This window comes from Pimephales promelas, chromosome 15, assembly GCF_988280905.1.
Source record: "Pimephales promelas chromosome 15, fPimPro1.hap1.1, whole genome shotgun sequence".
Lineage (NCBI taxonomy): Eukaryota > Metazoa > Chordata > Actinopteri > Cypriniformes > Leuciscidae > Pimephales > Pimephales promelas.
Genome location: NC_142783.1, coordinates 17,578,979 through 17,637,500, shown reverse-complemented (window position 1 = coordinate 17,637,500; position 58,522 = coordinate 17,578,979). Strand labels below are relative to the sequence as shown.

The 58,522-nt window shown below is 39.9% G+C and overlaps 1 protein-coding gene across 2 annotated transcripts; it reads right to left on the bottom strand.

Moving 5' to 3' along the window:
• Window positions 1–5,985: 5,985 nt before the first annotated feature.
• bcl11ba (BCL11 transcription factor B a) lies at window positions 5,986–56,903 on the bottom strand. 2 transcript variants are annotated; one of them, XM_039671050.2, is made up of 4 exons: window positions 55,274–56,903; window positions 43,389–43,772; window positions 10,036–11,895; window positions 5,986–8,047 (listed from the first exon to the last, which is right to left on the bottom strand). In XM_039671050.2, the coding sequence occupies exons 1-4, from the start codon at window positions 55,329–55,331 to the stop codon at window positions 8,025–8,027; spliced, it is 2,325 nt and encodes a 774-aa protein (XP_039526984.1). In that variant the 5' UTR covers window positions 55,332–56,903; the 3' UTR covers window positions 5,986–8,024. The 2 variants fall into 2 exon arrangements, with proteins under 2 accessions (XP_039526984.1, XP_039526975.1); XM_039671041.2 differs by lacking the exon at window positions 5,986–8,047 and having other exon boundaries at window positions 9,702–11,895.
• Window positions 56,904–58,522: the final 1,619 nt, after the last annotated feature.

Sequence of the window (58,522 nt, the reverse complement as noted above, 5' to 3'; positions counted from 1 at the left end):
AAGATTTATGTAAATCTTCGGGCCCGGCGTTAATGCGAGCCGCAGTGTGAGAAATAGCATCCCTAAATCGCAGTATTGTTGTTGAAAATGACAAGGCAGGCCCATAATCCCACAATGCGATCATCCAAATGTGTCATAATGCTCTGTGTAGGCAGGCAAATCTGAATATCAAAAAGACACCACGCACCTCGCCAGAGCCTTCAGTTCTTTAGAACTGCTTTTTTTTAAAGAACTCACCCTGTTGTCACTTAAGGAAAGGCAAAAAGTATAGAAAAAAAACAGAAATGTGACATTTGAGTGACTGGTTTGGTGTGCTGTTAAAGGAATTTTCTTTGTTTGTCTCAATGTTTCAGTCTCTCAGTTTTTTTTTTTTTGTTTTTTTTTTTTAAGAGTGACCTTCTCAATCCACATCTAGACAGTGTTTTTCTTCATTGACTTTGATTAGAAAAGTTTGACAACTGACAGGATCACTGATATTTATTGAAGTTTGTGTGTCCTGTATGGCGTTATCAGTACAAGATAACTTTGTTTCATTGGATTTTTTATTTAATTATTTAGACAGGTATAAAGTGGAAAGTGTTGGATCAGAATGGCCTGGTTTCACAGACAGGGATTAAGCCAGGATTAGGCCAGTCTATTAGGAAATCTAAGTAGGCCTGCTTTTATAAATGTGCCTTAGCAAACAAACATTACTAATGTGCATCTTGAGACAAAACAATGTCAGTAACAAATTTATAAGAAGTTGCTTTCAGTTACAGCTCAAACATGCATTTTAATTCAGGACTAGGCCTAAACCTTGTCTGTGAAACTGGGGGAATATGTCATAAACTATATAGACTTAAACCCACATGAGCACCACATGTTAGCCTTACTGAAACATATGTGCTAATTGCTACGTCAAAGCTCTGACTATTTCACAGACAAGGCTTAAGATAGTCCCAGACTAAGGCCCCGTCCACACTACTGCGTTTTCGTTTAAAAACGGAGACCTTTTGCTACGTTTGCACCTCCCGGGAAAAAACGAAGACATAAAACGAAGTTTAGAAATGCTGCAGCTCCGTTTTGCGTTTTGAATCTCCAGAGGGCGTTTTAGTGAAGACAGGACAAAACGGAGAACTTTAGAAACGCCGACACAGAGGCTCACGCTCGGCTCTATGATTGGGTGTCATCAGTCATGACGTATCCTTCCCTGATTCGTCAGCCACCGTTTACACCGGCACGCATATGCAGTGTTGGTGAATGGTCATGTGATCCACGTTTTCAGTCGTTTTAATGTGGATGGAGATCAATTCTAATACGCAGATAAAACGCTGGTGTGGATGGAGATCATATTCGTTTTAATTCTCCGTTTTTAAACAAAAACACAGTAGTGTGGACGGGGCCTAAAATGCGTGTTTGAGCTGTTTTAAATGAAAGCAACTTGCAGTGGTAGTTTTTTTTTTTAAAAGGATGTTTACAAAAGCTACTTAAATGTCCAAATTGAAATAAAGCCTAATCCTGGCTTAATCTAAACCCTGTCTGTGAAACCAGGCCTTTGTGTTTTCTCAAGAAGGACTACAGATGGATTTATTGTTTAAATGATAACACGAGTTTTTTATGTTTTACTATTTTCACTATACTATTTCAAATATTTAGTAGGCTATGTCAGTATATTCCTTGATAGTATTGTTTCATTCATCCCTAATCACAATAAAATATTCAAAACTGATTTTCTTTTTACAGTTATCTGTATGCGCTGTTTTCTTGCCAAGTGCCGATGTTTATGCATCTGCTGCAATTCCGAACGACTCTGACTTGAAATGCTACATTTGTTAAGCCTCAAATTGATTTAAACATATTTGATTAGTTTCCTTGTCATTTGTCATGCCGATCTGTCTGTCAGAGCAAGAGAAGAGGAGGAGAGAGTGACTGCTTTTGGAAACAGCCATGAAACAGCCATGCCAATCAATTGGACAAGGACAAGTTGGTTGAATAATAATAGTAATAATTACAACACAAGTCTAGGGAATCCCTGATTTGCCATGACTCCCTCATTGAGCTATCTTCCATAGAGACTCCTTCGTTCCAATAATTAAGAGCACCATTCCTCTTTTCATTTTCTGCAATTCCCCCTGGATCAGGTACAAGTCCAAAAAAAAAAAACGAAGAAGAAAAAAAAAAGAGCAAGAGAGAGAAAAAAGATTCCACACCTCACTCTGAGCTCTATTTAGCAGTTAGGATTTGCCCCCTCCCCATCCGGCAGTCAAATCTCGGGCCGACACTTGAAACCCGGTGGGGGATTTTGTGGGAAAGAATAGCCATGTTGATCTAGAAGTCTTAAGTCTCACCGTACCTGTCAACACTCTGGCTCAGCAGTGAAGACTGTGGCTTAAGTCACTTGAAGTTGCCTTTTAATGAGAGGGGAGGTCTGCGCACGCTGTCAGACTGAGCCGAAATAATTCCATACCTTCTGAATAACCCAAGCGTACCTTTTAATCCTGCTGCTGTTTATGTAATGGAAATAAGCAGGAACAGGTTAATGAGAGGGTGAGCTCTGGCTTGCACACGCGCACACACACACACACACACACACAGAGAGAGAGAGAGAGAGCGCGACTGGATCTGGTATGAAAGTGATATGTGTGTATGACAGATTGCTTCTCTCCCCTTTAACATATTCTAATATTTTGGCATTTCATTCAAATTGATAATGGCATTTCCCTTTCCCCTATAACTCACAGAGGTATGGCTCTTAATTATGTCTAATACAAAAACTTTTGTTTCAAAATTCAAAATACATATTTATTTGATAATATTTAGCAAATGTATAATAGCCTACAGGACTGTGCAAAAGTCTTGGGCAGGTTAGTATTTTCACACACAACACACCAGTTTTTTTAAATACAGTATTTTTCTGTAGTGTGTCAGTAGGAAATATCAGTTTACATTTCCAAATGTTGTATTTGCCACTAATTGTAATAATCCAGTGAGATTTTTATGTACACAAAGAGTCTGACAACAGCAGCATTCTCCACACAGAGATCTGATCTCGGCATCATCGAGTCTGTGTGTGATTACTTGAAGAAACAGACAAACCTGAGACAGACCAAATCCAGAAGAACTGCGGACACGTCTCCAAGACGCTTGAAGAAACCGACCTGCAAATCTACAGTACTGTGAAAAGTCTAAGGCACTTGTGTAAAAAGGCTGTAAAGTTGAGTATGCTTACAAAAATAATGTCATAATTGTATTCATAAATTGACTTCTACTAAATCTAATCAATATTTGGTGTGACCACCCTTTGCGTTTAAAACAGCTTTTGTCCAGGTACACTTGCACAGTTTTTCACAGTTTGTCTCCGTTTTTTTTCTGTTTCTTCATGCAATACAGACTCGATGATGGTGAGATCAGATCATACCGGCTGTTGTCAGTCATCAATATCACTGGATTATTACAATTAATGGCAAAATGAATGTTTGGAAATCTAAACTGATATTTCCTGACACACTACAGAAAAATATATAAATAACTGGCTTAAACTTCCTATTTTTGTGTGTGTACAGTACTAACGTGCCTAGACTTTTGTATAAAAGTATATAATATTTTTATATATAAAGTAGCCTACTGTATATACTGTACACTTTTTGACAGAAATTATGGCTTGGAAAGAATTAAAGGAATAGAAACATTAGATATATATTCATATTTATTAAATAATAATTATTTATTTCATAGGCAATATGCTAGACTCAAACCTTTGATTTTTTGCTAGTCACTGCTACTTTTCAAAGGGTTTTTATCATGTTTGGATATGGATGTATTTTATTTTTTAAACCCTAATCATAATTATTCTGATTTTCCCTAATTTTGGAAATTTACAGGGATATTAAGAGAATTTGATTTCTTCACAGCCTTCCTCACTTCTTCACTTCCATCTCTCATTCCGTCTGTATTTTTTTCTTCTACCCTGCTTTTTCCACCCTCACTCCATCTCTTCTTCTCTTTCAGTGGGAATAATCCCCCCTACAGGAGACTTCAAAGAGCAGGCCAGGCAGGGACAGGCTTAATTACCCGCCTGCCTTAAAACTGATGCCAAATCAAAACTATCTCTGGTCCATCTCTGTCCTGCCTTGACTAACTGTGGCTTTGGATTGGAGATTTTATTTTTTTATTTATTTATTTATTTTAAGAGGAAAAATTCACAATTAAATCAAAACAAGAAATACGTGGCAGCACATCACACATCGTCATGTAGGCTGCTTTATATAGCCTAGTTCTGTAGGCCTTGCCTTATTTATGTGTGTGTGGTTTTTATTTATTTAAATAAAGTTATATCAGGGTATAGGCTAGCCTATAGCCTACTGTTATACTTTTAACGTTAATCAAGTTATACAGTATTCACAGTAAGCTAAATAACTCCTCAGTGGGCTACTAACTCAAAAGGTCTGTGCATATTTCGCGAGTGTTATATTTGGACATGGCCAGTCCAGAAAGTAACGTTAAGTAGCTTAGACTAGACAGGATACTATACTTTTTTCATGTTTTTAATCTTACACAGGAGTATTCCAACCCTCTTTTTAAGCGCGTGAAGTTTAAACCCCATCGGGATGTGCCGGGAGGTTTCGATGGCTGGCCAAGGTAGAGCATTACGTCGGGGTTTTTAACACCGCAGAGAGTTGGATATGAGGGGGCTTAATGATGCCGTAGCAGTCGGGATGAGCGCTAATTCACCGCCCAGGGCCCACGACGAATGGGGCACCTGCAGAGCCAGCCATCAGTCAGCTTACCAACCCCTCGACAGGTCCCGGGAGGGGCTCCGTATCCCTCCGACTCATGGAGCTCTGCCACTCTCCACAAAATGGCCTCATAATGACAGACGAGTGAGTGAGGTAATCTGCATTTTTTGTTGTTGTCAGTCTTACTAAATAGATCTCATTTGAAAATTGTTTTAAACTAAAAACACATAAGAATTTAAAACACAAATATGTTGATGTGATCTAAAGAGTCTTACATTTCTTTAAGAATTCCCACACGAAAAGAACATGCCCGAGAGCCAGTTAAATTGAGATTACAGCTTTATCTGTTTATGGTATTAAAGCAAACAGAAGCTAATGAACCTAAGCTAGCTGAATAATATAATGTAAAACCCCCTACCCACCCCCACTGATGTTAGCATTTCAGGTTCATGTAAAAGGTGTAATATTTTATCTCAGTAACAAATTAACAAAATATTTTAAATCAGCAACAAACATTATGATGAATCGTGAAGTGTGGAAAAAAAATGAATAAACCGCATTAAAAAAATCTTGTTTTTTTTATTCAAGACCTGCATACCAAAGTTGCCTCAGCATCAGCTTCTAATGCTTCGGAAATATGAGAGAGAGAGGGAGACTAAAATATACACAGAAGGGCAGATTTCAAAAAACAACTAGTATAACACAAGTTAACATAGTAATTGTCAGTTTGAGATGAATGTTGCCTACTGTAAATAAGTGGACAGTCAGTCATACAGAGCTCTCTGACCTCCACAAAGTGCCACATCTTTTTAAAGATGTAGAAACCAGAGGTTCATACATCCTGGGAAAGGGTTCGAAAGAATACATGGTGGGTCAGGCTGATTGATTCATGTCTGTATGAGTGTGGTCAGTTTTAGTAGCTCTTAATGACTTTAATTGTAGCCTTTGGTTGGAGGCAAAAAGCTTTGATGTGAATTGTGCCCAATTGGAGAGAAGATTATATACAGCAAGGTTTGGCTTGGCTATCCTGTTACCTATACATTTAAAAAGTCCCCTGTGTCGATTATTTTCGACATATTATGAGCGAGACTGTTTCCTGTATGTGTGTGTGTGTGTGTGTGCAGAGAGAGAGAGAGAGAGAGAGAGAGAGAGAGAGAGAGAGAGAGAGAGAGAGAGAGAGAGAGAGAAAGAGAGAGAGAGACGTTCCAAACTTTCCAGACCCTTTTCTTTACTTCCTAATCAGAAAATGATGACACAATAATGACTTGAATAGGTAAAACATTTTGTATTTGTGCTCTATTCTTCTCATGCTAAAAGAGCCTGAACTTTACAGGCCCCAGAAATCAGGTATTACGCCCCCAAATCAGTGGAAAAAGGGGGCTTTGTTTAAATAGACAGACTACTGCCAGTGCTAGTCAGAACACACAAATTAAAAACAACAAAAAAAAAAAAAAAAAAAAAGGAGGAGGAGGGGGGCAGAAAAGTAAAGTTTGGGCAAGCATATAAAATTATTTACAACCAAGATAAGAGTGAACAAAACATTTACTGTTTTATATAGCTACAGTAAAAGGTCAGACAACCTCTTAAACTCATCTGTACATTTTTTAATTTCAATTTTCACAATTGTATCCTGCCAAATGTGTGTACATATACAGTATATATATATATATATATATATATATATATATATATATATATATATATATACGCACACACAAACACACACACACATAAACACATCATAGTGCCTACACATGTATTTCATTCCAGCCATTAAGAAAATTCATTACTGAAGAAGAAACCAGAAAGGTACACATGACAGGAACCTCAGTATTTTTCCTGTGATCATCTTTCCATAAGTAAAAGTCGCTGGCCCCATTGCAGTTCTCTCTTAAACAATTTAATCTTTATTTTCTTACACCCAAGGCAGAAAAGTTACTAAAACTTAAGACTTTTACAGTTACAGTGACAAAACATTTTAAAGACCCACAATTTAAATTGGACTGTAAAATGAATCTTAAAAAAAAAAAAAAAAAATGAAAAAGACGGAAAGAAATTATAATTGGGGAAAAAATATTTTTTTTCTTTTCTTTTCTTTCCTTTTTTTATTTTTTATTTTTTGTGTAAATTGCCCAGGCATTCTCCAATATTACAAATACTGGTATACTTTTACAGTAAACAAGAGAAATGTCATATATATATATATATATATATATATATATATATATATATATATATATATATATATACTTAAAATCCCATCACCAAAAACCAATATACACACGCCACTATGGCATTCAGAGAAACTTTATAAGCAAACTTGGAAAAAAAAAATAGTTTAAAACACACATACACAGAAATATCATTTTACCCTTGTACTTGTTTCAATACTGTAAACGTATTTTAAGACAGAGTGCACTAAACGTTTTACTTTTTTCTTTTCTTTTCTTTTTTTTTTTAAAAAAAAGTTTCTGTAGTTCCTGATTTTTGTCCAGTCCCTTCTTTGACTATTTGTAGCAAAAGAATCATCCATTATTTTCAAGGGACGCAGTCCTGTCCTGAAGTGAAAAATTTTACATATATATTTATATATTTGCCTATTGTGTGTGTTTTTGTGCAGTTATATGTACATATACATACATATATACACACACAGACACACATTAGTATTGTGCTGGCTACTTCTCATTTTGTCCAACTTCTTTAAATGACCTACGTATCTGTTTTTATCACTATTCTTTTAGAAGCAGATTAAAACCACATGGACTTAATTTTTTCTTTCAATTCTTTGCATCACAAAAGTGTAGCATTTGTCTTAGAAGACAATAAATAGGAAGATCAGTATTCAAGGCACACTCATGTCAAATTGAATGGCAGTACAAAAACTGTCCAAATAAATTAATTTCATTTTTATAGTGCCAGCATTGTGAAAGCCAAGCCTATCAACACTGGCACTTCAATCTCAGATGCTCCCTCTAGCAAGGCCTAATAAATCCGTTTTTTTAACATAATTTCTTGCTCAGAAGCCGTTTTCGCCATTGTTCTCAAATATGTAAATCAAAATAATAAAGTGCGGGTCAACTGCGAAAAGCTGTGTATGTTTACGTTTCTTTCTCTCTCTCTCTTTCATTAGTTTGCTTTGCTCTTTTTAACCACAATATTCCCTCGCTTCAATCGTTTGCGCTGGTTAGGGCATCTTGTCGAAAGAAGGCTGTTTAACTGCCAATAAATCAGTTGGATAGAAGAGAAAAGAAATGGGAAAATTCAGCTGTGCATTCTGTAAGCGTGTTGCTACTTCTGAGAATGCGTTCAACTACACATCACAGGAAGTCCTGAATGAGAGGAAAGAAAGAAAAAAATTGTCTTACTGTTTTAGCACACGCTCAACAGGTCATGACATACACTCTTTACTGTGCAATTGACTAATCTGCATACCTGCTGATGGCTTTGACACACGGGATATGACCAGATTAACCAGATAAGTCAATATCATATGCGTTTTTAACTTTAATCAGATTTACTGTGCAGTATAAATTTGTCTCTCAAAATGATTGATAAATATATATATACACACACACATATATATATATATATGTACAAAAATGCATAGGGCTGTTTCAAGTGATTTAAGAAACATTGTAATAGAATGACAACATTGTGGAACGTATAATTGAATTCATTCTAATCTAATCTGGTTAAAGTGGTGACTCCCTCTAAAACCGAAGCCCCTAATACCCAAAAATGAAACAACAGAACTGAACACAAAATAACAATGTTTAAATTTAAATGTCAGTCAATGGAAACAGAACAGTGATGCTGCCTTGCTTTTGACTAATGTGCTTTTAGGTTTACTAACCCGAATTGGACTGTAAAGACCCTTCTCTCTCTTTCTTTTCCCCTTCCTGCATGTGTGTGTATGTGTGTAAGTCACCCTCCTAGTGTACAAAAACTGCTTCATCCTCTGGCCAAGATGTCTGTCCCTTTAACTTAACAACAATGTAGTATGACAAGCCACTTTTGTGTGAAAGATGGAGTTGATTCATGACATTTAGGGGTGGTCGGCAGTGTAATATGAAGTGTGGAGACGAGACAAGATGAGGGTTGTGAATGAGCTGAACCAGAGGACTGGACTGCTTTATCGGAGAAGACGGCTAAGATCAGATGGCAGACTTGGCAGAAGTAGCTATATGCAGCTCACCCTGAGTTGTTTTAAAGCCGTCTTCCTTCTACCACTATTGTGCTGTTCAGCAAAATTAAACAGGTTTGATTAAGTGCAGTGTCAATGGACAGGGTGCTGGCGATTAAAATTCACTATTGAGACCTATAGCACAATCCATCCTATGACTAGCGTTGTCTGGGTCGGTACTAGGTACCGATAAGCAGCTGCCTTCGCTTTCGTCTGTTTTTATAGTCTCATCTTGATTTCCAGTAGACAGGTTTTCAGCCCCACCTCTTTAGATTTACTGTTAAAACTGATATTCAGTGCTACATTCCCAATTAGATTGACATGCTTATAATCAGTTCGTGCTACAAGGTCTAAGGATTGTTGTCCGCTCATTTAGTATGAATAATATACAAAAAGGAAAACAAAAAGACATAGCTTTCTCAATTCAGCTTTTGAAATTTGAAGATTGAATGCGGCTTCTCTTCAAGAAATTACATGTGTAGCTTAAATAATCTACATTGTAAGCAGTGGCCTATGGATTTCTCAAACGATACTCTGTTTCGCTAAAAACAAACAAACAAAAATCTCAGGATGTTTTTTGGGGTTTAAAAAAACAACAAAATCTCAGCATTTAAAATAAATCATAAGATAATGGAATAAAAAAATATCAACTAAAAATTAACCTGCAGATGCCAAAACATTTTTTTTTAAATCCAATAAATACAGAAATTATTGCACAGTTAAAGGCTCCATTTAAAATATTGTCTAATGTATCCACTTATTAATAAGGCGGTTTATACCGGCTCCAAATTAAATTTCCCTTTTTTTTTTCTTTTTTTTCCTCTTCTTTAATGTCTTTATCATTCTCAGATAGGAGTTTCTTAGGACAAACTAACTCAAACCATTAACTTGAAAACAAACAAAAAAGCAACAAAAAAACTGACAAAAAAAAAAAAACAGAGTATCCAGCTACCCCTTTTATAATCAAGGAATTGTGAGGCAAAATAGGAAATCTGGCTTAGCTTCTCTCTGCTTGTTCAATTTTGACCTCATTTGTCATCAAATGTTCCCCATGCCACTTTTTCATGTGTTTCTCGAGCGTGCTGTAGACGCTGAAGGGCATTTGGCAAATGTCACAGCGGTACACTTCCTTACCGAGCTGGCCGTGTGTCTTCATGTGGCGGGTGAGCTTGCTGCTCTGGGCACAGGCGTAGTTGCAAAGCTCACACTTGTAGGGCCTCTCGCCTGTGTGGCTGCGTCTGTGCACTGTCAGATTGCTACAGTTCTTGAACACCTTCCCACAGTACTCACAGGTGTCACTCCTCCGGCTCTCTTTCGAGCTGGGCCGTCCCGGTCCCGCGCCCCCACCCAAGTGTGGGGTGCTGCCTCCGCTAGCGGTACCACTGCGGCCGGAGAGGCCCCCGTCCAGCAGGTCCCCTGGCGGCGTGGAGAATCGCAAGCTGCCGTTCTCAGAGGAGTGCTCCGAGGAGGTGGCGAATGGAGATTGTCTGGAATCGGTGAAGCCAAGAAAGGGATCTTTGATGAAGTGGTGGGATGCTGCATAGCCCACAAGCCACTGGGAGTAGACGTTTTCAGATGGGATTAGGGGGGCTGGGGGTATGTCCAAATCCTTTTCGATTTTGATCCTCTTGTTAGAGGAGTTGGAAAGGCTAGGACTGGTGATGGGAGTGGGCTTGCGGGGAAACAGGCCTGAGAAAGAGTCGCCCGAGCCACAGTTCCTTCCGTTTACAGTTGCCCGCTCCACTTGGTCTATTTCCCCCACTACTGAATCATCGTCACCCACATCCCTCTGCCCCTCTGAGACCCTTTTGGTGAACGGAAACCTTTTCCGATTGTTGACTATTAAGTTATTGTAATGCTGGATGGAGCTGAGCCCTACGTTTTCCACCATCTTCCCCAAGGAGAGGTTCTTCTCATCCGAAGGTGGCTTTGTGCCATTCTCCCTATTCCGACAGAACTCAGAGTCCATACTGAAGTTTGACTCAGGCCTGCTCTCATTTTCCAACTCCTCCTCTTCTTCCTCTTCCTCCTCCTCTTCGTTGTCAGGGCCCATGCCCTCACCTCTGAAATCACCATCCCTGTTCTTCATATTCTCCCCAGTTACGTCACTAGTGCCTGGCTCGGGTGAGCTGGTGGTGGACAGGCCATCGTCAGAGCGCCCTGTCATGGAGCCAGACTTGTGCATGTGGGTCTTCATGTGGCGTTTCAGTTTGCTAGCCTGAGAACAGGCATGGTCACACAATTGGCACTTGTAGGGTTTCTCGCCCGTGTGGCTTCGCCGATGAACAACCAGATTACTCTGAAACTTGAAGGTCTTGCCGCAGAACTCGCAGGATTTTGACTTTCCCTGTGTTTGTGGTGGGGTGGTGCTGTTCGGGGGCATGGGAGGCAGCGGAGGGGTGCTCAGAAAGGGCGACTTCGGACTCGGCTGGAAGGGGTTGGGATTAAGGAGGCGATGCATAGGGTTAGCACGGCTTGGTGACAGCGGTGGAGTGGAGTTGTTGTTTCCAGCAAGCTCTCTAAGTCGCCGGGAGAAATCCATGGACTGGGACTCCATGGCCATGGGTGTCATGCGCATCACTCTCTCAAAGGCACTGGGATGCTGGGAGATTAAACCCATTTCCTCTGCACTAAGGCGTTCCAGGCGATGGGGATCTAAGTGATGTCGTGGAGGGGGGCTGACAAAGGGAGGCGTATTGGGGAGGCGGTTTTCCACAAATCCTGGTGGGGGCTCTCGGAGTAGTGGCCCAGCCATCCGTAGGAGATGGAAGGGGTTGTTGTCCCCCAAAAAGTTGGTTAATGGGGACTGTGGGATGGATTCAGCACCAATGGGGGGAGGAATAGTGATCCGTGGAGTCAGGGAGGTATTCGAGGAGTTGGTCTCCAAGTAGATGCGGATCCCATGCGTGTTCTGAGCGTGCTGCAGAAGGAACCAGGCGTTGGTAAAGGGCTGTTTGCACGTCGTGCATATGTAACTCGAAGGTTCATCTCTACCTGCAACCAAACAGAAAACAACAAAGATCTTTATTTACGTCTCATTCTAAAAACTCTGCAGGTCTTTTCCACAACACTTGTGCCACAGTGCTAGAAATTTGGTCCTGCTAAAATGAATAACCCCCTAAAACCAGATCTCACTTGATGAAAAATGAGACATAGGGTCAAGAATGATTACATGTTGCAAAGAACAAACTTTGAGGTATCTTACACCTCTCTAAATTTGCCTTGCACTTTGTGCAATAGGCATTGCCGTGTGCCCATCATGCTGTCACATGAACAGGGCAACTCATACTTAACAGAGCTTTGACAAGTGCATTTTCATACTGCTCCACAAAGGACTGGCGCTGTGTGAACAATACATTCCCCATTTCAGCTCGTCTTTAATCTTCGCTTTTACAAATGGCTGACTCATTTTAGAAGCATAATGCAAGGAAAGAACACTAAACTGGGAAACCCTCCAAGCACCAAGACTGTCCAAGGATGCTGGAGTAATATGCCACCAAATTGAAAAACTACAATTTAAACTGTGATTTAGGGGACTCTCATCACTATAAAACAAATAAACTTAAGTTGTCTCCTCAAAGAAACAAAAAAAAAAAATGTTTTGAGAGAGGAGGGTCTGGGTTGGGGGGAAGGGGGAGTGCACATCAAGATAAATGGTTTCAAATAAGGAGTGAAAACACTGCCTGTGATTTAAGCGGCTGTGGGGGAAAAAAGTGCACCGGTGTGAGCGTTAAAGTCTGTGGCATTTAAAACAGCTCAAGGGTATTATTTACTGTTCCATTAAGAATTTTTCAAGATTGTTTTTCTTACTTCCTCTCATGTTTTTATCTTATTCTATAGTTACACTTCCTGGAAAGCCCCCTCCCCCTTAATTACATCATAGTGAATCATTGCTTTTCTGAGAGCAAAAAAAAAAAAAATGTCTCACCAGTGAATTAATTGCACAATTTCTCTGATAACAATTTATTTTTTTTATTCTAGTTTTAATCATATAATTAAATACAAGCAAGTTAATGTGTGAAGTTTGCATACACTCTGGGTTCAGGTAAAGTATGAACACTATCAGTTCTCGGATCAGAGGATGTGTTAAAAAGTGGCTCCTGTGCTTGGTGCGGCTCTAGAGCTTTAACTATACATGACTAATTGATGCTACAACTTCACCGTTACATCGGTTCCACCATGCAAAGGGGACTCATTACCATGGCAGCACAAACAAGCCAAGTGTACTGAGTATACAGTGAAAAAGGATGCTAAACCATCTCTGCTGTACTCCTGGGGCACTGGTGTAAAAAAAAAAAAAAGAAAAAGAGAGAGATCTACAGTTAAAATGGTAATTGTGCTCTAGGAAATGAGTTTCATTTATTTATAAAATGAAAGCTTGCTGTTCTGACCTAATGCAGCAATTTAGGATACGAAGGAAAACATATGCTGCTGTAATTGTTCAGGTTTTTGATTTCTGGCTGTGCTTTGTGTACCTTTATGAGTGTTTTCATGTATATGTATGTGTGCGAGAGTGAGCGGCTGCTGAGAGAACAATGGGGCGGCAGTCACACACAGGGTTCGGAAAAGCTGGGACTAGGAAGCCCTCATGGGTGTCTATTTCAATCATGGCCATTGTGAAGGATCAAAAAGAGCAGAGAGAATAAATGGTTCGAATCTGTTCTAGCATTCCTTTACATGCTGCCGAAAAGCAATGCTAAACATTGGAGTGTGTTTTCATCTGAAAGAAACAGAGACAAGGGATTATATACAGCAATAGCCTGAAGCTTCATCGTATTGGTATAAGGAAATGCAATATTTCATCAAGGAATTTAGTAAGCACACAAAAATGTAAATAAGTAAATTATTATTATTTTTTAAATAGTGCTGTACTCATTAAAAAAACGGCCACATCAACATAAAATAAATTAATTAATTAAAAAAACACCTGTAAATGCTAAACTGTGACGTTTTCTTCTGCAGGTACCATAGTCATCCTTCTGCACTTAGAGAAATAGGTTCAATTTTATTAGTTTAACCTACCTTCATGTTCTGTTTGGGGTCTGAGACTAAAGGGTCTGTGCCATTTAATAATTTAATAAACACATTTAGCATTTAGATATTATTTTGATTCTGCAGGACTTTCCTAACCTAATGAAATCTCATTATAAACCAATATTTTTAACATCTATGAAAAAACTGAAATTCTGTCTCTAATGCTAACATAAGTTTCAGATAGCGTATAGAACAATACAAAACACAATTAAATAAAAAAAAAAAAATGCAAATATAATGTTGGTATTTTTGTATGATAATGTTGGGGCATTATTATGTGGCTGATGTGCATTCATAAGAACATCTGTTTACCTCTACCCTTGTCCTGTAAAGCCTTTGACTTAATTACAGTGGACAGAGCGTAAGCACCAGCACAATGGCCATCTTCCCCCAGCCTCTCAAGACCTACATATATGCATACACACATAAAACACACACACACACACACACACACCGACCTCCAACCTCCTCTTGTTGTTTTATGGCAGATGCATTCAAAGACTAATGCTCCATGTAAAGAAAGCCTAGAAAACAAGTAACGTCTGTGTTTACCAGGCACTGTTCTTTTCCTCTGTGAGTTTGTGTGTGTGTGTGTGTGTGTGTGAGGGAGAGAGAGAGAGAGAGAGAGAGAGAGAGAGAGAGAGAGAGAGAGAGAGAGAGAGAGAGAGAGAGAGAGAGAGAGAGAGAGAGAGAGAGAGAGAGAGAGAGAGAGAGAGCATTTCTCTATGCTAACAACCGGGGCGTAAAACATAGGCTACTGTACTAGCTGATCCTTTTGCAGACAAACAGAAGTCATCAGGGGGCCGAATGTTCATTTCTGCCCCACAATTAAGACGAATCAATGGCCGCTGCCTGGAATGGTATTTGTGGTCGTGCTGAAGAGACTCGGGCGTGAGTTTATTGAGAAGTGTTCAGCGCCTGCACTCCCGAGGGGATTGGAGTCCGACGCAGATGGCAAATAAAGTATGCAGCCCGAGGCGAGAGCACATTATGCTAATTCTAATGTCAGCTGTACTTTAATATACAGCTCTATTTAATCACCCTATTATTTCACATTTCCATATGAAAAAAAGGAAGAGAGGGGGAGAGAGAGGGAGAGAAAACCTGCAGTACTTCTCTTGCTACCAACACTGAGTGTGATCAGGTTTAGGTGGATGTATCCCCGGATTTTGTGTCGGCATGGGGCGCTGTAGCTGTTCGCTATCGGATCTTGGATCACCACACGTTTGCAGACATTTATACCTAACATAAACCATAATGAATCATATACACTTAATGATCACAAAACACACATTTATACAGGTAATATTTTCCAAAATGATGATACATAAATAATAAATGTATCTAATACTAGCTAATGCAATAATTAATAGTTGCAAGCGTTATCTTTATACATATACATGCACAAAAATAATGTAATATAAAATACATAATGTGCTTGAAAATTATGTGATTTGATTCTAAGTAAGGATTTGTCTAGAATTTTATTAATTGAATTTTGTAAATATTAATATGTTTATATCAGCTGAAAAAGTGTCACAGAAGTGTTAAAAAATATAAAATATATTAAGTACTTCTGAATAGCATGCATTAATAAATCTAAGTTAAAATATTTTAGGTGTTAGTTTCTTTACATGCACCTTTACAAAGACAAAAAGAGCACCACAAACACACTTAACATAACCTATAATTTAGACTTCCACACAGAGACATTTACTGATGTCTTTTTTTTTTTCATTGCATTGTTGCAATGAATTCTGCCATCTCAGATTTCTCAGATTTTAGTCTGCCCATTCTCCTGATAAGTTTGGAGTGATTAGTTTCTCATGGTGAGCACTGGCTGATTCTATTTTCAATTAGATATTCCCAACGAGGCCCAGCTGCCGGGCGGGAGAGGAGAACGAGGACGGTATTGTGTGAAAGTGTGTGTCATCGGCAGTATCAGTCGTGCATGCAGACCCCAATTCAATTAAAGAGAAATTATCACTAATAACAATCGTGGCTCTCCACACACATCGACTTAAACGGCATGCAAATGCCAGGCTTTAAGACACATTAACCGAAAAATAAAAAGATGACTGTTAATAGGTTTCAGATTTGCACTGAGAGATACAATGAGCCACTTTAGCTTTCATCCTGAAAATGATGGGTGGAGGGGGGGGGGGGTGTACAAGATGAATAAAAATTATTCAACATGCATTCTCTACGATTCTCACATTTTATTTTACAGTTCACAGTCAGTGTCACAAATTTACCATGGCGATTATTTTGTGGTAGTCGTTTAAAGCAACAAGGTCAATGCATGATTGTAAATTACACCTGAAGACGTGCTCGGTGAACGGATTGTGTTTTGTTATTCACACCATTAACGAGATTAAAAATAAACCCTGAAACGTTATATCATATCATTTACAATGGATAAAGAAAAAGACACAGATAATTAAAGAAAAAAAGATGTTTGTTTCATTTGCCATATATTGTCACATAGTTTATGTAATTTGCTTTGAAAGGGCTGTCTGTGTGTGTGTGTGTTAAGAGAGACACAACCAGATTGTCTAGCAAGGACAAAGGAGCAAAAATCTCCAGGAATTTGAGATTTTTGACACAAAAAGCCGGGTTATAAATTGACAGGAAGGGGGGAGAAAAGGGATATACCATATTTTAATGAGGTGCTCATTTGCTGACAGTGGTTTTCACTATAGGGACTTCATTTTTAGGCTGTCATTAAGTTATTATCTAGCGTAAAGAATTTTGCCGTCCTGTAAGTAGCGTGTTGGGTCTGGAAGCTTTTCTCTCTCTATTAGTGGAAGCGTGCCGCGCTGGCCTGGACCGCTGCCTGTGTTTTGTTTGGCTGTGGTTCACACACAGCTTTGGCAGGGGGCTTCTTGGATGGCTTACAGAGGAAAGAGGGAAAAGCGCGCGCAAGAAAGAAAGGGAGAGCGAGAAACTAGCTCACTCGTGCACGGTAGCTTTTCTGGGCCCACGAGGGAGTCCGGTGTCCCATTTTTCGGCATTTACAGTTACGCCATCCAAATTTCCAACAGAAACTACAGTCATAGTACAGTAAAGACAGATCCAGAGACAGTTACGCCGCTGACCGAGACGCCTTTGAGACATAAGTGCTTCATCATGGCTGTCTGGAAATGTTTTTCAGCTTAAAACAAAAATAATATAAAGCTGCTGAAAAGTGAAAAATTACTATAATTGTTAATAAGAACAGGTTAAGGGTACTTGTGTAGAAAAAGCATTTGAGAGCGCAGTGATTTGGTAAATTTGACAGCTTGGAATTATGGCAAATTTTTTGTGGAACATTAAAATCACTAAACCGAAACGTTCCTTCCCATTCCATGCATTTCATAAAAAAACAAAAAACTCCAGTACATCAGAGACATGTAATTCTGTGGATGCTCCAAAGCGAGACACCCTGGACTTATTACGGTTGTTTAGAGTAAGGCGCCGGGCTTATGAGGAGGCCCTGCTTCATGCAAACATCTTCTGAGACCTGTCTAATCAGCTCCACCTTCATCTCTATCCCGGCATGTTCTCCTAGAATTTTTTTTTTTTTTTAATATTGATTAAGTTTAGTCTGGTCCTTAATGATAATTTAGAGGGACTAAACTCCACAGGCCTCAGGATGACTATTCCGTTGAACGATTATTAGTGTAGACACCCTGCTCGAAAATTAAGTTAGATTCTCCTCGGATAGATATGCAGAGCGACGCATGTCCCATTAATTAGGACTCAAGCTGCTGTTTTGCGGAGCAGAGACGGGTCTCGTGAAACATGGCGGCAGCCTCATTCAACCGCTGCGTCTGGCTGCAAAGCACCGCGCAGCTGAGTGTAAAGAATCGCCACACGTCTCTATTCAAGCACATGAACGCATCAAACAGAGATGCAATTGTGAGGCAAAATAGTTGTTATCTGAATCTACAGAGGGAGAGCAAGAGGGAAAATAGAAGCAAATTAGAGTCCCTTGCGACAACAGGGAAATAATACGTGGATACTTAAACGACACAGCACGTCACCTCACGCTCTATACGGTATGAAAGCAAGACTCGTGAGGTAAAACAACAAAATGAGACTGTAAACACTGGTAGAGCTAAGATGATGTTATGGCTGCAGGATTTCAACACTACGGCTAGTCTCCCTTTGAGGAAGGCAGGGTGCGGGATAAGCCTGTAAATGAGGGCCGCGTGCATACAGTAACGCCAGTCTCTTGTGTGATGAATGCCATTGTACTGTAAGGAAGAGGTGGGTGGTGCAGACAGAAAGGGGGGAGAGAGAGAGAGAGAGAGAGAGCCGCACGGCATTGTGGGTATCCCCTGCTGTTCCTCCCTGGAGTACTGTGATGTGTGCTCTTCAAAAGGGTTCCTGTCACTGTCACTGCTTCATTTAAAGTCAGACTCCCCTGAATTTGCATCTTGCGACGTCTTACAGGACGTGCCATATGCCGTCCAAAAAAGACAATGCTCACAAATAAATTGCACCCCAACCCCCCCACCCCATCTCTCTCCGGCTCAGAAAAACAACATCTGAGAATGCGAGAGGATGTTGTTTAAAAAAGGCACACAACCAAATCCAACCACCGTCTGTAACAAACCAAACAACAAAACACCACCTCAGGTTCAGGGAGAAAATCATCTTCTTGTTTTTTTAAATAATGCCAGTCTTTATATCCGTATGAGGTGTGAGTGAGAGAAGCTGGTTAACACTGTTTCACGGCGCAGATCTGAGAAGAAATATTCAGCAGTGTTAATTTAGCTGGGTTTCCGTGTACCGGAATCCTCTCAGGAGCGCGCGCTGGCCCCGAGCTGAGACTTCATACCTCACAGCCCAGTCGGAAAGTGCAATAACGAATAAAAATGCTCATTACCGAATGATTTCAGTTTTCTCTATGATTCAATTTGCAGTAATTACTGTGGCCTGCGCTAATAAAAACTGCTACAAAACGCGAAGGTCAACTACCAGTTAGGCGTGTTCATTTTCATCTCAATGTATTCATCCTCTGCGCCTAATGGCCCAATTTTCTCCCCTCGCTCTTCAATAAATATTGCTGGAATTACAGGTTAAATAGCTAAATTAAATCATGGCTATTATGGAAGGCTGTACCATTCGGTGAGGGAAACAGGTTTACCTCTAGATCTGCAATTGCTGGGGAAGTGCCAATCACTAGACAGTTTACGATTAATGTCAACTGTGTCAAGGCCGTCAAATTACAGCGCTCATTCCCAGCTCGGCGCCCTGTGCGCTGTGAAATAAGAGAAACGTATGCAAATTCCTCATTACGGCAAATTCAAAAGGTTGTTTGTTATGTGCTGGAACAGATTAGGCTTTTAAACAAACTAGATAAAAGGTAAGTTGGGCGAAAAGGCCCCAAACATCTGATCTGGTTTTTGAGGAGGAATTGTGATAAGGTCAAGCTTTTAAATACTTCACTCAAAGTTATTAAATTACTGGAAAAAAAAAAAAAAAAGACCAAGACGATGATGGTCGAGATGTGCAGCGAAAGGTTTAATTGCCAGCCAACGGGTCTTGGAGGTGTTTTTTAATTGCTTGGGATGAATTTTGTTCCATCTGATTACCCAGCATACTCTAATGACCAGGGCTACTTATGACAACTGCAAGAGGTACAGGCTGATATTGAGGCTGGGAGGTAATTTGTGTAATGACTGCAGAGACCGAGAGTGAAGAGCAACTGATTTGGTACCTTCATTCATTCCGGGCTTTCTGACTGGAGCACTAGGCAGTCTGTTTGTGAAGAGTCCCCTCATTATCCGTCCTCTCGCCCCTTAACGTTTAATTAATATCTTAACCTTTGGAGTTATTTTTTGGGAGACTCTGTCTTTTCATGCTGGAGATGAGCAAAGGGAAGAAGGAGAGAAAAAAAATTGGTCACATGGGACTGCAAATCCCACTTCAAAACTGGACATCCTGTTAACCAGGACTTACTCAGATAACCTTGGAATTTCCAGAGCGTTAGAAGTCTCCCTTTCTGAGCCAGAGTCATCTCTCTTTGAACTGCCAGGAGTTTTTCACACACTGGAGTTCTTAAATTATTAAGGTCAAGATTATATTCCTTGTACTTCATGGTACCTGCAGACTAGGCGGATTGAGTTCCTGCTAACAGAGTGACTCTCTCCAGCGCTTTGCTGTGTTAACGTCTTCCTGTGAGAGGACTGGGAAACAAGAAACAGACGGAAAACACAAAAACAAGTACTCCGTGTTGGAGATCGATAGCTCAAAATGCCATGAAGTAGGCGGCGCACGATGAGAGCCCGCCGCGTGTGCTAGAGTGGACCTGGGAGACTAAGCCAGACCTGACAGCCCGCTTCTGGGCCTGGGGTGTCTGAGCGCTCCACATTTGATAGAGTCAATGTCACGACAAACTGATTTGCATTTAGAACAAAGATGACATGAGCCCAAAGGCATGGGGTGCCTCCCTCCCGTCCGCCCAGCTTGTGGAAAGTTTCCTGACATTTCTTGCATTATTAAGCCAGGGGCTTCATTACCATGTGTGTGATCTGGGAGTCTCCCAGGCCTCTAATTCCTCACCTTGAATTGCTAATGTCTTGTTTATGACTATCATGGCAAATCGGAGGCAACGATTACATGCAAATCAGTCCCAGCACATTGTGCTGCTGCGAACAAAGCTGTGGAGAGCCGGCGCCTGGCCCCGGTTTCCCCGTCGCTCGGAGGAACGCTTCACGCGTTTACGCACGTGACGTCCGCTTGTAGGAAAAGCTACACCTGCTCCGAAAGCCTCAGACAGGAGAGATAATCGTGAACTAGTGCCGTCAAGAGCAGCGGCGCCCTTATCCGCAAAGTTGCGCATCTCGAAGAGTGCTCAGTGGGGACAGCGCCGTCTGCCACAAAGACAGTGGGCAGATCTGAGGGGAAGAGATAGCATTCAGCAGGGGAACCGGGAATCATGGGTGATTTCCTAAGTGTAAATGAGGCAAAGGAATCTAGAAGCAGCTGTTTTTTTTACAGCCTGCTTGACATACTAGTGCAGACCTGGACTGGACAGCGCACAGCCATTTCCCACAGCTAACATCTGCTTTACATTCTCTGCCTCCGATCTGCCAAATCCCCCAACTGGACAGGTTGAGTTCAGGAGGATAAACACACTTCAGCAGTTTGGACAACACCACTTCACTATTTTTTCACTACTATTTTTCCTTCTTTCTGTCAATTACATGTCACATCTTGTCTTTATTTTGCCATTATCGCCAATTTAATTTATAAGCAGACGTGATAGAGGGGACTGGAAATGGTGGAGAGAAAGGGGGTCACCCTTTGACAATTTTTATATTTTTGAGATATTTTAACGGGAAAAATACACAAATCTTTGTTAAAAATATTCTTTTTGCTTTGCACAAGCCGGTTTCAATCATGGCTAAAGTTTGCTAAAAAGCTACCTGAACCTTTTTTTTCTACTTATCAGCAAAAGGAAAGACAAGTTGGAGTTTTTCTCAAACATGTTCACCACAAGTGATTAGCCATTTCAACTTGTGCTTAAGGTGGAGCCCTTGCAAAATGCCAAAACCTCTACTCCCATAAACCAACACAAACGTCCATTACCCTGTCATAATTTCACGCAAAGGATGTTATTTATATTCATCTCTGACAGGAAAAGTGTGTGACCGTGAGAACTGACATTTATATGACTGTCTGTGTAAAAGCTTTTTCCCTGACTGACAAAGACGTGCTCTCCTCTCCTTCTGCTGCATGGAGAGAAATCCGGGTGCATGTGGCAGCGCCGTGGCCCATCTCCTCACGTGAGATTAGGGGAGGCAGGGATTAGGCAGGTTGGGAGGGGGTACGGAGCTGAAGGGTTACTGGCATTATTTCTTATGAATTTAAACGAACGCTGAGCAGCTTAGTAAAATCAGAATGAATTAAATTCATTAACTCACTCAGTGACAGCAAAGTGGCAAGGCGGAGAGAAGAATTAACAATTTCTCTCCAATGAGGTCACGTCATTCCAAAACAGGCCAGCGGTAGATAGGAGGGGAGCGTGTGCGAGCGTGGGTCAGAACTTTGAACATCATGTCAGGAAACCATGGCTTGCTGGGTCACTGTCAAGCAGAGGGAGCTAGAGGAGAACAGAAGGTCTCATCTCCCTTCATCCTCTCTGCGGACGGGGGAAAGGTGGATGTCAAACTGTCATTACCAGTCCACTGGATTTACTCCCTCTGGAGAACATCAGCTTTTAAATAAGGCTTTAAAATTACCATAAGTGTGCCCGCGTGGAAGTGTGGCCGTGTGTGCGCGACAGTGTGGAAAAAGGTAGATGCTTTCAGTAGTTTCTGGATGAGGAACCAGAGCTAATGCGGAAGGCCTATGTCAGCAGCTCTGTGTATGAAAGCCTGTGTCATGTTAACAAATTAAAAGGATTAGAGGTGAATGGGACAGACATGGCTTAACACCGGCATCAGGCTGGTCAGCACTGGGAAGAAGGGTGGAGGGAGGAAGTGGACAGCTTTTAGATGAAATTTAGTGGGGGGGATCTAAACCCCCTAATCCTGCTACACAGGTCTTAAGTAGCACCAGCCTCACCTGCCTTAAAATGCAAGAATAGAATTACTAGAAATGGCTTATATCTCCAAGCATGTTAATGCAAAGCAGAGGTACACACAGGGTTAGGCAAAATTCAGAATTGAAGAAATTTGAATGACACTGGCCACACCTTACATGAAGTCGAATTAGCTGACTGACAGGAAGAAGAATTACTGATTTACAGTTATTTAAAAAAAAACAAAAAAAAAAACAACATAGCTAATTCATTGTGGGAAATGTTCTCCCACCCTGGTAAAAAAAAAATAAAAAAAAATATATATATATATATATATATATTTATCCATCCATCTTCCTGTTCTTTTCTCTTAACCAGGCTGTGAGAAAAACTTTATTTATATTAGCCATATTTTTATATATATATATATATATGCTTTCTGCTTAGAGAGACAGTGTTTTAACAGAGATTTTATTTCCCACAAAGAATTAGCTGTTGTTGTTTTTATTATTATATTTTTTGATAGGTTTTTACTTAAATTCAGTTAATTATTCACAGAATTTCTCGATACTTCAAATCATTTAAATTGTTCTTCCTTACATTCAATTTGCAATTCTGCTTTCCTCTATTCAATTTAAAAAATCAATAACATTGTCTATTCAATTCTGAAACCTGCACAACTCTGGGTACTAAATCAAACAAAAACTTCAAAAGTGACTGGCAAGGTAATTATAGATAATCGCATCCCTTTAGTGAGCATTAACAATTCTAATAATTGTTAAATCATAGTCTAAATGTTTAAAGCGAGGATGTTTGTTTTGTGCCACTCATGTCTTGTTTTTGTCTATCCAGGCACGTACCATGTTTTTTTGCATCAATGCCATGACTGGTGCTTCCAATGTGAACGCAGCATAAGCCTGATTTGCACGGGACTACAAACCAACAGATTTTTGGACAGCCTCTTCAGTCTGCCCCCATGCCAGAGTGAGAGGGTCCAAAGAGTACAGGCCCAAGAGGGAGCATCCCCACATGATATGCGTATTGGCTCAACTCTCTCTATGATGTAACAAATCTCCAGTCGTTTGGAGCCCAGGCAATGCCATTACATCTACACGGAAACCTGTATTGGTTGGAAAATTGGTTTCAAAGAAGTAAATAGAAACTTGTGAAACATTTGTGCTGCAGTATGTATAGGCAGAGATTTATAGAAAAGTCCAGATCCTGCAGTATCCAGAGTTACTTTCAGACTGGCTATTACAATTGTCAGACTAATGTATGAGGAAGGTGACTCAAACATCTGCCTCACTGATTGTTCTGTCTAAACACTTTACACTTGGCCTCAGTAATGGGTGTCTCCCACGGCAGAGCAAAATTAGGTTTTGGCTTGTGGTTGGGCACCTTTATTTACCCAGCAGTTACAGTAGGTGCAGAGATGCCAGCTTGGGGGAAATTTGAGAGAAGTTTTTAGAGGCATTTTGCGGCTTGGATGAGGCCAGGTGATGCTTGCATCCTAAAAAATAAGCAACATATCATGTGAGGCATAATCAGACTCTAACAGAACCTAAATCGGTTTAAAAAATAGACAGCGTGTTGGAAGCATTTGCTTCACTGTTTAATGCACTTACTGGAAAAAAAAAAAAAACCTCTTCATTATCTTCCAGATGAAGTATATTAGCAAAAATGAAAATCATGTCAGGAGGGTACTCATTAGTAAATAATAATAATAATAATAATAATAAATGGATTAAATAATATCTTTTTTGAGTTAAAAAAAGATGCAAAAATGTGTATTTTGTGTTATGGTCAGTCTGAAATACCTGGAGAACTTAATATTTTAAGTGTAGAGTTGATGTCACAGATTTGTTTTCCTGAATAACATCTGACAGTTACATTTTATATGTAATCAGACAACTTTGACGAACTTTGTCAATCATAAGATTCTAATTCGTATACCTGATTTTGCCAAGTTAGACGCGTTTTGTTGATCCTGGAACAACATTCCTATTGAAAATGTAATCCTAATCATCTAAACTCTAACCCTAACACTTAAGTTATCCCTAAAATCAGAGAGAAATGATAGGTGAATAACACTGACGTAGAAGTATAGCCTAAAACATCCAGGAACATATTGCACTTGGTGAAATCAGGTTCAGCGTCTAATTCAACTAAGTGGTATAAGTTCCAGAATGACTAACATAACTTACAGCACCATTAAAACCTTAAGCAGTCAACGGGATGCCCTCATAAGTATATGCGAACAAACTCGTGAGTGTGTTTATGGGGATTGGGAGGCCGCGTCCGTGCGCTCTGGCCAAGGTCTCTTTGTTTACAATGCTCTTCCAGGACACAGTGCGCAGGTTTAGTAGATTCAGACCAGACATGGGTTAGAGTGGGAATCCAGGGGCTAGAGAAAGGGGGAGGATGTGTGTCCTCTATCATAAACGGCCCTTATAAGGGCCTGATCATACGCGATCTGCACCTGATGGACTGCACGGAGACGGGGGCAGCTGAGGCTGTTGGACCGAATGACTGTTGAAAACCCACGCACACACAGACACACATACTGTATGCACGAACAAAATCACATGACCTGTGCGAGAGGTGCTTCCTATCATCAGGCAGTCGGGAGTGTGAAAGGCTTGCTTTAACAAGCACCTGTAAAATGTAATCAGGCGTAACAAATGCACCCAATAATCGCGCCAGCCATTGTGTCCCGGCCCACTCTGTACTTCAGACCAGGGAGGAACGGCTTGCAATAACGTACTAATTGCACAAGCACTTGATTTCCGTGGCACCCGGCTGCACTGCAACTGAATGTAAATGTTATTTTAGAGCAGCACACACACACACACACACACACACACACAAAAAAGACTGTAACTAAAGCCTTTTTGCAAACTGTATGAAATATTTAAATCACTGAGCCAGACCAAACACGGAGGATGATGTAGCTGCAATTAGCAAACAAAACAGATTTGTGTACTGACAGACCGAGAGTTTTTAAAACGCATGCTCGAAGGGGGGCAGGTCTGCCTTATCCAGGCAATGTTTTGTATCCCTGTCTGGAGAGCATTCAGCTAGACAAAATAATAAGAGAAATTTGGTGCTCCAGTCAGCATAAACAAAGTACCCCTCCCTGTCCGCACAAAGAAAACATTTTCCCACATGACTATTATAACCGTGAGTCGAAGTTGTAAAATGGCCCCGATGTCAAAGAGATGATGATAATCACATGACTCTCAGCAGTATGAATCCTGGCATGCCCAGCGTGTCAAACCACACACTTGAAAATGCTCTTTGTGAGTGTGATTTTAACTCTTTGCGAACAATTTTTTCCCTGACAAAAAAAAAAAAAAAAAAAAAGTGTCTCAAAATGGAAAGCGTGATCACAGGAGCCGTGAGCTGCTCTCCTGTTTAATTCCCAAGCGAAAAAGGGGACTGGAAAAAAAAATGTTAAAAAAAAAACTCAAGAAAAGAGCACAGCCCGAAAGTAATGCTGGAAAAAACATGTCAGAGACTGTAAATGGAGTAAAGGGTGGTGGTAGTGGGGGGTATGGCATTCACACAGTACGCCTGTCTCCAGTATAACTGAAACCAGGCCCTCTCCCATAACCAGTCCAATCTGTTTTCATTTGCCAGAAACAGAGCTCCTTGAACGCCCCCTTCTCTCCTCCCAAAACCTGGTTCTCAACGAAGGAAGGACTTCGACCATTGACACTCTAGCAAATTATGATTATTGGAACTGAATTCAAAGAGATTGTTTGTTCGGATATACCTGATAAATGCACTAATAGTACAAGTCATAATTTACTCACCCTAAGTCATTCTTAACCTTTATGACTTTCTTCAAAAATATATTTTTAAAAAACGTAGTATTGTACCTGTAGCTGGCTTGACCATCAACAATATGTTTGTTGGTCAACCAGCTAATGACAAGCTAGAAATCAGATAGCATATTGCAAAGCATCGGTATCCGCCTAAGGATAAGAGGTGTTGAATAGCTTTAACCAATACCCCTCACTTTGTGAGCAAGTCAAATTAGTAGATAAAAAGTACAGTGTGGATTTAGCAAATGAGAAGGTAAACCCGCTGAAACATTCAACGCGGTTGCCCAACTCCATGCCATCAAGGAGAGCTGGAACAGAGGCAGTCTGACACTAGAAAACTGGAAAATGCTCCCTGTCAAAGAGAGCAATGGTTCCTGGCACTGTCTCAGCAGAGAGGAAAAAATGGACTTCAAAAAATTGCATTAGCTGAGCTATTCATTTCATTTGAGAGAATTTACATCACTGCCTGGGAACAATGTCGCAATAAGAGCCAAAACGGACCGTCTTCCCATGATTCCAGCTATGTTATGGTTGAGAGTGGCCCTGAAATAATGTCAAAGTGTCTCAAACCCCCAAAGAGAACTGTAAGAAAAAAGACAGAGAAAAAAGGCATTGTGCAAACTGAAAGGATAATGATTCATTCTCGTTTAGTGCACAAAACCGGAAATTACTAAAAGCCAAGCGATTTCTGCCAGTGCAACCCTTGAATTTTAGAGGGGAATCCACATGCATGTTATTGCTCTGGCTGGTTATTGATTGTGAGCAGATACTTGTGCGGTCTGCAGAGGAGTCCTTCAGAGGTGCAGAAGGAGCACAGAACGGAGGCCAGGCGGGTCTTGGGAGCCAAAGCAGCAAGGGAAGATGGGGGCCTGTGTGAGCGAATTAATTACACGTGCATTTTTGGATGGCGTATACCATAATGAGCCCCAGCTGGTCCAGGCATCCAACTCCCTTTAAATGTAACTATAAAAAGCTGGGCATTCAACAATCCTTTCACAAAGAGAGCAGGGCACTATAAAAGGTCCCTGTGATGTGTGTGCAGAAATGTGCAGGGGGCAGGCAGGGAGTCGTGCAGAATTATGCAGGGGGCAGGCAGGGAGTCGTGCCAGCTGGGATGGCCAGGCACACGTTTTAGACGTCGAGGGTTGTAATTGCACAGATAACACTGGCTTGACAAGGACACTCAAAATCATGGGTCAGGTGACGTGGGTTACAGTGACGATCAACAACAAAAAACTGATTAACAAGGAAATGTATTGTAAGGTCATTGTGAAAAAGGTAGCTAGCTGAACATTAAATAAAAGGGCTGCTTAGTTTTACTGACCAACTTCACACCACTCATTTCGCACCTTAGATTTAAACAGGGTTGATTGATATCACTACCATCTGAGGACGAGGCCGATTACCTTCCGCTTTATTTCAGCTTTGCTGATTAACTTTAATGACGCTCATTTAGCCTTGCGATTCTTATCTGATTTCTTGGCCCAACTGAGCAGAGAGAGAGAGAGAGAGAGAGAGAGAGAGAGAGAGAGAGATATCGGTGGTTAGTGCCATTGAGGGAAGAGATGTTTGGAATAGTGAAAAGAGAGAGAAAGTTGACTCTCCAGCCCCAATTAAACTGGGCTGATGCACTGGCCTCCGTTTAATTTAATTTCACATGCTACCTCTCGCTTTCAAATTAGGCAGATGGCCAAAGTTCCGCCAGAGGCGAAATTCCACATGGCATCCTCTTTCAACAACAGGGGCCACAGACTGCGGACGGAGCGATGCTCCCAGCCGGGGGTCTGCAGATCTCTCCCGACCAAGACATGGCCACCTGGGACACGAGACAATTCTGCACATAAATGCATGGCACCAAGACCTAGAGGTAAGTGAACAGGGTGGCCTAACACAACAACTGCCTAACTGCCCATGTGCAAATAATGCTTTTCTAAGAAAACTCTGGCCTAATTAAGAGGCTGGAGAGGGTAACTAAACAAAAGTGGCTCAATTACCTGAAAGATATGCCTTTCATCTTCAATTTTTCCTTCAAGTCATGCCAGGTGCATTAACACCTCTCCATACAGACAACAGGGGTGCCATCTTAAAATAAAAAGACTCTCTTCTCTACTCCACTCAACCGCCACAAGCAATTTCACTGGATTAACCAACGGGTTTCTCTGGTGGCTTTGAGTGCAGAAGAAAGTGATTTATTTTCCTGCTTCTAATCAGAAGGACGTGTATTAAAGCACAATAAGTGACTGCCTTTGGCTGAGGTCCAGCATTGTTTAGAGCTAAAAGGTCCTTGAGCTAGCAAATGAATTAGCCTGCCAATGGGTGGTTTTGGCTTTCCAACAGGTTGCAACAACAGCGGCTTTTGTCAAATATGAAATTATCAGAAGGGCGCAGCTATTTGACGATTTTTTGTTGTTCAAGTGTTCAAAAAGTAATCCAGTTGATTCTAAGTGAAGCAAATGCAACCATAGGCAGCAATATTGTTTTAATGGATTAAAGGGGCCACTGTTTTATGCCATTTTGAATGGAACAATTTGATGTGTTTTGTTAAACTCATTGTGTTTTGATAAAGACAGAGGATGGATTAAGTGCACAAGCCTGAGCCTCTGATGAGTAATCGGGGGGAATGCGGCGCTTTGTGAAAGCAGACACTTGCTCTAGTTTCACCGCACGCTGCCACCTAGACAGTCCTGCGAGTAGTGTAAATAGAAAAGTAACACCAGAATTCACCCGCAGAGGAACAAAATAAACTCTAGAAAGCGACATGTGCCAAACCTAAACAGGACGGAAAGTTTGGAAATGGTTGCAGCCTCACCGAACGCCAACTGGTTTGTAATTAGGCCTACAACTAACGATTATTTTGATAATCGATTAATCGGACGATTATTTTTCCGATTAATCGTATAAAAAATCATTTTGATTTTTTTTATTATAACTAAATAAAACCCTAAATCAGGGTATTTATGTGTAAAAGTTAACTTCAAAAAGTGCAAAAGCCACAGTTTTAGTAATATCAATATTTGCATAGTTTTTAATGATAATTGCTGATGGCAAGTTAACAACCATGATTAATGTAATATATATATATATATATAACATATTATGTTTTAACACAATTTTTGTAAAAATAAATTTACACAGACCTGTTGTTCAGATGTGAAGATATAAACTTAAAACATCTAAAATATATAATTAATTTATTTTATTTTATTAATTGAATTATAAGGATAAATTGGTACAATAATAGAAGGACTGAAAACAAGCGTGTGAAGAGCCGCAGTTGATCGCGTTTAAAAACAATTAAAACTTAATAGTAGACAAAATGCTATTAAAAGAGAACGGAATGGTATACGCATCAAGCTAACAGGCTTGATTAAAAGGACAGGAAAAATTATGCATTAGTGCACAAGCATTCGCTGAAAACCACTGAGTACAGTGACTAAAAAAATTTTTTTACTGCTGCTGTTATAAACTGCTTTTATATTTAGTGCTTCACTTTGTAAACACCGTTTTAATTTAACCAATTTCTGCGGTAGCACTATTTTAATCAATCACTTATGTTGCGAGCGAACTGATTGCACAACCTGTTGCTCGAGACAAAATACAGACATCCCAAATCTCCCGGAAGTTCCGGGAGTCACCCACATATTAATAGCGGCTCCCTGATGCCCGCAAATTAGTTCAAACTCCTGGAATCTAGAGTGCGCATGCGAGACAGAAGAGACAGACTGTGATCCAAACCGTGTAGCCCGCACGCAAGGAGGGAGAGAGACCTTGAGTGTGTGTGCCTTATGAAGCACATGTAAGACAGAGAGCATCATGATTGGCCTGTTTAAACCAATCACCAGTAAACGCTCCCCGTGACGTAAGCAGACCAACTAATCGAAAATGACATTTGTTGACAACGATCTTCATAATCGATTATTATCGATTTTATCGATAAGTTTTTGCAGCCCTATTTGTAATGGGGAAAAGCGAGGGAAAGGGTTAACCTGAGAGCGTCTCGTGGGACGATCGAAGGATGCCAGCGCGTGATCCCCTACTCCAGCCAGCGCTTTGATAGAGCGCTTTCTCTAAACTCCACAGACGAGAGCAATTACTGTAAGAGAAGCATGATTATAGGTCTGCCATATCCACACAGGCCTGGCATTATGCTGCTTTACATGCCGGGGGTTTCAAAAGAAGAAAGACAGAGGACATTATAAAGCAAAGGGGAAGAAAGGCAGCAGGGGAAAGAGAGAGACCCTGGGGAACAAATATCAATATTGTAGGATGCATTTCAGCTTAAAGCGGCTCGAGCCATCACTCTGGCAGGGTGGAATGTCTAGGGCCTGCTCTGCGACCGTTAGCATGTGAAATTGGGTAGACTTAAAACCCCCTAAACAAGGGGATCAACACGCATTCGTCAAGCTGTGCCACCCGCTTGCGCACACCAGCGCACGCAATCTCCATAGAGCGTTCCGGTCCTTCCGAACGCACTCCGCCACGCTCCCTACCTTCAATAGCAACAAACAGCCCCTCCATAGACTGTCACCGGGCTTTAATTTCACTCTTAAAAGCTTCTCCCCCACCTCTCCACATGATCCACAAACTTTGTATTATTCAACCGCTGGCCCCTAATCCTCCCGAGCTAACAGAGGGAAAAATTAGCTTTTGTTAAGTGGTGATTTCTCCTGCTAAATGGCAACACCCTTCTGTGGGAAATATTCCAGGCTTGAGAGGCTTCATTAGACGATTCGGATTTAAACCGGCGAGATGGACTAATTCCCTCAGACGCGCCATGTCAAAAAGCCTGAACGGCCCAGGAGAATGTGCAAACGCTGGGAGGAACCTGCGCTAACCTGGTAATCCCATCCTGTCCACTGCTTTCTACACCCGCCCCATTGTTTGCGGCGCCAATCCACTTTTGCCAAAGCGGCTTTAGAGGGAGGTATACAGGGACTGCCATCTAGGCCTGCTTAGACCCAGCCTGAGGGGCTTACAATATGCTCTCGTCCCCGGCATCTCCCCCGCTTTACAAATTCAAATCTTCATGGAGACTAGTTCACAAAACAAACACTGTCAGTTTGATGGAGCCCCTGTAACGATATGCAAAAGGCGAGCCGGGAAGGTGCTCAGTTTCCCTGAATAGCGCCGCGGCTTTCAAACCTGCAGGAGGAGGACAGGGCTAAACAAATGAAGATAAATACCAAATACCATCATCTACGTATTTGGCTTTGAGAAGTGGCTTCAACTCTGAAATCTTAAGAGGATTTAAAAACTGTTGGTTACCTTGAATAATCCCGCACATGTGATGCAGGAGAAATCTGTGTGGAGTATACATCTCTGCTGACAATAAAAGAAGCAGAAAAATAAATAAAACAAAGGACAGCATGAGGGCGAAAGCCACCAGCGTGTGCACAGAGCTTTGCCAGCTCTCACAGTCCAAATTAGTGACGAGTTTATTCCCTGCCTGTGGTCGGGAGAGACTAAAATCCTACCATACGACAGCCACAAAGTGGCACAGGGTCTGTTTGATGTCTTCATGTGGGATATAGTAACCTCTTAAAGCTTGTACACAGTCCAGAGTACACAAGATTACACTCTCACAATTACAGGAGGGGGGGGCATTGTTTCCTTCTTTGCAGATTAATGGCAAATCTGTCAGTCCCTCGTCTATGTCAAAAATGAAAAATTATAAAAGTAATTGCAATTGATTGGAATTCAAAGAAATTCATTAAACTAGAACAAACTTTGAATGCTGGATTGACAAAACTTTGTTTTCATTTTTAAAAGCCTTATCTGAATAACACCTATTGAAATGCGTATTTAGTTAATATACCTCATTATATTTGACATTTGATATTTTCCAAAATACAATCTGGGTTGAATTTATTTGAATAACTAAGTTTATTCCTCTTCCTGTCATCTTCCTGCAATTCAACTTTCTGTGTCCAGTTCAGTTCAACAAACCAACTGATAAATTAAAAGGGAGCTAAAAAAATGATTTCCTAAATTATTAATTTATGACTTATTTCCATTTATTTTAATAATATGTATTTTGTACAATTTGGTTATTCTTTCTCAAAGAAATCCCTTGCTATGACGTTTAAGGTCTCATTGGGTGGATGTAACATGAGCTGGATGATTGACTGGTTGTGATTACGCTGCCCTTGAGGGTTTAGCTTCGTTGTAGGTTTTTCTCGGCCATTATCACAACACTGATGGCACACATGGCAGCATTTAGAAAGTGCCAGGCTTCAGGTATGCCAGATCCGTCACACACTCTGTGTATTGCAGCATAGCACTCATATGCTGAGCATCTGTTGGCTCAAAAACATATCTCTTTGTTTTGGATCCAGCCCCAGAATCCTCATGGTGGTAAAAGTTGTGTTTAATTCTGTCGCTATATCAAAATGACAAGGAGACCATCAGTTTTTTAAAAAAAAAGAAAAAGAGAAAAAGAAACACACATACACACTTCTCACTCTTGCTAGCAAAGGGCATTCACTCTCTCTCTCTCTCTCACACACACACACACACACACACGCACACGGTGTCGTGTGATGCCTTTGCCAAACCACAAGTAAGGGGCCAAAATTCCATAGGCAAATGCTTGAACCCAGCAGGGCTCTGACAAAGGGAAAAGAAAAATCAGTGGAAAGGTAACGTTAGTGAAAAGTGTACAAATTGATGTGCTTAAATTAAGGCAAATCCCTAAGGACTGAATAAATGGAGCTCATTTCAAAGGCAAAATTCTGAAAAACACACAAGCAAGTAAAAAGACACCGCATTTAGAAACATTTTATCGGGATTTCAAGGAGGAAAAGATCACACAAGCCGACGCTAAGTAAACCGAGAAAAGAAAGCGAATCGTAAACATGTTACTTAATTGCATACTAGCAATAAGATGGATTAAACCAATCAGGTAATAGACTAAAAATGGGGGAGGAAGAAAACAGGAAGATCTGGCACAAAATTAAAAAGAAGGTGGTAAACGGTCACATTTTTCTTTCTATTCTCACAACATCATCCATTCAGATAGAAAAGACACCCAAGCCCTCTATTGCAGAGAATAGTCATCTTGTTTAGAAATAAATAGGCCAAACAATAGATTAGAAATGCCTGTCTGCCATTGAGGGTCTGTTTTCTTCTGCTTGCTTTATGACGTTTCATTACATAGAAAGCCGTTTAAATGACTGCTCTTTTTCTTAGACCAATTACAGGAGATATCTGAGACAACAGCCAGCGAGCGATGCAATAAAGAGACCCGCACAAACACACAAATGTGCCATCTCCTCTTTCTCTCCGGTACATCCGACGCCATCTCCTCTGAACCCCCACAATACCCCCACCCCCCCCCCCCCCCCCAAACACAAATACGCAAATACACACTCACTCACTCACACACAGACACACACACACAAATCCCCACATCCACAAGCGCCACCACCACCAATCATAGCCTTGACGCCAGGACATCAATTCTCGCAAGTCGCAGAAAATTACCATGCATGAATGCAAAAAAGCCTGATCAGGAGTAATTAACACGGCTTCATATGCAAATTTTATTAATGCAGAACTACAAAGTCATTATGCAAATGCAACTTTCGTCAAGCCTCTTGACAAATATTCAGCGCTCCAGCCAAAGAACAGGTTTCTCTCTCTCTCTCTCTCTCTCTCTCTCTCTCTCTCTCTCTCTCTCTCTCTCTCTCTCTCTCTCTCTCTCTCTCCAACTCTATACTTTTTTCAAGGCACAGAGAATGTATAACAAGTATGTTAAGTTATTTCGAACTTGGGAAATCTTTTTTTTTTTTAATATTCTTATGGAAGTTTAAATCTTAGCAGTAAGGCGATGATGGCCAGGCATCCGCAATTAAAAAGCTGGCTCTTGGTAATGACTGTTTGGCTTTGGAGCGAGGTAATGAACCTGTAATTCTGGGGGAAGCGTGGGGGAGGTGGAGGGGATGCGGATATGAATATGCATGAGGCTCACTGCCTTTGATGATTAAAGAAAATTTTAATATTTAAATGAGTGCATGCAAAGTGATTAACTGAAAAAAGCAACGAGGCAAAAATCTGAAAAGGATTTCAAGATGCTGAGAAGAACATGGATGCAGCTTTCCTTTTTTATGGTCTATTAATGACTAAAACTGTTTTCTCTCGTTCTTTAACTCTCTCTCTCTTTCTCTCTCGTTTTCGGCTTCTCACTCCTCCTGGCTTTTCCCGTTCTTGCCGCTGCTGGACACAACCCAAATGCAAGGATTTGGAAAGCATTTCAAAAGCCAAGTAAAGGTAGCACTTTCCTGAATTTTGAAGTAGTGGATTAAACACACAGGAGGGAAGAAATTAAAGTCTGGTTCACCAAAGGGGATGGCTTTGGCAGCGTGTAAGGCCATGTTATAACTATGAAGGATGGTTCGACATGCACCGCAGAGGACCACGTAATCAACCGCAGATTAACAGAGATGTTGCTAAAACACTCTACTTTACATGACGGCCACAAAACTAATGGTTTTAAATGTATCGTTGAATAGATTTTAGCTTTATTGATTGATGTCACTCTAATGCAAAAACGCAAGTTAGTTGAAATTTGAAGGCTTAGCATGCAATCTGGTCTTGATAACATGACAATAAAATCCTTGCATGTTTGGTTGGACATCCCAAAAACTTCAATGCCACATTCAAAGTACCATTAAAGGGATAGTACTGATAGTTCACCCAATTGTATCATCATTTACTCACCCTCAAGTTGTTTCAAACCTGGATGAATTTCTTTCTCAAAAATATATTTTGAAGAATATGGGTAACCAAAACTGTTGATGGGCCTCACTGACTTCCTATATGGAAGTCAATAGGGCCCATCAACTGTTTGGAACAACTTGAGGGTTGCATGTAAATGATGACAGATTGTTTTTGGGGAGAGCTATCCCTTTATCATGCATCTAGACTGCAAATTTGAAATACATGCATGAGGTAAATAAAAAGAAAAATGCTGCATTATAAATCTGAACTGCCAATGGCTACTGCAGCTAATGCAGACATTTAAAAAAGAGAGGGGTGAGAAGAAAAATGGAGAAACTAGACAAAAGTGGGCAATTATCACTTCAAAAAGGCTGCTTGGTGGCACTTCGGGCTTTATTGAAACAACTAAAAGGGAATAAAACAAGAAGACCAGCAAAAGAGCTATGTCTGAAGCAACATGTAAAAAAAAAAAAATCAAACACGGATTTATCTGTGCACATTGATTCAGGCATAGCCCCTGCACCAGGGCAGGCCGTCCTCCTGCCAAGCCTTTGTGATTCTTAATTGAAAAAAAAAAAAAATGACATGTGCGTCATATTATGGAAGCATGTTTTCGATATCTCCGCGCCTGTTGTGTCATTATTTATTGAAGAGCCCTCCCAGTGTATATGTTGATTCTGAGAGAGGGACATGTACTCTCAATTGAGTTGTTCTCTGCAGCGAGGGAGGATCCAGATATCTGTTTATTCTGGACTGTGCATGTTCATCTCTGCTGGGCAGAAAATGAGAAAAATATACCATCTTCTGATGTCCTCAAAATTCTGTCTGCTTCATAACAATGTTAAACATCTAATGGGCAGCACATGTTCTCTCAATTCCACTCTAAATATTGAATTTAGACATTACAATATAGAAAATGTGAACCGTACATAAAAGATAGACTAAACCATGCTAGTTGACTGAAGCCAATACCTACAGAGTTACCCTAATACCTAATAACAAATAAATGCTAACATTCAAAGCTGGCAAACCGTGCTGGCACCACACCGCTGCAAGTGAAACTCCGAAACAAATCTTTCTGGGCAAAACCTCAAAAATAGGTAGGAAGTGAGGGCACGTAACAGGAACTGGCTGGCCAGGCTCGTATCACTGAAGCCAGGAACGGATTGTTCTCCAGTGCATTAAAACCTCTGAGAACAGAGATCTACTGTACAGTCTAACTATTGAGATAACACAAGCACACACAATTTTTAATACTAAAATAAAACTTAAAGTACAATGAAAATATATTACAGACTTAAAGGGATAGTTCACCCAAAATTGAAAGTTCGGTCATCATTTACTCACCCTAAAGTTGTTCCAAACATGTATGATTTTCTTTCCTCTGCTGAACACAAAATAAGGTATTTTGAAGAATAAGGGTAAGCAAACAGCTGATGGGCCCTATTGACTTCCATAGTATGTAAAAAAAAAATATTATAGTAGTCAACCAATGGCTCCATTGTTAGGTTACCAACATTTTTCAAAATATCTTCTTTTGTGTTCAGTAGAAGAACGAAATTCATACAGGTTTGGAACAATTTGAGGGTGAATAAATAATGACAGAACTTTTATATTTGGGTATACTATCCCTTTAAACAAACACTCAGTATCATTTTAAATAGGGATGCACCGATATGAAAATTTTGCCAGATACCGATAACTCTTTATATTTGAAAGCCGATAACCGATATATCGGCCGATAAACTTAAATCCAAATTTTTGTCTAATTTTGAGAGCCTGATTACAAAAACAAAAGTCTCACAATTAAATCCACGACCCAAGCACACAATTATAATGATGTTCTCATTATAGTGTTGTATAGCCGGTATGACAGATTTGCGTTGCTCATGTCGTCCCGAACCAGATTTTCATTTTTTGAAGAGATTTCAATCATATTTCAAGAAATTAAAAAAAACATAAACAGTTCTCAGCAAGTGTCTCAGCTGAAGGGATTAATACATTATTTATCGGTTTTAATATATCGGCCACAAAATGTTCACAGTCAGCATAATTAATTTATTCTGTGAGCAAAGGTGTCCAATAAAATAATCTGATAATGTGATTCCTGTTCAACTGCCCATGTGATCTCAGCATCCCATGAGGTGAATTTCTCCATGTTAAATAATACTTGTTTTATACTACTGATAAGACCGGGGTCTTTTTTGCACACATTCTCATGCACTATTCATTCCTGTACATGTTAAAAATTTTAATCAAGTAATAAATAAATAAATGACAGAAAGCACATTTAATTACCATTCACAATGAATCTGTGACCATCAAATATGCCGATACTGAGAGTGTCAGGGCCCGAACAACAAGCGTTTCTGGCTCCTGATTAATGGTTTTGCATTACACCTACAAACGGTTCTGCCACTAGACTCAAGACGGCATTAATGGCAGATGCGGGCTCCGAAGCGACAGGGGCCCGGCAGTGTGATCACTCTCAAGGAAAGGCAGAGTGAGAGAGGAAAGTGTTTGAGGTAAATTTCTTTATAAATATAGCATGTCTCATGAAATATTCACCGCGACGAACTGGTGAGCCAAGGGTCAGAAATAACTCCCCCTGACGCAGCACTTGTTAGACGTGTAAAGCTGTGCGAGTGCGCTTGGATGGTGTGAGTGGAGAGAGATCGAGAGAGGGAGAGAGAGTGAAATGCTGACAGAAACAGGGACCCATCTCGGCAAAAGACATGTCCACCATCTCACCACGTGCTACGCTGGCGTTCCTATGGTAATAGAATGCGAGTTAACTGATGCAGCCTGCTGTGAGGTTTTGACTGAGCACTAATGCGATTGTACGGCAATTTTTCAATCATTTATAAACATAGATTTACACTGTTTGCAGTATTGCCATTCCTTCCTCAATACTGACATTTTTAGTACTAGTATTAAAGTATTAGTATTATTTTAGTGGTATATTAGTTTTAAACGTACTTTAAGTAAGCCCTGCTTAATATACATTTAAACATTGTCATTATCAAATAATTAATCAAATTATCTAAAATATTTGTTCTCAGCATTCAGAATCGTATTTGCAAACTGAATTCCGATTCGTTTTCTTTCGTACACCTAATTGCATATTAGGTTGTTATTGGCCTAAACATAATGAAACATACCTTACTTAATGAAACAAAATTACATATTGAGTGGCAGTCAATATAATGTGTAAATATATACAAAAACAAAGCAAAAATTGTAGCTGTTATTTCCTAATGCTCTAACAGAACCATTACTGCAACCAAATCTCAATCAAAACTTTTAGGAACATTATCCTCTTCCTATTTGTCACTCTTATTTGCATGCTGATATTTAAGCTAACCTCAAATGCAATGTAGGTTTTGAATGACACATGGCTGGATCACCACACATTCACACCATCAAGAGCTTGACTGCAACCAACACTAAATACTAAGCCTTCATTTACACCCCATCTGAATCAGATTTCTTGAAAACTTATAACACTACCATACCAAGTATGACAAACAGAGCTTGACAGTCTTTACTTTCACCACGTTTTGCTTATTCAAAATGTACAAACTTCCCATCTGATCATTTATACGTCAGTGACTATCTGAGGATTCAAAAGCTTATTTATTTTAAGAATTAAACATCAGCAGGCAAATAAGAAAGACAAATAGGAAGCTAACATTTCATTATGAGTTTCGATTATTAGATTATTCAGACGTGATAACAGGGCCACTTTAGACGAAGTCTACCTTAACCAAAAATACATATTCTAGGAATTTATGCATAATATTATCTCATCGCATAATCCTTTTGTTTCAGGTTCATGAGATCATATTACATTATTGCTCTTTAATTAAGGCATCCTCACAGCGAACGGTTTCAGCACAATGCACCGTGTGGGTTACTCACAGCACCTCTATTGGAGATCTATAATTAAATAATACGTACCATTAAATGCCTGGCCAGCTTCAGCAGGCTAAGCCATCTAGATGCGTTAAGGGGTGGTAAATGTCTTATTTATTTGTTTATTTATGCACTTATTTCACATTTGGACTGCTTAATGGTGCAACAGCTAGCTATGTCGGCCATCTCATGGCCCTATTTGTGCCACTGAACTGTTTTAACCTTGCTGTGCTACACGAGAGGGGCTCTTAGCGGCTTGTGCACGCAAACCAAGCCCTCCCTTTGCCCCCAGCAGCAGTTCCTATTGCCTGAGGGTATGCAGAATGTCATATTTTATTTAATTAGGGCCATTAAATATAATTAAATTCCGCTGAAACTTAAGAAGGCTAAGTGGCAATGCAATACGGTGCCGCGCGAGCCTGTGTCCTGCTGATATTTATGCAAGAAATATTGAATTCAACCCTCAAGTGGTTCCTCTTCAATGGCTGTCCCGTATTGTCATAGATAACGTTGACTTTTTCATACACACTAATAAAGAAAAAGCCACTGGGAGATTTATCGCTAAAAGCAATTTCAGTAATCAGAATACTTTATCACAGGGTCTTTTTCAACTGATTATAGGGTTTCGGGAGCAAAGCACATAGTGTTTAGTTATCATTACGGGGTCTCCAGAGAATGGTTACGTATGCGACTTAATGAAGTTGCCGTTCAGTACGTTCACTCAACCAAAAACAAAGAATCACTTGGATGATTTTCTTCCTAAAGGCCCGTAATATACCGCAAGATATGAGGCATGATATTGGGAACGTTAACTTCGGGAAGTAAAGCCTGAAATGAGGCTCTTCCCATTGGACTATGGGTGAATCACACGTGAGAGGCCGAAAAGAGAGTCTGGCTGATGTGATGGAGGATGACATGTGGGAATGAAGCGGTGCAGTTTTAGACCTGTCACAACAGTGCTCGTGTGTCAAGGTTACACGGACGGTTTAATGAAAAGATCAAAATGCCGCTGTGAGGGTCTGGAAGTGCAAGGAACTCTGGCGAAAATAATGTTGGTATGATCAGAGTTGGCTTTTGGAATCGTATTGATGGATCCAGAGGTGCCTCACCCACATCTCTCTCTATCTCCCACATTCTCATGCCCTCTCTCATTTCTCCTCTTGAAGCTAGCAGATGGATATATTATAGGAGGAAAAACAAAACAAATTCATGAAAAATGATCTGTGCTTTGCCGAGCAAGGGTACCACTGCTATTTTGAAGGCGGAGTGGCTGAGTGTTTTTTTGCGTGTCATTTTCTGTTTCACGTCGAGAACAAATGGAACGGGAAAGGTTTAGCATAAAAGAATACTTTAACCTGCTGGGAGGCAATTATGGATACAAGGCAGCCTGTGAGTGTTTAGCCGCACGCTCAAGCTGACATTCAAGCGTCTTAATCACTTTCAGAGGATGTTTCATCTGCCGTTATATTCTTCTCTGCGAACTGCCTCCCTCTCCAGCCCTGAATTAATGAAAGGTGTAAAATTTACTCTTGCTAACTGCAATATGATTTACGAAGGCAAATGAACACCTTTCATTTTAAAATCCCATTTTTCAAATTCTTAAGTTTAAATGAGATTAAAACTATTTTTCAATGCAGATATTACCACAAAGGTGGCTTTGAAATAAAGAGAGATTCAGTAATTTTGTATGGCATTGACTGAAATAACATCAATTGGGTAATCACAATTTTTTAAATCAATTTTCTTTTCATCCTTAAAATAAAAGCTCATGTTTTTTTTGTTGTTGTTGTTGTTGTTGTTGTTTTTTTGTTTTTTTTTACATGAGAACAAAAATGCAGTATACTCTAGAATAAGTCAATTTAAAAGGTTTACATCAACAACAAAAAAAAGAGGTATTTTTCCCAAAAATAAACAAAATGGACAAAAAATGCAAAGAGTCCAAACACCCACAAGTGATCAGTTGACTTAAAGGGTTAGTTCACCCAAAAATGAAAATTCATCTTCGGAACACGGTTTAAGATATTTTAGATTTAGTCTGAGAGCTTTCTGTACCGCCTCCATTGAAAATGTATGTACGGTATACTGTCCTTGTCCAGAAAGGAAATAAAGAGATCATCAAAGTAGTCCATGTGACATCAGTGGGTTAATTAGAATTTTTGAAGCATCGAAAATACATTTTGGTCCAAAAATAACAAACACTATGACTTTATTCAGCATTGTATTCTCTTCCGGTTCTGTTGTCAAGCCACGTTCACGAGTCTGCAGTGACGCTGATGATGTGTTATCTGGTGTGTCCTTGTATTCGGGTTCAAATAAATATGGCTGGGCAAAAAAATGCAAGTCTTGCTCTGTGTCGAAATCCTTAGACATGTTTGCGAAGATTATTTTGTTAACAGCGTTTTGTTTCGTTTTGTCTCCCTCAGACTGTAAACGAAGCTCGGGCGCTCCGCATTACACGTCAGCAGCGTCTTACGTCACCAACGTCACTGAATGCGGCTCGACAACAGAACCGGAAGAGAATACATTGCTGAATAAAGTTGTAGTTTTTGTTATTTTTGAACCAAAATGTATTTTTGATGCTTCAAAAAATTCTAACTAACCCACTGATGTCACATGGACTACTTCTTTGTTTCCTTTCTGGACAAGGACAGTATGCCATACATACATTTTCAATGGAGGGACAGAAAGCTCTCGGACTAAATCTAAAATATCTTAAACTGTGTTCCGAAGATGAACGGAGGTCTTACGGGCTTGGAACAACATGAGGGTTAGTCATTAATGACATAATTTAAAATTTTGGGTGAACTAACCCTTTAACTTAAAAAAAAAGTGAGGAAACCCATTAACCCAATAAATTTCATGCATAATTGAAAAAATTACATTACGTGGAACTTTAGTTCACATAACCTATTTTTTTTTTTCCATTACGCATTAAAAGTTTAATTACGTAAGAACTTTAAGGCAATGGGTTTCCTTACTTTTTTAAGTATTTTTTTTTTACAGTGAACTGTCAATTGCAAGAAAAATTGACTTAAACTATAAGTATTACAGTCAAACTGTAATGAAATTCAACTTTTGCTGACGTAAGCAGTGTATCATGACTGTCACTTCAATGAATAATATCATTAAAAATCTTCAATTAAGGGCGCTTGCACATCTTTTCCTCTAGAACACCACAACACAGATATGTGAACAATATTAAGTCAAAAAAAAATTGTTTCTTTTGAGAAAGGGGGGGGGGGGGGAGTGTTATAAATGTTTCACATTTTCGCTACTGCACTGTTTGTCATTAATTACTAATCAGTAATTCTTATAAATAAATTATAATATAGAAAATATAAAAGGTTAATTTGACTATTTGCTGGTGCACTAAAACTTTCACTTTTGGACCCTGACCTCTGTATTTAGCAAATTGTGTGGTTAGCAAAGCACACGTTTACCAGTCAGTCTTTAAAAAAAAAAAACATCACTAATGAACTGTAGTGGAACAGTTTGCACGTAACTGTGTGAAAGCCTGCCTCATATTTCACAACTAACGCCAACACGCTCTCTGTGCGAGCAGCCAGCCAGTCAGTCAGTCTAGGCAGAGAAGTTTGCATCATGTGAGGTACTGAGTAATTTAGCAGCGGCCTCATTATTACAGACATTTAAATACACGAGGCATTGTGGTGGCACGGAATAAATTGTCTCCGATGCCTCGGGTAACTTTCGCAAATAAGGATTGCGAGGCATTAAAAAACGACGTTATTAAAAACCGAGGCAGTGTCATAAGCCGCTCCCCTGCGTTTCCCCCGGTAACTTTGTCCAACCTAGAATATTATTTTATGAGACCCATTTCCCAAGATCCCTCCGGCTTCTTTGTGAAGGACTTGACTGCGCTGTTTTGTAAGATAACTGGGAGAGTTCTCTCCCTACAGCTGGACTAAACTAAACTGCCTCTTTACCCCTATTCAATAGGAAACTCACTCTTTTAATCCTACTCTATTTCTTTCCTTCTCTCTTCTCCTCTCTCTCTCTCTCTCTCTCTCTTTTTTTTGAGCATTTGAATTTTAATGAGCTTTTCACCTTTTAAGCAGATGGCTCAGGCTGGATTTCTCCATGAAAGTAGGGTGAGTTCTCTGTCACGTCTTGCACAATTTGTTTCAACTACCAGAGTCCTTCAGGGGGTTTTAGGGCTTTGAGTCAGTAATGTGATGTTTCACTTTGCACGGCGTAGGCTCCCCTAATGAAATCAGCTGAAGGAAAAACAATCTCTCTTGAGGCTCGCAGATGAGCGGTATCACAATCACTACAGGACGCCCAGAGTCCTACCGAGGTAAATGAGTGCGTGTCTCCTTTTGTCTGCAACTCTGCAGGCTGTAAGTGTATGTTTGTGCACATCAGTTTTAGAAAACACGCTGGCGCGAGAGAACGTTCGGGTTCATTAGCGCCAGCTTCTTATGCCTGCTTGAAACTTTTCTGGAGCGAGTTTGACCTACCTGCCAGGCCACTTTCTAGCTTGGGGCAAATTCCTTTTGGGGGCGTCAACAGTCTCTCGTCCTCCTCTTCAGGTGTCACCTGGATTCCAATTTCGACCGGTTCCACCACTTTTCTCAGCTCGGCGCGGGGCGGCGAGGGGCTATTGCGGTCTGCCATCTTGTCGTGGCAGCCGTGGCCAGACGTTAGACCCTGGCATTGCTTTTTCTTGTGCTCGATGAAGAGCAGAATGTCCCCCAGTGGGAAGGTTAGTTGGCACTGGCCACAGGTGAGGAGGTCGTGGTCGCCCAAGCCCGGAGGCAGAGTCCCAGGCATGCTTGGATCCAGCAGCGGGTGAGAGTGGAGATCAGCCACGGCCAGTCCCGCATCCACATGCTCAGCTTCCGCTACAAGGAAGACCAAAAGACAGAAGTGTTTTGAGACAACATGAAATCTTAATAAAATCTCCATATGTGAAGTGGTCTAAACAAATAAAACATTTCTGAATCCTACTTCTGAAATGACTTTTCTTTTCTGCTGATGTAACCGATGCCTAGTGGGTGAGAAAAATATTAACCAATAACACCACAGAATAACATGTTTAATCCAATTTCACTAACCAATCAGATCCTGATAAATAAAATAAAATCACACCCTTTCCTACAAAATATTCTGTTTTTACTCTGAAATACATCCCTTCATGCAAATTAAATGCATTTACAAATTATGCCTGACTTCACCCTATTTGAAATACAAATAAAATACTGGCCACTTGGATGAGTAAAAATATTTATGAATATTAACCACATTTTTCTTTTCTCGCTTAATATTTACAGATGTTCATTCATCTATCCGTGCATTTTTCCTCTTCCAGATTCTTGAGCCTGCCTTCTTACACAAATTCATGCGAGATAATATATATATATATGTATATCAGTATGGGAAGTTTAAAAATTTAAATATTGGCCGATTGGATGGCAAAAAATTATTAACCAAAGCACAATACGCTCTCACAATCCAATCAAATAAAATCTAGTGTCACTTTAAATTATTTCCCATTAAATATTCTATTTTACTCAGAAATGCACTAGTCACTTTATGCACATTGACTAAGTTGATTCAACTTTAACTCATTATTTGCAAATGAATCTAAATCGTCCCATGCATTTTCCCTCCAAAACTGCATCCCTAGCCACCTTCATTCACTAATTCATGAAACAAAAACCTGACTTAAACACATCAGTGCAGGAAATTGAAATAAAATACAAATGGCGTGGAACTTGAGACATAATCACACATTTTCAGGGTTCAGGGTCAGGTCATTTAGCATTTAGTTATTTGGCAGCTTGTTAAAATAAAGGAAATTAATGTTGGGGCCCATTTAAGCATTCACCTATGTCCCATGACAGTCCCACTAAACTTTGAGAGCAGAAAATAAAGGCCGACTTCAATTTAATCATCCCAGCGGCCACACACGAGGCACCTCGCTCTCGTTCAGCGTGTTCTGTCCTGTAACCAGCCAACGCTTGATAAACATCCATATGTGAGGCCAAGACCCAAGAGCAAGGAACTGTTATTAATATACAATACAGTACTTGTGAGGCTGAGAATGAGTCCGCCAGACTTGAAACAGAAAGAGAGTGAGTCTGAAGGGAGAAAAGAGAGAGAGAGAGACCGAAAAAAGCAAGAAGGAAGGAGGGAGGGCTACGTTTTTGGCTGCGAGAGATATTTGCACAGCCATGAGAGCAAGAGGCCCTGCAGATCTTCTGGTTGATTCTGTCACCTAGATAAACAGTGCAGTGCAACGGGCGTTGAAACCACAGAATACCCCGGACAACCTCAGTCCCTCTCCCTCCATTTTGAAATTTCAGCCTCACCTTTAAGTATGCGGCCACAATCGGCCCTTTGTAGCCCAACGCCGAGTGCAAGAGCAGTTTTATCAAAGACAGTAGAGGCCCTTGACAAAGCCCCCTCGGGACCCCCAGACAGACAGCTCTGTTGATGTTACATTTGACAGCTTATCCTTGCGCCATACTAATCATAAGATCTAGACAAACACCTCTCTGACTGCCACTTTACACTCTTCAGTTTCCTGTCACTGCTTTCATGCTCTCTCTACTCAACACGCTGCATGATTTGGGTGAAAGCAGGAAAAAAGAAGAAAAACACTACCATAGCAACACTTAGAGCCACACAGAGAGCAGGTGCAGATTTTTGAAGTGCACATAAATCTGGGAAGAGAATGAAAGCAGGAATTCTCAAATTGTCAGAGCCTAAGTGACAAACGTGAGACATTTTTTAAAGAAACAACGACCCATAAGAGCACATATTAGGATCTAATTTATTACACTGTATTTTTAATTATTAAATTTGGCCTGCGTACGTTATGCGCTTTTCACCAGTACAAGGCCTAAAAGCCTCTCTGAGGCCAGAGAAGCGAGTGAAATAATGCCGCTCACTGGAACGGCATGAGAAGAGACAGGCGCCGAGCGAGACAAAGATGGAGGAACAGACCACTCTGCTCACACAACACAGGTAGCCCTGTTTACATCTCCCAGAGGAACCGCCTAACCACTAATTTTCGATGATAAATTACGAGCAGCCTGCGCATCCATCTGTAATTTGTCCACGGTCCAAATTATGAATGCGGACAGATTTGTAATGTCAAGCTCGGAATGCAGCTTTGAAAACGAAACCACTAAACCCCCTCTTATCTCCATTTCAGACGAATACGTACTACATTAGAGCGACTTTAGATCTGCATCCTGTTAAACAACAGCATCTGAACACTTCGCAATCATATTAAGGAAGCATTTCAGTTAGCGTAAAGCATTAAAATAAATCTTATTGTCACTGGGTTCGGATTTTGCACCATATGAAGGAAATGATGAAGGAAATAACTGAAGATGACTAAAGTACTTCAACCCTCCCCACTTAAATCCAGCCCCCCCGATCAGACCTCCTCCGGGCAATATCAGACCATCTGTGCATTAGATTAGTCTGCATGTAAATAAAGAGAAAAGCCTGAAGAGACTCATCAACCTACAATATTTAATACACTGCACTGAAATTATGACTGCGACCTATTAATATATATATATATATATATATATATATATATATATATAATATTTTCTAATTATCTATTTTTTTTTCAAAAAAATGTATATACAATATATATATATATATATATATATATACATATATATATACATACATACATATAATACGATACAACTATTTTTGTATAAATTCGTTGTTGTTTTTTTTGTTTTTTTTTGACCCCACTATAAATATATTCTCCATTACTGGGGGTGGTCTCACAACAAAAACTGTTTTACATTTATCTGTAACTACACTTGGACCTGTGAGCACCTGCACAAAAAAAAGCATATGCGTTTGAACCGATAAATGAATATTGCTGCAGGCATATGTACGTGAGCAATATGCGTGCATGTACGCCTGTTTGTGTGCCACGCATTTGTGCATCCTGGGAAGGTGCACCAGCAGCGATGCACACACACACACAGGAACGACTAACCCTAACATACACATCACTACAGGAAGAGATCTTTTTCAATGATTTACAAGTTCAAAAAGACAACATGAACAACAGTGTATATATTTAACATTTGTAATAGTCAAGCTGTAATTAGTCTAACCAAACAGGTAATGTACAATAAAATAAGCAGAGTTAAACTCTCTGAGTGAGAGTGAGATTGCAGCCTCTCTGTACTGTGGGAGAGAATTTAAGGTGTGCTAGTGGAAAGCGTTAGTTTAATGTGTCAGAGGTCTAGCACAGACCTGAATCAAAGTGACAGCTGGAGAAAAAACCCAGAGTGGTTAAGAACGAGCGCAGCTGAAATTTTCTCTCTCCCTCTGTCCCCTTCTTTTGCTCTGTCTGTGCCAACCACAGGAAACACGCTGCTTGCAAGCAACGCCGCTAGTACGCACTTCAAAAGAAGGGACCCCCGTACACACAAACACACACACACACACCAGGTGTTGTAATCATGTAAACATTCAGCAGTCTTGGACTTGACTATAGAGTGTGAACTAATCCACAAGGGAGTAAAACACCATAAATATGTCATTAATTCACCCTCCTGCCATTCAAAACCAGTATGACATTTTTTCATCTAGAATGTTCTGCAGCTCTTTTCAATACAATAAAAGAGAATGTTCAGTAAATATTAACTTCAAATCAGTTAAAGACACAGAATATAGAATATGAACAACTATGATGGTGCATTTAGGGAAAAGAGTAGCTCGGACATTCTTACAAACATCTCATTTTGCATTCCACAGAAAAAAAAGAAGGTTTGAAAAGACAAGCGGTTATATAAATGACAGAATTTCCACTTTTAGGAGATCTTTTTGTCTCTTGAAGGTACGAGATTGAACTACGCAGGCCCGATCCGGCGGTTTGTGTTTCCTGCTCTAGGCAAACAGGTGAGAGTCTGCAATTCCTCACAGTCGCGCACACACTCTCATCCACCAGCGATAACAATGCTGTCACCAAGGTAACATTACAGCTCATGATTTTCTCTGATCCCTCAACAAATACTCTATATAATTCTATCAGGGCCACCGAAATGTCAAATGTTATTTGTCTTTATCAAGCACTCTCTGGCAGGCGGAGAGAAAGACAGTGAGGGACAGTGGAAGTAAGACAGTGTGAATAATATTTATAGGTGGCTAAAAAAGGATGATATGAAATTAAATCTTGCCTTTGGATAAAATACACTTACTTTTTTACCTCAGTTTCATTTTTTTTAAAATACAGTACGCAATATTTTTCATGCACATACTACCTTAACATCCTGCAATTAGTAAAACATAGAAATGCCTCATTCACCCAAGAAATCAACATTTATATGAGTCAGAATGAACAATAATGGGATTATAGGAAAACATAAAATCTAAAAAAAGACATGGCTTCCAAAAAACGAACATCACAAGGCACGTCTTAACACAGTTCTGGGATTTATCCTTTTCCATTCTGGATTTGCGCACCATTGTTCACAGGCCCTCTGACTCATACTTTCGAAGTCTTTTTGTTTGTGAGGAGCCAAATTGCTGTTGACAGGTATTTGGCTGATCACGGTACAGTCTGCATTTCCCTCCAAAACACACAAAGGTCTGCGCGTTACGTAACAGCTCTTTAGCAGCCCAACGTTAGCGTACCTTTCATCCTCGGACTGTCGCCCTGCAAACCTCACCATTAACACTTGGCGCTATTTGGCTCACGGTTGAGCTGCTGAGATTTTCCGTAGCGATATCAGGAGTCTCAGACATCTTTCAGCCATTTCTAATGTTAGGGCCTAATTAGACAACACACACCATTTACCGGATTTCATATTGTTTTTTACTGGGTCCATAAATTTTCGTATTTAAATCTTGAAAGACTTTATAATGCCGTCCAGATATAAAGATTTACCCCGTGCCAATTAAAGCCATTCACAGAACTGTGTGAGCCGAGGGCTGAGCGTGCTGAAAATGAAAGCCAAGGAAAGGGCCTAATCAAACAATAAAAAGCTCCGCTTTACTGTTTGTGCGTTATGTTTCCCCATCAGCCCAAACTGCACAAGAGCAGAAGTAGTGGGTGGGGGCTTCGCTATTTGCGCTGCTACGTACACAAACCTCACCACACCAGCCCACAAACTATAATTCTGAAATACCCACTCTGAACCACCCGCTACCCGAGCACATAAGATGCAGGAGCTGAGTAGGACAGGCTGGATTTGGGTTGAGCCTTCCACTCAGATGGCACGCAAACAAACCAACACAAACACACAAACAGATTGCAAAGAGGTAGCGAGTCAACGGCAGCAGTCTCTCTAATCATTTCACGTCCGTCGTGCGCGCGTGCAAAAGGCCTGTGTAACACATGCACACGTATCAGCGGTGCGTACAGGAACTTATCAGGAATTAATTAGTCTGCCATTAATCTGTAACCTACAGTCAAGCGTACCAACGCACAAACCGCAAACCTCCGCTTTGTGCTATAGGCCTCTAGTTTTTCCTGTTTTCTCTTGCTTCAAAACTTCTCTGTGACCTGTTTGTTTAGCTACATTTGTGTCAAAATGTATTACATAAAACGCTCTTCAATAAGTGACACCATCATGTTTTAGAAAACTGCTAGCCCGAAGGCCTTTGCAAATCCTATCAAATAAAAAAAACAAAGAACCGCACTCGTTCAGGATATTCAGACGGTTTAGCTTGCAGAGTGCTTCTGTGCAAATGCAAAGCACCTCGGCGAGGTTTTAAAACAGTACTAAATGCGTGCGCGGTGGTGGCGTCCATGTGTGAGCGCAAAGCGTGGTGCATGTGCAAATGAAGCTGTTAACAAGAAGAGAACAGGGATCATCGTGGCACGCGGCGGCGTTGGAATTTTAAAAGCGTGATCCTCGGCCGCCGCCGTGGCACTAGTCCATTGTTTAATTAAAAAAGGGGGGGGAAAAAGAAAATGGGTTGTCTTGCAGGTAAAAAGAGATTAACATGATGATGTCCACTGGGAGCCCGTCTAAGCATCACTAACCCTTTATCTGCAAATCTCATCAGGGAGATATTACCTAATATTTTCACAAGGAAAGAAGACGGGAGGAATTATGGGTAGCTGGAACGACTAAATATCACCTGAAGCTTAGCTTCTCTCACTGCGAAGCTTTTGTTTCTAATGAAATAACACTAAAAGGCACATGCTGTATATCTCAGTCACAGAACTAGTAACACATTCCCACACAACACACTCATCTGATGCTGAGGAAGCGGAGCGTTTCCATGCTTGGAGCCGGTCAGAACTCAGCCAGCTGTGGGACGTCAAACACTCAAGCCACTATTACGAGAGTCTGTCTCTCATAAATCAAGCCACGGAAAACTATGCCCACTTTTGATGCCGTCCAAATGATTCAGTCGCCTTGATGCGTTTATACTGACAGACAGCCATAGACTTCTGTACGTTTCATCAGAGAGGGCTTTCTGTTGCTCTCTCCCTCTCTTGCTCGTGGCGCAAACAAAAGGCACCTGAAACTGAAAGGAAGAGAGAATATGCAAGCATATTAATCAAATGTGCCAGGCAGACATTTTGCCCATTGTTATGTAGAGAGTGTAAGCTCTGTAGAGGCTACCATTTTTTATATCACAGACTCAAATTTATTTATTTAGATGGCAAGAACAATAGGTCCTCAGTCAGAGGGGCCCACAAGTTCCAGAGACACTTCATCATTCACTTTTAAGCACGCTTGGAAAAACGAACGGGGGTGACGTTCAACCTAAATTTGTTTGTTTTGGTGTCACGCTTCATGTCCTTTCTATATTTAAAGCTGCACCTATCAAATTCTTATTACACCTCTAAATGAGCACTGAGAAGCGATCCAGCTCTCACTGTAAATTATTAAATAAGTGCTTGAGCGCTAAAGACAAAGTAAAAAAAAAAAAAAAAAGTGAGAGAATGACAGAGCCATCATGTTTTAAGAGCAGCTGCTGCTGTGAGGCGTTGACAGTTTGCATCTGAGCATGTGTGTTAATGGCAGTATCGTTCGAAACATCTATGCAGAGTCGTCGGAAGCCGCAGCCCCCTATTTCACCATTTAAGTACATTTAGGAAATATGTTTTTAGACCTTTTCAGAACTGCATTCCACCCCCACTGGCAGACTTAGAGCTCCCCCTAGCAGGTCATGGCCAGAAAATGCTGCACTGCAAATGCAAAGTAGACAATTCAGCACCCAGACAAAACAAGGACATTTGATTTCCTGAACATTAAAAGAAATTAATGAAATGAGCATTTAAAAAAGAAACTTGAATATATTTTAACTTAAAATATGCTATATTTTTTATATATATATAAAAAAAATAATAATACCCTCCCTATGTCATATATACATACTTTTGCAAATGACAAATAAATAAGCAAACATTTTAGTAATAAATGAACAAATAAAAAGGAAAAGATGATTTATTATGGGTTTCTGAAGCTGCACACCTGCATCGAAATATCTGGACTTTTTTAGTTACAAACTATAATCAAATATGTTAATGTCTTAACAAACAGGCAAGAATGTGTTTTGATTCTAGCTATTATCATAAATTAAATTCTCTCAGATGTGATGACGTGAAGTGATGGCTAAAATTGATGTCCTAAGCACATTCAAAGCAAGTTTCCTGTGCTGGCAGGTCTAATGTGAAACATGCATCTCAAGCAAGAGCTGAAAATTTATGTTACAACTTCATAATTTCGTAGCTCACCGGAGGAAAATTACCTTCTCGCTGTCATCTGATTTTCTTCATTTGAGGATGACATCTGTTAACTCGCTTTAAGATTTATTTTTAAAGCACTACTGTATATAACGCACTACACTGACATGACAAATTGAACAGGTGTAAAAATCTCATTTAAATTCAGCTAAATTGGTGACGACATGCTCACATGAATGTACTAAGTGAACGTAAACAAAGAAAATGTATCTAAAAATGACAATAATGTAGAGAACATTAAGGGTTTGTACGCTACGTAATTTTCATAATTCTTATTAGAAAACGACAAAACTGTAAAACACTCTGTGTTTTTAGTTCTGTCAATAAAATAGAATGAAAATTCCAACATGTACACACAAAATACGCTAAACACTGCAACTGTTCCTATATCACGCAGAACTAATAAACCACTGAGTTTATAGAATATGTGTTTGAGTGGCGTGATGTAGCACACAACCACAGTCTGATAAACCATTACAACTACTAATGTACAGCACTGCAAAGTTTGCAGATCGCTCACGCCGAGAACACATAAATTACCATGTGGACGTAGTAGACTACACACACACACACACACACTGTCTCTCTCTTTTTCTCCAGAACACTTGTGCAGACAAAAATTGCCACTCACTAACTCAAGGCTAATCCAGCTAAGACACCGTGGTTAACAAAACTGAATACCAGAGAAAACATGCTGACGAGCAGACATGCACACACACACCCTTGTTTACACCTGCAAATATGTCCTCAAAAATGAAACTTTAAGGTTGGGACCTTTCTGTTTTTGATCTTGACATTTAAAGCAAAATTTGACTACTACAAAGAAAAAAACAAAAACAGAGATATCAACTGTCGTCCACATTTTGCTGCTCTACAAGAAGCTTTTCGCCATAATCAGCCACATATCAAATAGAGTAAGAGTGATCAAGCTGGCTCAGGGTCTTTGAGCTTGCACATTTGCACACATGCTAGCATACACGAAAAATTCAAGTACGAACGAAAACCCTCGTTACATCAAAATCATAGCCACAAACTCGTACACATCAGCATGTGATGAGAATTCCGAACGTACCCCTGAGCTCAGATGACTATCTGATAGCACCTGGCCTACATGCCCTCTGCTTTAAAAAAAAAAAAAACCCCACTAAGGCATGATACGTTTGAGGAACCTCTCTGAAGCTTATATATATATTCGTTCACCGGTGATGCAATGAACACCTTTCAATCTAGTTTCTAAGAAGGAGAAAGTCAACCACCTTCCTTTCTCTCGCTCTCTTTCACTGTGTGCATGTAAAAACACACAAAAACTTGATGTCTAAAGTGGCGTCTGCTTTACTCTGTGCACGTCTGCATTTGTGTCCGTGAGGGAGAGAAAGCACTCAGGGAAAGTTCCTTGGTGTAACTGGAGCATTCTGAAATTTAAAGCCCAAATTAATAACCACAGCCATTGTACATGCAATGACATGTGATAACTATAGCGACAGAAATTTAAAAAGGGTCATTTTCTACTAAACAAGAATGATTGTTTTACATTGTACTGTGTATTGAACGGATGCAATTTATGCAGTAAACAAAATCGGTTTGCACATGCACATGCTGGTGCACAATTAAATATGAGAAAGATATAAACGACTGTCGTGATCGCATATGCGGATGACACACAAAAAGGGCAGTGCATGCCCTTTGGCAAACCTAGCTGCATGCAATGCAAACAAGATCATGTGCATTAAGCTTTAAATAACATCTCAATTCTCATTCAGTCATAGACATATTCGTAGGACTCAGGCATATTTGTAAACTCAACAGCAAATTCGAACACACAAAGCAAAGGCATGCTAAATGTTTACAGTGCAACCGCGTATACATATGTGCACGAACAGTAACAGATTAAGCCATTGACGAAAGAATGGTGTGTGTTAAGGCATAAGCATACATGGCCCTAACCCTGCAACACAAAACAGATTTGGGTGGTATTACATCACTAGGTTCTGCTATGAATTATCTATGCTCTGTAGACTACACTTAAGCATGAATATGAAACTAAATCGGGACAGATTTCATTGTCTTTTGAGTTATCTGATATGTTTTAATGCAAAAGTTGCATTCTAGGAAAAATACACGTTTTAAAATTAGTTGCTGGATGTGTGTGTGTATATACGTATATATATATACACACACACACACACACACACATACACTGTCTCCTACAAATGATGTAAAAGTCTCTCAAGGAAAATCTAAAAAGGAAATTACCATCAAGCAATCGAATATAACTCTCGTCTTTGTTTGGAACTTTGTCACGAAAAGTCTCTCTATTTCAATGTCTGATTTAATTACCTACGCTGTACAGTCACAACCTTGACACGGGGGCAAAGATAAGTGTGAGAAACATTATTAAAACTGTCTCCTTTGTTTCTTTGTATTGTGCAAACTTCTGTTTTCTCCATAAAAGTACAGGCATTGCATAAAAAGGTGAGTTGTGTAAGAAGCCAATTCAAAAATGTATTTTTTATTAATTAGTATAACAGCAAACGTAAAAGTAAACTTGACATTAGTATCGCCTACTTTGAGATCAAGTTAAATTTCATTTAAATAATTTTCCTTGCTCTGACACCTCTTTTACTTCAAGTGCACATCTAAGATTTAAAAGCACAAATGTTGCACAATTACAACCAATTTAACCTAGTTTTAAAAAAACAAGTTCTCTGCAACCGTGCAGTGTGGGCACTGCAAAAATAAAACCTTAAACCTTTCATGTGCTCGGAGGTTACAGGTAGCTACTCCCCTTGAGAACTACTATCTTGTCAAAAAGTGCAAAGACTTTGGTTTAAAACGAAACATGATACATAAAGTTTCACTGCATTAGGATTTGAGAAGACAGGCCTACAACTCGAGTAAGTCATTTATGTAGGTTAAATAAAATGTATTTTATCTTGCAATAAATTATTTCAATGATCATAATATGATATGATTCTATATCTGTATAGCCCAATAAAATGTCCAAGTCATATATAGGGATTAAACAAGAAAAAATTAAAATAAACCATATTTACTCTAAATTAGCATAATTTATGAAATTATGTCTAAATACTAAAATAACATACACCTCAATCAGCCTAAACTAACTAAACTTAACATTAACTTTGCAAATACGTCAATAATCAATGCAATTTAAAGTTTTTAATCTGATCTAATGGCCTGCTAACAATTCTTACATGAATCCAAACTATCTGATAGCCTATTAAAATAAAAAAAATAAAATAAAAAGCACAACTAATACAAAACATACTAAATGAAATATTTGTATTTTAAGGTAGTCCAGAAAATGGTTCTATTAATTCTTTAAATACAGTTTCAAGCAAATCACTTTTTAATTATTTTAAGTAGCACTAAGTCTATAAATCTGACTGTTTGCTTAAAGCTCATAAACATCTTAAGAATTAATTGAATTTATTCAACTGTTCCAATTCTGTTCTTCTACTTGATAAGATTATAATGATTTAACGCATTTGAATGTATCAGTTCATCACTAACACCACAAACTCACACACCAATCGTTACTTTACTAGACCGATAAAAAATCGCTAAACATGGCTAAATAAACACCTAAACGCAAATAATACTAATAAGTAAAACAAAAGATTGACTTACGTGTTATAATTTCTCTTTGCGACAAATGCTGAGGGTTTCCCTGCTTGCGACGGGACATTGCCCTGGCATTTACACTGGCATCGCCCAGAGACCCGCACAAGGAATAGTCGGCTCGCGTCTTCTGTCCTCCGTGTCCGTGGCGTGAGCTTGTTTCCTCCCTCGGTAACAAACTTTTTTTTTTTTTTCCTGGGACTTCCAAAGAACTGCCAGAGCTCCGAGCCGTGGATAGAGATAAGGGGTTCCGAGAATGTGAGAGAAGCGAAAGTGTCTTTGCGCTCTCCAGATGACCAGAGACGCGCAGACGCTCAGTACCTCAGCAGCGACACACACACATGCACTTCAGTTGTGCCGCGCGAGATCTGTCCGAGGGCGAAAATATCCTTGACGAGTGACAGTTGTGAAGAAACCACTGGAAATGTCTTAGAATGTGATACCCGGTGCGTTTGGATAGGTTGGACCCTATGGTGGCTCTCTCTTCGTCCGGTCTGCGCCTTGTGGATTTGTCAGAGGCAATTCTTTTTTTTTTCTTTCTTTCTCTGAGTCAAAATAATTCTAAAAAAGAAAAATAGTCTAGGCTACTTATTATTGGATAAAAACGAATCCAATTTCTCCTTGAGTTGGCACTTGATTGTGCCAAGCACTGGACAGTTCTTCTTCTCTCCTGGGCTCGAAGTGCATGCGATGCCCGGTTACTTTGCACTCTCTCCAACTCTTTGCACTTGCTCCCTTATTCGGCTTTGCGCACCGGAGACCAGGGACATGGACTTGCCACCTCCTTTCCAAATGAATGAAGCTTTTTTTTTTTTTTTTTCCCCTTTCTGCCTCTATGAAGATGGCGGAGTCCTGCTTCTCCGGGAGCTCTCTGTGTCTCTGTGGCGAGGGCTGCCTCCGTACAATGGGATAAAATTCAAGTTCAAGTGCGGACGTGACGTTAAGTCTACAGTGGGAAAGAAAATTGGAGACTGCAAGAGCACTGGGGGCGACTAGTGGTGGCTTTTCACAACTATCGGATCACCAGAACAGTGGTGGAGAGCGTGGACATCGCGAGCCGCTGTCTTACACACACACACACACACACACATGCACGCACACACGCGCGCGCACAAACACACAGCACCTGACAGACCGGCGCACTGCTTGTCTGTATCCGCTTTACTGCAAATAAAGCAATGCAATATTGCATGCACTACAACGTTAGCTTTTATATATAAAAAAAAAATTATAAGAGTTTGCCCGTGCTTATGTTATTGTGCATTACATGTAGCCTACATATTTTATGCATGCAAATAAATAATACAAATAGGGAAACTGTGATATTGATAGCCATGCATTAACAGTAAATATTCAAATTAGAAAATCTATAATTATTTGATTGAAAGATTAAAGCGTGAATGCATGCTCAAAGAATACACTTCAGCGAGACATAAGTGTGCTGTTTTCCTCACAAGCAATAAATTATATGAGACAAGACAGGCGTTGATATACTCACATCACATTTCTTCTTTATGTGTTTTATGTCCTACAGAAATGGCATTATTGAATTAAACTCACATTTGGAGAAGAAAAAAAATCTGAAGGAAGAAAAAATATTGTGAAGTGTGCAATGTACATTTTTTATCCATTTTATTAGGCAATCTAATGTATGTTTTTATCATTTAAATCCACATATTATTGTTGTTTAAAATTTGTATCACATGTACAGTATTTGAAAAAATTAAAAAACACTAGAACTGTTGCATGCGCCGAAATGCAAAACTGAATACTGGAGGAAATGAAAATAGGGAGGTGTGTTGTGCAAATGCATGATTTGAGTTTACTGGGTTGAAATGCAAGCTGTGTTCCTTTGCTTCTGTTTTACACTCAGCGTGCATCAGTAATATGAAAGCTGGTCATGTGGCTCAGGTTTTTTTGGACCATTTCTCACTGAAATTCCAAAACTGGAAATAAATAAGACGATATGTGAGATATAAGTGAATATGGAGGGTAAAAATTCAGTTAAGGTTATTCTGTGGTTTTTAAAAACGTACCCGTCTTGTAAAAAAAAAAAAAAAAAGACATTTTTAATAATACTGTATATTGGCACAGATTCTTCAGTATCGGTATAGGTTCTTTAACATTGTGTTTTAAAAAGTTAAAAAGTCTTTTATCAGTCTCTAAACCTTCTTTCTCATTAGAACCAACCTTTATTTTTATTTATTTAGTTTTTTTTTTTTAAATTCTACTAAAGTCAAACCAACTGACATATGGTGACAAAGGTTATTTTACTATTGATTCCAAAATAAATTCCATTGAATCATGCATTCTGGGTAATCTACTTTCAAATACACAGTTTGCACTGTTGTTTTAAATTTCAAGTGTGAACCTGGGCTTCTCAACAGTGTAACTCCATAACCTGGCTAGTTTGTTTAAAATGACACTTCAATTAAAAAAAAAATAGAGGTCACACTTTAGTGTTCATACATGTGTTAACACTGAGGGAAACTAATGAACTACAAGCACAAAATATGTAATTATTTTCTAGAACTGCATGTAATTAGGCATTCTTTTTGTTATTGCTATAGCACTTAATTATAGTAACATGTAATATGTGAACATGTTTAGTGTAAATTGAAACCAATTAGATGCTGTGGAAAAGTAAGCTAATGGTATGGCTATTGAGAGGGAACAGGACGAGTTATTACCATTTTAATTCATATGGAGACTGTACCTTCAACAGTTGATTAACTTTGTGTGTAAAAGAGCCAAAGGCGCACAGAGGGTCAGGCTCTGTAGTGCCCAAATGAGAGCGTGTCTGCGTCGATCCATCTGCTCATTATCCATCATGGGATGTGACGCTGGCTGGGTGGCACAGCCTCGCCAACAATGCTGTATATCCTGCCACTGTCTCTCATATATCCTCCGCCCCCGAACTCTGCTAAATGACACCACAACTTTCACGTAAACTCTTTGAAGAGATAGACAGATGGATATATATATATATAGATAGACAGATGTAGATAGGCAGATATATACTGTAGGCAGGTAGATTTCTTGTCGTGTATCAAGGAAACTGAGCCTGAGTTACAGAATTACATTTGAAATTCCAGGTGTTGCCAAAAAGTGACATTTTTATGATTTACAAGAATGTTTAAATCTGGAGACATCATCTTCCTGGAAATCAAGGTTTTTGCTGATACGGGCTCTGCTACTGCTGGATTATTCCCCCTATAAAAAACATGAAATGTTCTTTGAAAAGCAGTGGTTGCCCAC

Bases quoted from the DNA above. Each gene is read 5' to 3' on its own strand.
- bcl11ba (XM_039671041.2), bottom strand. From the start codon at position 55,331: ATGTCCCGTCGCAAGCAGGGAAACCCTCAGCATTTGTCGCAAAGAGAA. The intron at 43,773-55,273 runs GTAAGTCAATCT...TCTTCCTTGTAG, and splicing joins GCAAAGAGAAATTATAACAC to CGGAAGCTGAGCATGTGGAT. The intron at 11,896-43,388 runs GTAGGTCAAACT...GTTTGGTTGCAG, and splicing joins GCTAGAAAGTGGCCTGGCAG to GTAGAGATGAACCTTCGAGT.